Source organism: Lycium barbarum, chromosome 5, assembly GCF_019175385.1.
Source record: "Lycium barbarum isolate Lr01 chromosome 5, ASM1917538v2, whole genome shotgun sequence".
NCBI lineage: Eukaryota > Viridiplantae > Streptophyta > Magnoliopsida > Solanales > Solanaceae > Lycium > Lycium barbarum.
The window spans coordinates 133,020,231-133,092,319 of NC_083341.1; the positions used below are offsets into that span (position 1 = coordinate 133,020,231).

Genomic DNA, 72,089 nt, shown 5'->3' on the forward strand with positions numbered 1-72,089 from the left:
TAACTACGGTTATCCGGCCAAATTTAGGTTAATTAATTAAGGTTAAATAAGGCGCTTAAACTTTAAGAAAATGATTTATAATACTACTAAGGTGAAAATATAATAACATTGTTTAAAATAAGACTTAGAAATATGCTAAGGCTTTTAAAAGAATGCTATTTAAAAAAAAAAAAACAAGACTTGCAGGATAATTTGGACAAAAGAAACTTCAAATGCTATCTAAAATAAGCTACAAATATTGTTAAGGCTTTAAATAATAATGTTATTGAAACTTGCAAAATATGATAATTTTCACATAATTAGAAGCTTTAAAAGAAGACTAACCAATTTAAACTTGAGATTATATTATATGAGTATAGTTGCGTAGAAAATCTAGACTTATTTTTAAATGAAATGCAAAAGGTAATGAGTTTTCTTCCTCTAACTTTATTTAGTCGTATTCAGCTAAAATATGTATAATTTGGTAAATCTTGAAGAAATTATTTGTAAAAAGTTCTTGAATTTATATTTGTGTATTAGTAGCGTTTTGAAATTTTAAGATAGTAAGAATAAAATATGATTCCATTAACACAAAATACATAGTTACGCTATTTGCAAATTAATAAATAAAATAACTATTAGATGCTATAAATAGTTTGACATAAAAGAAAATGAAGCTTATGGAATTAATTGGTCTTTCTTAAATTAACTACCCTTTAACTAAAACTAAATTCCATACTAATCTACTAAGGTTCATTTAGCTAAGGAAACAAACAAGTAAAATGTTAGTTGCACAAATACAAATCAAATGCATAAAAATGAAATAAAGGAGCAAATGATATCAAAATGGGCTCAGCCCACTTTCGGACTGCTGATTGTGCTGCTAGTGGGAGTGGGCTCAGCCCACGTTTTTTTTAAAATGCGTTCAAGGGCTGCTGTTGGGCTTCGGCCCAATAACAACTTTAATAGCTGCTGTGGACTGTTTCTGCTATTGGGCCTCGGCCCAAATTTTGTTTTCCATTTTGCTGTGGACAGAGGGCTGGAACAGAGGGAGGAGTAATATTTTGTTGGACCTCGGCCCAACATCGAATGCAAAAGAAGAAACGAGTCCCCCGGACTCGTATGCGAGGGTCATGCATAAAATAAAAGAAAATGATTAATATCTAATCAGTGAATACAATTAAACATGTAACATATAAGTTCAAGCAAACTAACTAAGGGTCTTCACGTCTTATGACATACCCGAAATGAAGAGAATTAGACACTGCTTAGTCATGGGACTCTTAAACAAGGAAAAACAGTGATACCAAGCACCCACATTAAACAGGCTAAACTTAGTCAACAAAGGAAAGGAATTGAACATAACAACCAACCATGAAGAAACCCAAAGCCAGGACCGCAGGTTCAGTTACGATAACAAAACAAAGAAACCGCCATTAAACTAAACATACTGGTTTCAACCAAACCTATAATTTAGACTTAAGAAACTATTTAGCAATACCCCTATCCATGATGACATAGAATACTCAAACAGCAGCAAGTTTCGACTTATCAACATACTTAAGACATCGTTTTAAAACATACAAAAAGCATTCCAAAGAAAGGGGACACAACATTCAGCGAATATCAACCCGATATACATACTAAATTCATATTCAACTTGGCATACGCCAGATGCCTGGAAACTACAGAACATACAAGGAAGAAAGGAGGAAGTCGCGGCATGACACAAGTGAGGCAAACAGAATCAGTAGACTTCAAATAGAATTGATCTGATGCAACTAGACATGTATAGGATCAGTTCTTAACTTTTCAAGCCTAATCCTAAAGGGAGAAGGTAAAGGGAAGACACGAAAGTGTCTTAGCCATATTTTCTCAAGGAGGAATAAATTTCAGAATTCACACACTAACAGGGGAAATCTTTGTATTTCAGTCACATAACAGAACTTCAAGCATTCGCTAACTAATCTCGAGAAAGTGCAGAAAAGTTCTAAAAGGGGCAGAACTAAATTTGAATCCCTTTACCCGTTTTAAACGAACATATTCTGAAATATTTAGACACTAAAGCCAATAGCAGATTAACAACATCAGCTATGTAGTTGATGTTGAACTCTTAAAGAGCATGCAAACAGTCTTGACCAGTTTGGCATCTCAAATCACTTATCTTTTGTTTCCTTATGAACATGATTTAGACGCAGGCAGCCTTATGCAAACTGGTATGCAACTTGAAATGTTATCTTTGCTGGATGGCATACGGACATATACATACTTAGGGTGAGCTTATGCTGCAAAATCCCAAACAGCCACTTAACTAATATAAGAAAGGCGTGATTAAGTCAAACTAACAAAAAAACTACAACTGACCCTAATTGCATTGAACCATACTAAGTATCCAAATGAACTAGCAAACATTAAAACCAATCATATGATCAGTTAGTGTTCAGACTAACCACCTTATAGACATGCTAATGACTAGATAAACTCACTCGACACCTGTTTAACAGTCACTAACTCGATTTAAAACCATGCTAACAAATAGGCAGGAATTAAATGCTCTTAATCATGATTACATTTTGCAAATGATAAAACACGACTAAACTTAACTAGCTTTAATGCATACAATTTTGGTCGAAACCAACAAACAACATAATTACACCAACCACTTCAGCATGCCCAAACAGACTACTAAAAAGAATGTTAAAGGAACGAAATTTACCAAACTTTAACTACATCAAAATAAGCATGTAAACACTTAACATAAACACTTAACACAAAATAAAAGCAATCGATAGACAGTACAAATACTAAAATAAACACGAGAAGGGATTACCTTCTTCGGGTGCAGCGAACAGGGTGCAGAGTCTCCGATTCAACCTCGAAAACTACCAAGTCCGAGCTTGCGATGCTCGGATTCGAAGCAATACCACGACAAACGAAACCAAAAATGATTTGATATTTTGACTCGATATTAAGACAAGATTATAACTGCTAAAAGGACTGATATTTCAGAGTATTCTTAGGCGGCTAAACTTATATTTTGCTTAGGGGGAATTTCTTGGCTGAAAAACTTTAATATTTTGAGGGAATTTAGGTGACCAAAGAACTCTTTTCTTTTTTCCAGCTATTTTGTGCCGCCAAGAGCTCTCTTTTGAGTATGAGAAGGCTAGCATTTATAGGATGAAATTAGGGTTTCTTTAGATTTTGGGCGGGATTTTGAATGGCATCAGATTTGAAACGAATCAAATGGATCCGTTGTATGCATGTGATTTGTTGTAGATTCATCCCAAAACGGACCGATTTTCTCTGGTCTTGGAGATTTGTTGTGTTTGGAGCGAAGAAAGGGAATGCCTTTCCCTGTCAACGACAGAAGGATCAGGCGTCGCGACAATTTTAGTGTGGAAATGGCAAGGCAAAGTTGTGCAAGGTTAAAGGGGGACTGCGTTTTGCTAAATGGAGGGGGAAGAGGAAAGGGACTTATCGTAGAGAGTGGTGAGAGAGAGAGAGAGAGAGAGCGAGAGTAGGTGAAGGATCTGTTGAAAGGATTAAGTTTAGGGGGCTGAAATGTGTTATGCGTTGGGCCGGGTCGGGTAGTCTTTAGGCGGGTATGGGCTGGATATCGAATTCAACTAAGTGGGCTGGTTAGTGAATTATAGAGTGGGCCGCGGATTGAAATGGATAGTGGACTGATTTGGGCTATGAAATTTAAATACAAGACCTACTTTAATTAATTATATATTAACGGGTGTCAAAATATCATTTAATATAAAAGTATGCAATTATTGGTGTTCAGATAAAAAATTAGATTATATGAGGTCGTAATAGCCGTGCAACAATATTTCGAAAGTCCATAGCAAATAAACACTATTATTTAATTATGCGAAGATAAATGCGATGCGTGTGCGTAAGCTGGTAAAATGCTGAAATGATAAAAAAAATGTGAATTATAATAATACTGGTAGCAAAATAATAATAATAATAATAATAATAATAATAATAATAATAATAATAATAATAATAATAATAATAATAATAACAGCTAGTAACTGTAATGGAAATATGAAATGCCGGTATTAATAAGAAGCTAATAATTATGGTAAAATATAATTATTTTTTTTTAAGTTGCCAAAATATTAGAAGCGTAAATAGGTATTTCGGAGGAGAGTCGGGACAAAATTGGGTGTCACCATCAGTAACCCCCAAAAAAAACTATCTCTTTGCGAGGGATTTCTCTGTCTCCCAACCCTTCAGTTCTTGGAGAATTTCACGAATCAAAAAGAACCTCCGGACCTTTTCAGGGGGATTTGAGGGGGTTCACAAACTTGTTTTCCTAAAGGATTTCTTGCGATTCTAGAACCTGTTGTTGGGGAATTTCATGAATCGAGAAAAAAAGAAGTCTGGTTCCAGGTCCCCTTTTCGATTCAACTAAACAACTATTTATAGGTTTTTTAGGTTTTGTGTTGAAGAAAGAGAAAGGGAGCGGGGGGAGTGCGGTAGGTGAAAAAGGAAGAGGAGCGGGGGGGGGGGGGGGGGGGGAACGGCGTTGGTGGGGACGAGAGATGATGAAGGAGAGGAGCGGATGGGGAAAAGGGGGGGGGGGGATTTAGAATTAGGAAAAGATTGGGCCGTCCGGGTCGAGTTTAATGGGTAGTGGGCTCGGTATTAAAAATGTGGGTTAATTGATTTGGGCTAGTGAATTAAAGAACGGGCCGATTGAATTAAAATGTGGCCAGGTGAATTGAAAATGTGGGTTGATTTGTGAATTGGTCCAAAAAATAGTATGAGTTGATTGTGCTACTACATTTAAATAAAAGACCTATTTAAATAACTCTATACTAAAGTGTGTCAAAATATTACTTAATATAAAATATGCAATTATTAGTGCTCATATGATAAAATTATATGTCATCGTAATAGCCGTGCAATAATATTTAAAAAGTCCGCAGTAAATAAACACTATTATCTAATTATGTGAAGATAAATACAATGCGTGTGCGTAAGCTGGTAAAAAAGTGTTGAAATGATAAAAACTGTGAATTATAATAGTACTGGTAACATAATAATGATAATAATAATCATAATAGCTAGTAACTGTAATAGAATGATGGAACGCCGGTATTGATAAGAGGCTATTAATTATAGTAAAAATACAAATATATTTTTTAATTTACCAAAAAATATTAGAAACGTAAATAGGTAATTCGGAGGAGAGGCGGGACAAAATTGGGTGTCAACAACTTGTCCCTCTTTGCCCGGTAATGATGAAAGAATTTTCGGGCAAAGACGTTGACTCAGTAGCCTATTTTGTCCCGGCTAAAGGAAATTTGAGAGGATTATGGCCGAACTCCGGGCTACGAGTTGCCTACATATCTCGGGCTACACGAGAATCAGGTCGAGTGTAGTTCTGGGATAACTACGACACCTTATGATTAACGAATCCCGATTGGCGCGAATCTTTGCAAAATTGACCCAATGTCGAATTATGATGACATTGGGTATTATGATAGAACTTGGGAATTCCGAAAATTGAATTGCTGGAATGCAAGAGGAATTTTGGGGTTGGAGACGAGTGTTCGAGGTAGATCCTTGACCCTTGTCGGGAAGTCTGATTATCCTTCCCAACCAAATTGCCCCAGTTCGCTGCCGAAGAAATAGTTCCACGAGTTGATGTGTGATGCCAACTTTAATATTGCCACAAGCTAAAAACAATTGTTAGCAATAAAGAAATATATGTGTAAATAAGACAGGGTTGGAGAAGTTTACACTTGTAACCCCTGTTTCGAAAGTTGAATCCACAACATACTTTGGACATGCATTAAATTTATGGCTTCCACTTGAAGAAGAATTAAGTTGACATTGATATCCACTTTAACGAAATCTAAATCCACATCCACGTTTATTTTAAGGAAATCTAAAAATATAAATCCACATCCACTTCCACTGTACAAAAATATAAATCCACATCCACTTCCACGGTGTAAAAAATATAAATCCACATCCACTTCCATGGTACAAAAATATAAATCCACGTCCACTTCCACGGTACAAAATGTAAATCCACATCCGCTTCCACGGTACAAAATGTAAATCCACCTCCGCTTCCACGGTGCAAAAATATAAATCCACATCCACTTCCACGGTACAGAAATATAAATCCACATCCACTTCCACTGTACAAAAATATAAATCCACATCCACTTCCACTGTACAAAAATATAAATCCACATCCATTTCCACTGTACAAAAATATAAATCCACATCCACTTCCACTGTACAAAAATATAAATCCACATCCACCTCCACAAAATTTGTAATGCAAGAAAGTTAAATCCACGTCCACGTCCATAATGTTCATAACGCAAAAAGATAAATCCACTTCCACGTCCACAATATCCACAATGCAGAAAATAAATCCACGTCCACTTCCACAAATTTTATAATGTAAAAATATAAATCCACTTCCACGTCCACATCCACAAAGTCATTCGTGCAAAAATGTAAATTCACGTCTACTTTCACAAAATTTATAACGCAAAGAAAGATAAATCCACGTCCACGTCCACGTCCACATCCTCAATGTTTATAATGTAAAAAGATAAATCCACTTCCACGTCCACAATATCCACAATGTAAAAAATAAATCAACGTCCACTTCCACAAAATTTTATAATGTAAAAATATAAATCCACTTCCACGTCCACATCCACGGTAAAAATATAAATCCACATCCACTTTCACAAATTGTATAATGCGAGAAAGATAAATCCACGTCCACGTCCACGTCCACGTCCACAACATTTATAATGTAAAAAGATAAATCCACTTCGACGTCCACAATATCCACAATGTTTATAATTGAGATATAAATCCATGTCCGCTCTCACAATTTGTAATGTAGAAATGTATATCCATGTTTCTGTCCACATCCACAAAACTATTCATGAAGAGATATAATTCCACATCCAAATTCACATCTTGTTGTGACGTAAGTTAAATCTACAATCGTCCCCACGATTTAACATATGATGCAAGATTTCGATCCTGTCATCTCATTAAATACCACATTCAAAAAGAGAACTTGTTAGCGACTTGAAATAAATAAATATGTATGAAATGATTATAAAGTTGAAGAATTTAAACCGATAATCAGGTGACCATGTTCGTATCCACTTCGAAGAAGGTTAAATCCACGATTATGCGTCCTTGATCCATTGAGAAATGCCACGAGCTAAAACAACTGTTAGTGGTAAGAATATGTAAATAGCTGGATTTGAAAGAATTTACGCTTACAGCCCGTGGTTGAGAAGATAAATTCATGTCCACTGTTGCAATCAGAATTTCATGAAGAGTGGAACAACGTCCACCGTTTAGCGCAAGCTAAATTTATATCCACATTGAATAATGTTTGCCTTTCGAAGAAAGCTAACTCTTTAATCACGTCCATAATTAAAATCTGTAGAAGTGACCAATATGCGTCATATCCATGTTAATTGAAACCTGTCTCATCAAAGAAAAATTATGAGTTTAAAAGAAAATTGGTTGACTTGTGCTTGTTGGGGAACTTGGTCCTTGAATTGATTCTTGTCTCAGTTGTGTCCACGTTCTTCGGGGCCCTACCAGATATTTTGCCTTGCCAAGGAGTTTCAGTAATAGATAAAATGATTATGAAGACTTGAATTCAAACTTATCAACATTTTAGAAAGGCATGGACGAACTTTATTTAAAGTTGTTGAACATTTAAGACCACTTTTGTGCTACTTCTAAAAAAAATTGTCCCAGTTTCCAGTCCTGGAGGTGCTTGGTTCTAAACAATTGAAAGTGAGAACTTATAATGAAAGTTTTGGAAGCGATTTGACCGATTTCAAAACAAAATTGTCCCAGTTTCAAGATACTAGGACACATGAATTTAAACAGTGGGAAGACCAAAATCTTATATAAAAATCCCTATGTATCTCATAGGGACCAAAATGGTTGGACAAACCGAAGATATTGCAAATTTAAAATAGAAGGGCCGAACCCGCCTTGGGTTGCCTACGTATCCCAAAGGAATCAGGCCAGACGTAGTTCGTGACCAAAAATAAGAACTTTTGAGGTTTTGTTTTAATAAAAGGGAGGGTCGAACCCGATGTGGGTTGCCTACGTATCCAAAAGGAAGTCAGGCCACACGTAGTTCAAACCTACAAAATAAAGACACTGGAATGTTTTGAAAAGAGTGGCCGAACCCGATGTGGGCTGCCTACGTATCCCAAAGGAAGTCAGGCCAAGCATAGTTCATTACCCACAAAACAAAGACACCGAAATATTTTGAAAAGAGTGGCTGAACCCGATGTGGGCTGCCTACGTATCCAAAAGGAAGTCAGGCCAAACGTAGTTCATTACCCACAACTGACAAAGTCTTAATTTACAAAGGTCGTAACAAAACATAGAGGCGACATGACAAAAAAAATAAAGGTTCTAGATTATGCCTCCGGCCTATTACAAAAGGAAATTTAAACTTAAATTACTGAAACTCCCAGCGAACCGGGGCTGAGATGCAAATCCAATTCTTCAACTCAGGTCCCGAATCGGCAGCCCATAAGGTCGGTGTTTCAATAATGTCTTCGATTACCACAGCATGATCATCTTCATCTTCCACGAACAAGTTCTTGATCCCTTCCACAATATCATCATAGGCAACTTCAACAGTCAGATCTGAAGTTTTGGAGATAGCAGGTTTTGAGAAAGTTTGATCAATGGTAGGAATGGGTTTTGGCAAGAAAATATCCTTTCCTTTATTCTTTCGTGCTTTCTTTGCTTCTTCCTCAGTTGGTTCATATCCCAAACCAAATGTGAACTGTTGTGCAGGGAGAACTACAGGCTCAACCCGCCCATTTAATGTCTTCCCTAACCCAAGTCCAGGTTGGTACCCATTTTTTAGCATTTCCTTTGCAACCATGATTGCGGCGCATGACCTTTTTGATTCTTGAGTTTGACACACTTCACCCACTCTAGTAACATTCACAACCTCCCAAGCATGGTAAGTTGTTCCATCAAACCCTCCTGTTGCCTCAATGAATGGGATAGAATTCTCTCGATAGATAGACGTGTCACATTCCCCGTGTATGCATATTTGTTGTTGATCCCACTCAAATTTGACAGTCTGGTGCAAAGTAGATGGCACAGCTCCAGCCATATAGATCCACGGCCTTCCTAACAACATGTTGTATGTCGTGGCGATATCAAGTACTTGAAAATCCATAATGAACTCAACAGGTCCAATCAGCACGTTCAACACTATTTCTCCAATAGGACGCCTTTGAGCCCCATCAAATGCTCGAATATTCATATCACTTGTCTTGAGCTCGCTAATATTATATCCGATCTTCTTCAGTCTTGTTAGTGGACAAATGTTAAGTCCAGAGCCCCCATCAATCAACACTTTAGACACAAACATGTTACGACACTTGACAGTTATATGGAGTGCTTTGTTGTGACTACATCCCTCTGGTGGCAGTTCTTCATTATCGAAGCTGATTCGATGACTGTCAAGCACGCGCCCAACTATCCCAGCTAGCGTCTCACTAGTTGTTTCGCTTGGAACAAATGTTTCACTCAAAATTTTCAAGAGTGCATTTCTGTGTACATCCGAACTCAAAAGCAAAGAGAGGATAAGAATATGGGCATTGGTTTTTTTCAACTGATCCACAACTGAGTATTCGCTGGCCTTAATTTTTCTTAAAAAGTCTTCTGCCTCGGCTTCTGTCACAACCCTTTTGGGAGGCACATTGCTTTCTTTAGTTTGCCTCAATCTAGCTAGCTCTTCTGGGGTATAGCACCTTCCGGACCTGGTCATTCCTAACGTCTTAGTCTTGTCAGTGATCGTTTCCTTTCCTCGACATTTCATCACAGCTTGTTGATAATTCCATGGTACGGCTTTGGTATCGAGCACTGGTAACTGATTTGGTGCTTGAATTACTTCCACAGGTGTTGATGAAGCTCCTAATATCTCGATAGGTACAAAACCCCTTATCACTATAGCCGGAGAAGTAACGGCTACAAGACCATGATCTTCCACGCTATCCACAGGCACTATGAATTTGGCTGGATCGTCATCATTTTCATCTATTCCAATAATATTTATCGTGGCCCCATCATGGGTCGGGAGTGGATTGTTAACCACATTTGGTGCCGGTTGTTTGACCATGATCTGTTTTGCATCAACAAGATCTTCAACCTTATGTTTCAATGCGTAACAGCGATCAGTGGAATGTCCTTTTACCCCCGAATGATATACACATGTTTTAGTGGGATCAAAACCTCTAGGTAGTGGATCTGGAATTCTACCTTCCACGGGATACAATAAGCCTGAAGCTTGCAGTCTTTCAAAAATAACGCTCAATGGCTCTCCTAACGGTGTAAAATTGCGGAAAGGTCTATTTTGGCGAGGTGCGGATGCATTGTTTGGATGATGAGATTGTGTTGGTGGTCGTGGAGCTCGGTATGTTGGCTGTGTGTTGTAGACGGGGTAGGAAATTTGTGGTGATTGAGGCGGGTAAGATAACAAAGCTTGGTTGTATGGATGTGACGAATATTGGAAATATTGTGAGTGGAGAGCGTTAGACTTGTATCGCGGAGGTTGTTGGTGGTGGTATGAGGTGCTTCCTAGAGCCATTACCGCTGCCGCGTCCTTTTCTTTTTTCTTTCCATTTCCAAGAGCACCAGTTTGTATGGCCTTACTAGTAGACTGCAATGCTGCTAGACTTGTTATTCTCCCTGTCTTAATGCCATCTTCGATCATGTCCCCAACTTTGATCACTTCCGCAAAAGTTTTTCCGTCCATTGTCACCAAACGTTCATAGTACTCTGGTTCTAGTGCCTGAATGAAGAAAGTAACCATTTCTGTTTCCTCTATGGGCGAGTGTACCCTAGATGCTTCCTCCCTCCATCGTATAGCATATTCTCGGAATGATTCGGTTATCTTCTTCTTTAACTTTGTAATTGAGATTCTGTTAGGAGCGATCTCAACATGAAACTTGTAATGATCCACAAAAGCATTTTCCAAGTCATCCCAAGTACGCCATTCCAAAGCTTTTCCACTCAAACTCTGATTAAATAGTTTGACTCTTATCCCTTCGTTCTTCCCCACACCAATCAACTTTTCACAATCGGTACCATGTGACTTAGTTCAGCAACTCGTCGCTCCAGACGATCAATGATCTCCAAATGTGTTTCTGGTTCATTAGAGGATGTGGGATCGCTCGTGATCGGTAAACTAAGAGATGGCTCAGATGAAGTGGTTGCATTGATCAAACTTTGTTCCATTTTAGAACGAGTCTTTTTAGTTAACCAGGTGATTAGTGATGAGTCAGAGTCTGCTTTCTTGGCTCTAGACCGTGTGAAATATGGATGCTCCGCCAGTTCCCCTTTAGCACAAGTCAACCTTTCTGTTTTGAAAATAAGTTTAAAAGAAAAAAAAAGATAAAACAAGAAAAGCAAAAGAAAATGAGTCAGTATGCGGTAAGGACATATTATTGTATATAAACACATTATTACACATAATACATCGCGTTCTATAATGCAAGGGACCTCTTTATGCCAGAGGTAGGCCTAACGAACATTTGAAGGACAAACATGTCTTTTATGTATCATTCCATAACTCTTCCTAAAACTAATTTACAAGAATAAAAATTTATTACATGACAGTTTAATAATACAATTCAAAGTTAATCTAAGATATCTAATACTTCATCTCCACTAATTTCTTTTAATTGTCTTCAACCCTCCGGCATTAATTGGATGCTCCACGACAACCTGCAACAAAATGTCAGTTTTCCTGAAATATTTATCTATAAAGTACTAGGTCCACATATTCCACACATTTGTCCTTCAAATAACGCACATAAATAGTGAATAGTGTCACTTAGAGTCATGGACTCATTTGGACATTTGGTAAGGTTGACTAATGAACTCAATACACCAAGGGTATTAAGCCTCCTAGGTTTAAAATGATGCATGTCCTTACAAGGTTTTGGTTTTCGCTCTACCCTAGGTAGACTAAGAGTGGGTTTACTAGACACAAGGTTCCCGAGCGGACTGCTCGAGTGAGAAGGCTACGCGGTCCCCGTTATTCGGGCACCCCACGCATACGCCAACTCTCCTAAAATTTGGATTCTACAAAGAAATTTGCGGGTGCGCAAAACACACCTCGCGTGTACGTGTGATAGTGTGAGTTTTCCAGAAATGGAGGAAATATGAACGGAATGCCAGTTTAAGGAAAGCAGTAACATAGAAAACTTGTCAGAATAAAACAGCCATTTAAAAGCACATAAGAAAACAATAAAGCAAAATAAAGGCAAAATACCCAGAACATCCAATTAATTAATTATTAACCTAAGTTGTTATGGTTAAGAACCTAAAGTCCCCAGCGGAGTCGCCAAGCTGTCATACCCCATTTTAATCGGGTTAAATTAGAGTACAACATATTGGTGATTCCTATTTGTTTTATTTTAAGGAGTCGCCACCTAATTGATTTTAAGGTGAATTAGGACACCTAATTTATTAACTGAGGTAAAGCTAAAACTAAACCTCCGTTAATAGTCTGCTTAATCAGTGTGATTCTAGGAAAGGGTTTTATATTATCCTAAAGGGAAGAGGTTAGGCATCCTTTAGAATCCGTTAACTACGGTTATCCGGCCAAACTTAGGTTAATTAATTTAGACCAAATATAATACTTAAATTTAAGGAAAATAGCTTGTACATATTACTAAAGTTTTGAAGGAAAATACAATAATACTACTTAAACTAACTTATAAAGAAAATATAGTAATTTGCATAAAGGAAATGCTTTTAAAACGAGATTTATAAAGGTTGTTAAAACTTTGAATGAAAATAATAATGTTATCTTAAAATAAGGATAATTTGCATAAAAGAAGTTTTTAAAATACTATTTGAAACAGAACTCATGAATGTTGCTAAGGTTTTGAAAAAATATAATAATGCTATTGAGGACAAGGCTTGCAAAATATAACAACTTGCTTATAAATAAAGCTTTTTAGCAAATGCGGACTTTATGTAAAATATAGCGACGTTAATGACTTTTAAAAATTTTTTAAGATAGTAATAATAGATGATGATTCCTTAGCTCAAAATGTGTAGTCATGCTCTTTTGGAAATAATTATTCTAATGAAAATAAATACTATAGGTATTATAAATAATTGTAATGTGAAATTAAAAAGAATGAAACCTATGGAATTTATTGCGGGTCTTTCCCTAAGTTAACTCCCCTTTACACTAAGTTAATCCCACTAATTCTCCTAGAATTCGTCTAAGTTTTTTAAAAAAAAATGAAAAAAAAGGGTTAGTTGCATCATACAAATTAAAGGCACAAAATAAAATAAAAGGGGCCAAATAATATCAAATGGGCATGCCCGTTTTGGGCCACTGTGATCCATAGCTGCAGTTGAAGAGAATGGGCTCAGCCCATTTTTTTAAACTGCTGCGCACTGTTCATGCCTATTGGGCTTTGACCCAGCATTTATGCTTTCCATTTTTTTTGTTGTGGACAGGGATGGACCGAGAGAAGATTTCGTTGGGCTTTTAGCCCAACCCCGAATACGGAGGGAGACGAGTCCCTTGGACTCGTATGTAAGGTTCATGCAAAAATGAAAAAGGAAAAGATTAGTATACAATCAGTGAAATATACTAAACATATGAAATATAACTCAGACAAACCGTCGGATTGTGTATATTCTATGTATATCTTAAGTATACACATTCATAGGGATGTAAAGAAGGTTAGTATTGGAAAGCTTTCGCCCCTGTCTTCCCGATGTTGCACAAGTTCCAAAGGATTTCGTGAATCCCAGGCATGGCTAACACCAGGAAGGGTTCAAGCTTGATCCATAATGACCCAACTAGCCTCCCTACTAACGTGTCTAAACGAAGTATACCAGCAATATACGCAGGTATACATAAATCACCCTTGCAATATACAAACAAGGCAGCCCTTTAGACATCGACAGTGTAATATTTATTATACTTAGTCGTGTATGGAGTTCAGTTGAACAGAAAGCACAAAAAAATAGTGGTCATGGTACCATATCAACTTCTACCAGGGGAAGGGACCGAAGAATGGGGGCAATACTTATGAATCATTTTTTTTATAGATCTACTCGGAACATATAAACCCACAAACAAGAGACGCGCTAAACTGAAGATCAAAAGCCAAAGAATTTCCCCAGCAAAGAAAGGTTAGCCCAGTACTAAGAAGAAAATGAGGCAAAAACAGAGTTATGGGATTTTCTTTACAAGGGTGGTTGCCTCTCTCTGTTTACCCAATGATTACTTTTTAGCACATAATCAACAACCCTTGGATTCATGCTAATTTCCTAGAAATTACTGGATCATGGTACATGGAAAAATATGCTCTTTTTTTTTAGCTTCAACAACAACATCAACATCCACTCCGTTTTTTCTATCTCTGTTTATCTGTGTATGTTGGTCTAGTCTTTGTTCCATCATAATAATAATAATAATAATAGAGGCAGTAAAGATGTTCGTTCTTTAATAATCAGATAGGTGAACTTTGTTGTAAATTGGCATGGCAGCTTTCAGGGTGATTGTCATTGAAATAAGCGGACTATATTCGTCTTCTCTCAGACAAAAAGCTAAACTATGCCATGGCTGCAAGCATCAGTAGCCTAGTCTTAAGAAAACCAATATAGATATGTTTAAAAACAGTCCGAAGAATCCATTCATATACTGGTTAAGATAGATAAAATAGTGGAATGTACTGATCACACTGTCAAGAAGGGATAGCACATCAGACAAATCCTTCGGTCCCATGTTTTAGATAAACAAACAAAGCTAGAACAGGGTCCTTCATGCATAGAATGGGAGCAAATCGATACAACATGAATCCTTATTAATCATTTACTGAAAGGGGTCAAATTAACCAGCAATGAGGCAAAATGGATAAACTTCTGGACATAGTTAACTTAACAGGGCATAACAGCATAGAAGACAGGCAGGATATCTAGTGCTTTTAGATTATTTACAAGACAGACCACTTATCACATTTAACCTGGCCGTATTAAAAAAAAGTCATATATTTTGTTTACCATCCCTGAGGTTCAGACAAAGACAGATCTGGAGTTTTGTTTCAATTCTATAATAAAACCAATCCAAACTGTACGAGGTGCAAAGAGGAATAAAACCAACAAATACTTGAAGCAAACTATATTCATGATCATACCATCATTAATCTATCACTTATACTTTTCAAACCTACTGGCTTAAGCTCAATCAAATGCTGAGAACTAAGGCATACTAATAATCACCTAAACAGTAATCTATTCAAGTAGCATTCTCTTTATGACAGACCACATACTCATCTTGAACAACAGTTTAGAGTGGATGACACAAGATACATGAACACTTAGACAAATCCAACATGAATCAAGACCATAGAACCCCTTTTGAATTCAAAATTTAAACCAGATACCACTCCTTTATTTGCAAAAATCAGTTTTAAAAGGAAAAAATAAACAGTCGTGAGGCAGGACTAGTGAACAAAGAATGAACCAATTCAGATAAATTTGAAAGCCACACTGACCTTTGTCAAAATGAGATGCATTCTTCACTACTTATTAGTAAAGGAAGAATTTATCAAGTATAATCATTTTAAAGGAATGCCAAACAGTTTTCAAATTATTTTTTGGACTTATAATGCAAAATGAAGAAACCAGGGTCATTTAGCACACACAGAGGACCAAATTTGACTCCACATGATCATTTCGAACTATTTACCTTCACTAGAATAAAAAATGACACTTAAGTCCAAAAATTTGTTAAAAGAAATGTTACTAGTAACAGTACTAACACTTAGAACTAAAATAACTCGCGAAAAGACCACATTAGTCCACTTAGAAATCCATTTCATCTCTTAAAACCATTTTTAGACAAATTTAAGACTTTCATAAGTTAAACCTAAGTGATAACTCATTCAAGTGAAGCCAAACCAATGCAAACACAAGTCAGTGTAAAGCCATACAAGGCATCAATAAGACCAACTCAATACAACAAACACAAGAAAAGTTGAGAGAATGAACCTAGAACCCAGAACATCAACACATAGTACTTGGAACCAAATTGTTTCAGGAGAGTGACAGATGACAGAACTCAAGAACCAAAAAAAAACTTATCCAAACACAGGAAATTGGATCCCAAAGTGATACACACACACACAACTGGTATGTTTTATCAATAGGGAACCTCAAATATCACTTTCAAAATTCAGCAAAGCCCAATATATATTAAAAGATACCGAAGCCGAATCCAAAATGTTGTTCAACCTTATTTAGAGAAAAGAAACAGACATAGAAGGCATATGAACTGGGAAACTCATACATCGTATCCTAATCTAAGAATGAACTTGATTTTAACTCAGTCACGGAACTGGACATAATTTAATTTTAGCACTGAATCAGTCCATTACAGCAATAGGGAAATAAACTAGAACTCGATATATTAGTAATTACTTGAAAACAAATAAGCAATGCATACTCCCAGAATTATTTGAACTAGAGTAAGATTTAGAGAGCTAATGTTGAACCATTTTGGACCATAACCACAGAGAATACACCTCGCGACACTGAAGGCTGAAGATGAGAAAAGATTCAAACTGAAAACTGGAATGTAAAACTAAAACACATATGCATTAAATCACATTATCCAATAGCCCATACTTTAATCATTCGTCCAATTGTCCAAGCATGAAACCAAAACAAGTTCAAAAAATAGGATTAAGCATGAATAGACTTAACTAAACAGTCATGCTAGAAGTATAATACAAATTAAGCACTAATCAAAAGCATTCGACACGTCTTAAACTGAACTAAAACAGAACGAAAGTAAACTAACAACGCACAACCAGATGAAACAGCAAACCACATCATATCAGCATTTTAAGCATACCCTAATGACAACTAAACTAAACAGCAGACTAATCACATAAACACATTATATGCAAGAATTGAAAAATAAATGAAAAGAATGAAATTCACTGACCTTCTTCGGGTGTAGCGAAGTGGGTGAGGGTCTCCAATCTACACTCGAACACTTTGAAATTCGAACTTGCGTATGCTCGGATTCAAACGAACACCCACAGCAAAAACAGAAAAGGATCTAATATTTTTTGTGACGATATCGAGCAAATTAAAAGTCGATCCTTTAAAAGGGAACTGGAACAAATAAAAACTTGTATTTTCAAAGGAAATTTTGCGATTCAAGAACTTTGATTCTTATGGGAGTTTCTGCGGTTTAAAAAAAAATCTCTCTTCGTAGAGGATTCAGTAACCCCCAAAAAAAACTATCTCTTTGTGAGGGATTTCTCCGTCTCCCAACCCTTCAGTTCTTGGAGAATTTCACGAATCAAAAAGAACCTCCGGACCTTTTCAGGGGGATTTGAGGGGGTTCACAAACTTGTTTTCCTAAAGGATTTCTTGCAATGCTAGAACCTGTTGTTGGGGAATTTCATGAATCGAGAAAAAAAGAAGTCTGGTTCCAGGTCCCCTTTTCGATTCAACTAAACAACTATTTATAGGTTTTTTTTAGGTTTTGTGTTGAAGAAAGAGAAAGGGAGCGGGGGGAGTGCGGTAGGTGAAAAAGGAAGAGGAGCGGGGGGGGGGGACAAACGGCGTTGGTGGGGATGAGAGATGATGAAGGAGAGGAGCGGATGGGGAAAAGGGGAGGCGGCGGGTGGAAGAGGAAAGAAAGAAAAGAAAAGAAAGGGGGGGGGGGGGGGGGGGGATTTTAGGTTTAGGAAAAGATTGGGCCGTCCGGGTCGTGTTTAATGGGTAGTGGGCTGGGTATTAAAAATGTGGGTTAATTGATTTGGGCTAGTGAATTAAAGAACGGGCCGATTGAATTAAAATGTGGCCAGGTGAATTGAAAATGTGGGTTGATTTGTGAATTGGTCCAAAAAATAGTATGAGTTGATTGGGCTACTACATTTAAATAAAAGACATATTTAAATAACTCTATACTAAAGTGTGTTAAAATATTACTTAATATAAAATATGCAATTATTAGTGCTCAGATGATAAAATTATATGTCGTCGTAATAGCCGTGCAATAATATTTAGAAAGTCCACAGTAAATAAAAACTATTATCTAATTATGTGAAGATAAATGCAATGCGTGTGCGTAAGCTGGTAAAAAAGTGCTGAAATGATAAAAACTGTGAATTATAATAGTACTGGTAACATAATAATGATAATAATAATCATAATAGCTAGTAACTGTAATAGAATGATGGAACGCCGGTATTGATAAGAGGCTATTAATTATAGTAAAAATACAAATATATTTTTTAATTTACCAAAAAATATTAGAAGCGTAAATAGGTATTTCGGAGGAGAGGCGGGACAAAATTGGGTGTCAACACTGATATTCTAATTGAAACAAAAAAACTCAAAGTTTTTAGATGATAACAAAGCCTAGCAAACTGACCAACATTTTTGGAGCGAGATACTAAATTAAGTTTCCTGTTTATTCATCTGCTTCATTACTCCTCACTCCTCTGCTTCGTCACTGCACATGTTAAAATCAATTAAAATGCGAAAACCACATTTGTCTAATAGCATCGAAGCTATGGGCAAGAAAGGTGGGATGCTCATAGATTTAACCGAATAACCTCCTCAGTCTTTTCTGAGCATCGCCATGTAACATCACCATCAATAGGTTAAGCCAAGTAAAACCAAAATCAGGAAAATCTATGGAACTATTTAGACATTTAGGCAACAGTCCAACAAAATGTGAAACTAAAGAAATAAATACAGAGGCAATTCAAATGACTAATATATTTCCTTGTTACATATAATCAAGAATTTCAACAATATTCAAACAAAAAAGTATCAAAGAAGCATCTTCTATTTAGGCATCTAGTTGTAAATAGCCCCAGCGCTATGGAACGAATGATTATCTCGGAACTAATCACCCCCTATATGTGAAGCTTTCTCCTATAATGAAATGAATAACCCCAACCCCGTTAGTCATCCCATCAATTATCGTCAATCAAAAAAATTAGCAAATTCAGCTAATCTTCTTATCCAACCAACTAAGAATCTTGTATTAAAAAAAAATTACGTTGAAAATTATAACTCCAATTCACAGCATCAAGTCAGATTACATAGCTAAATGGAAGTTAATAGCTACCTTTTAGAATTCTGAGGCCCTTTTAAGAGCTCCATGAAACTACTGCACATCGGGGAGAAGATTTCTTTGAAAGAACTATAGATGAACTTATCGTATGGGTTTATGCTTTTGTTGTGGGTCAAGGTCAAGGGGAAATAGATTATTTGTAGCAACAATGTGTTGAAGCAACTTACTCTTTGCTTTCTGCCACTAATATGATTACAAAAATAGGCAAATTTTGAGAGGACAATTCACATATGAAGTTGTTATCATCATATGAAAGAATTCCTTGATAGTTTGAGCCTCATATATATTGGAATAAATGCATTAGCATTTTCTAATAAGAAATATTTCCTAAAATTATATGAAAGCACACTTGCACAACATAGAAAATTTTGTTAAAAAGTCAAACAGACATGCAAAAAGAATAGAAATTTCATGACCATACCATCATTATCAAACATAGGGAGATATGGTTTTTTGGTTCAGTTCCTCTTTTCTCACCAATTTATTCGCCTCATATCCTTCCAGATCTGCCTTATCCCATTTCACTTGTGCTCCTGACACAATATCGGTGGAAAAGCTTTAAGCTGCAGTTCAGACCTTAGAAGGAGAATTCATATGCTGGGAAGAGAGAAATACTATTAGTACTAAATCAAACCATTTACACAATTTTATTATTTTAATCCCTTTTTCTTTTGTAAGTGTTTGTGCCCTTTATCCCATTTTGAAACCCATATTGCTATACATGTTAACTTTAGCTTAAAAAGCTTACAAAGCAAATAAGCCAATCTCTTTTTAATTGGTCAAAATAGGACATTTTTTTGCAATATACCTTCTTGATAGTCAATAGTTTAAATCTCTTGGCAATATACCCAATGGATAGTCAATGCCAAGGCATCCTGCCCCTTCAACCTATCACAGAAGACACAGTCTCTTCTTTTGATGGAATAGTTGTTTATTCATATCATTCAGCACTATGGTATTTCCTTCGTCTGTTTAACGGTTTTGTCTATTAAAAGTCAAAAAATAGCAATGACAACAACGCTTCACACAAATTTGAGGCTAAATGGTATTTGATTCGGCATTACTTCCTATAAAGGAAAAAGTGATAAAAGCAAAGAATGATAATCAAATAGTAATAACTAAAAAGTAATAGATCCGCATTGCACTGTTCATCCTACTGAATTTGGTGTAGCATACCTGATAGTGTGAAAGATCTTTTTCCGAACGCGGCAAGAAGTAAGTTTTGACCCGAAATCTAGAGGTAATAATTTAAACTTGAGACGCATACAATTACTTTCCATACAATGAAGCATACTGCTAGTTAAGCGATTGTGTTCGTGAAAACTAAATTCTATATTGATCGACTTTATTCTTAAAGGAAAACTTTGCTTAAAAGACTTTGCACTTCTTGTATTTCATCTCCTATCAAATTCGATAGTGCTTTTACTGTCAAAAAAATAAGGGAAAAGGGAAGGAGTCAAACAGTGAAGCATGTGTAGCTAATTAATAGGAATCATCGTAGTGATGCATAGTGGATTAAATAGATCATTCAACTAAGCCTTTAGCTTAATCATGTACCTAAAATCTAATCTCAACTAAAGATGCAAATCAGGCTCTACTATAGCACAAAATAAATAGAAGTAAATAGAAATAATAAGATGATGAAGTGGACATTAGATAAAAACATACCCATTTAAAATATTTGTTGGAACAGTAAGAGGAAACCTCGTTAGCTATTTGAGAAGTTGGCATTGAATTTCTTCCGGAAAAGAGAACAAGTCTAAAAAATATACAAATTTAAATCACAATATAGTGAAGCATCAGCACAATACAAAAAAAAAAAAAAAAAAAAAAAAAAAAAAAAAAAAACAGCCACCTGCAAAAGTAGTAGAAATGTAATATTAACTTAAAATATTCAAAACCTCAAAGGAGAATCCGAAAATTTACATCAACTACACTCTCTTCCAGTTTCAAAAGTTGGAAGTATAACAAAAACTCAAAACTAATAAAGACTTTAAGAACATAAACTTTACGATATCATTTTTTTTTGTTTTTGTAGCAAGTTAGTGTGCCATTTGAAACTACTTCAAGCAAGATGGAACACTTTGGTAAGCCTCAACTTATTTCTCATCCCATTGTTCTTGTTCTCATGACCAAGCATAAGAGAAAATTAACAGAATAATCAGATATTATTTTTAAAATAAATGTAGGACATAATTAACTCAGTTGTAGATACATCAGCGCGATTTGCATCCTCAATAGAACCCTATGAAGTTATTTTCCATTCACATCGAATCTAAAGACTATAATCTCTTTTGAGAGTAGCACTACAAGAAAAAATATATCTGGCAACAAACAAATTTTTATTGTCATAGATTGATTATTGTTGCAAAAAGTACTTTTGGCAGCAAAAAAAAATTGTTGCATGAATTTTTCCCAACGGCTGTTATTGCAACAACGTGTAACAACTTTGTTTTTTTGTTACCAAAAGTACTTTTTGCAATAATAATCAAAACTATGACAACAAAATTAAATTCTTTGGCAACAAAAAAATGATTACATTGTGGATATTGTTAAGTGAGAAGGAAGGAATTTCAATTTATAGGAATCTAAAATCTTATAATTCAAGAAAAGAATTAGCCAAATATGAAAGATTTATTTACTATCAATTATGATAAATATTTTACCTTTCAAGAAAAAGTAATGAAAAAATGATAAGAAAATGAGGGCAAACATCTAACAAGCTGTTCTATATGAGCCTCCAACTTCATGTCAACTTTTTGTTTTTATACACACACACATCATATTACAATTAGGGACTTTTCTTATAACCTTAGTCCCATTTTTGTCTGCTACATAATACTCAGGAAAACGCTAACAATGCAGCTATTCATATACCATGTCTATGCAGTGTTAACAATATTATCTTTGCAAGCCTATGTAAAAATACATAAGTAAATTACTGAATATGTTTCTAAAGAACACGCTTTAGTTGAATATATATACACATTGGAATCATGAAGACTAAATTTAAAAAAAAAAAAAAAAAAAAAAGGAAAGGGATTATATTTACTATATGTCAAAAATTGATGGCATCCCATCTAATTATCGACCAATTTCAATGGTCACAGTGAGCTCATTGTTAGAGACAATATCAGACTTAGCAGCAGAAGAAGAAGATGTGTTATTGTTGGCATATTTTCTAGTCATGAAAGATGGTTGATTTGGGCTTGGAAGAGAAACAACATTTTCGCTACCAAGCATCATAACTATATTTGATGTGTTGGGTCGATCTTTTGGATTTTCTTGTACACACAAAAGCCCAATATTAAGGCATTTGATTGCTTCTTCTTCGTTGCATGATTCATGTAGTGATTGATCCACTAAGTCCATGGCCTTATCTTCTTTCCATAATCTCCATGCCTAAAATAGTACACATATGTTAATACAAAATAGTAATAGCGCGGATATATTTACTTCAGTCCTGTAATTAAATAATAGCCGTCATGAAAATTCAAATTTCATAGGTAATGTCATGAATTAACAATAACTAACTTTCAATTATAGGGACTAAAAAGTGACTATTGTTAATTTTATCCCAACACATTAGTAAAAATATAATTATATGAGATGATAAGAAGTGAGTTTAAGTATCCACTATCAAGAAGTAGGTCCCTCATGATTAAATTTGAAGCCTCTCATATCAAGCTTGTTTTTAGAGAAGGAAATCTGCTGATGATTTCGCAAGAAAAAAGTTTAAGGGGAAATGACGAAGATGGTATTTTATTTTTTTGAAATCCGACCCCCTTTGGTTCTGGCATATTATGTACTAGTGCTAGATTTAAAATGGACAAGTTTCACGAGAAATGTCCCTAGTTACAATAGTCGTAGTACATATGATGCAGTAAGCAAATCAAGAATTTAAGTAGTTCTTCACTTACATGGCCTAAGAGGTTCGACGCTTCTTCTTGGTGAAAAAATCCGGTATTCCTTCTTCCACTGATAATCTCGAGTATAACTATTCCAAAACTAAATACATCTGATTTAGTTGAGAACAATCCATCTATTGCATATTCCGGAGCCATATAACCACTGCATAAACAGTATCAAAAAAACATATCAATGAACAAGAAAATCAACAATATTGCCTATTTGAATTTCAAAATCATGTCAAGAAGACAATAGGAATTAGGACGACTTACTAGGTTCCAACCACTTTATTTGTATTTCCCTGTGTAATTTTCCCTTCAACAACCCTTGCTAAGCCAAAATCTGATATTTTTGGATTTAACTCTTCATCCAATAATATATTACTTGTTTTGAGATCTCTATGAATGATCCTTAATCTTGAATCATGGTGCAAGTAAAGAAGTCCTCTAGCAATTCCCTCTATAATTTCAAATCTCTTACTCCAATCCAATATCATGCATCGTCTTCGATCTTGTGGAGTCGTCATGCAAAGAAATAATCAAAGACTTTAACTTATATACACCGATAATATAAAGACATTTTACACTATCAGGTCAGTAAAAAAATACTAACCAAATATGAACATGTCTAGACTTTTGTTTGCCATATACTCATAGAGTAAAATCTTTTCACTTGATTGGAAACAATAACCCAAAAGTCTAACAAGATTTCTATGTTGAAGCCTTGCAATCAGTATTACTTCATTCTTGAATTCATTTAAGCCTTGTCCAGAATGACTTGATAGCCTCTTCACTGCAATTTCTCTTCCTCCTGGAAATATGCCCTATAACAAATTTTACCAGTCTTATTAATTCCACTCAAGAAATGTGTATTATATAAGGAGTTACTTGATAATAATATGACACAATTTTAAAAAACAAATGAGAATGTTGGTTAGGCCCACGTCACCGGCTTGATTCTAGTGCAAACTGTCTAGCATTTAAGTGGAGAAGGAATAAGGGTCGAGCTCATTATCCAAACCCAGAGGCCGAATTAGGATTTGAGTTTATGGGTTTTGGATTCCTGAAAAGACATTTTATTGAGATTTGGATAAAATATTCATACATATTAAGTGAATTTTTAAACATAAATACAGGTCAGAGCCAAATTACTAGGTTCGACCAAACCCCATAAACAGACTTGTGCCTCCATCCTTGTCCAAACCGGGCTTCAAACCGCACGGAACTAGCTCTCGGGAATTTCTCAATTATAAAATTAAATAGTGATATTGGGTAAGTACCTTGTAAACAGGACCAAAACCCCCTTGTCCAAGCTTATTTTGTTCTGAGAAGTCATCTGTTGCCACTAATATGCTTTCCAAACTAAAGAATGGAACATCAATATTGCCTTTATCTTCATCCTGAATATTTATCAATTCTTTTCCTTCTCCTTCAGTATTCTGCATGAGAGATTTTGTACTACTCTCTGTATATAAAAAAACAAAAAGAAAGTGAGAAAAATAATTGAAAGATTGTGCTTCATTATAAGAAGAAAAAAAAAAAATTGTTGTTACCTTTGACTTTTGAGCTTCTTCTTTTTCTATAATATATGTATGTAAAGCATGAAACAAAGAGAAGTGCAGCAATTACACCAATAGGTATGGCAACTTTCAGCTTTTTTGAAGTTTGCTTTTGATGTTCATCTGCTAACCAAAGGGGAATACAAAGAGGAAATTTACTTAGGAAAATAAGTTAGAGAAATCACAAGTTCATAAATAGACAAATAACAGAGGAGAAAAGAAACAAAAGATGTATTTTAAATCATAAATGAATAGGATGGTTGGAATCCTCCACTCATAACCAAAGGTCTCGCATTCGAGCTCTAGTAATAGACGGCTTCTTGGCAGGGAGCGCTTTACTCTCTTATTGGGCCTATCCGATGCGAAACCGGATTAGTCGGACCGATAAGCTTCAAATACCGGATGGTTAAACTAAGTTTTTTTTTCTTTTCATTTTCTTGATAATGGAGAAAAAAGAGAAGTAATTAATAAAATTCAATTTGTATTCAAAAGAATGGTATAAATCTAGTAAGTCCACTCTACCTATAGAAGGAAACATTTGAAGTACCATTATGCACAATCAAAGATTACGGTAGAGGAATAAGTATCCGTTCCTTTTTTAATTACAGGTCTCGGGTTCGGGCCCGAAAATAGAATTCCCTTTGGTAGGTAGGAGACATTTACCTCCCAAAGTGCAACTTCCCAGCACGAACCCGAATAAGTCCGATCCCAAAACAGATATCAAATACCACCATATGAGAAACCAAAAAGAAAAAATACATGATGCATCCAAAATTTTCAAAATTAGGAGAAAATATAGCAAATCATCACCTTTGTTACTTGAAAATTCAGAAGCTGCAAGCCTGACGTAAATGGTGCTTCCATTAGCATTATCTTGAGAGAGTTGTTGCAAATTTAACAGCTCTCCACTCCAAATCAAACACCCAGTATCTCCACTATTATAAGAATAACCAACACAACCACAATTCTCCAAACATGCACTTTCACACTCTGCTTCATTCTGAACTCTCAAAGTTTGATTATTTGCTGGTAATCTCATATTCGTGTGCAGCCAAAACCTGTCCTTTTCACTAAACTTACCACAATTCAAACTTGTTTTCCTCATACATCCACTTGAAAAACTATTCAATCCCCAATCTTTTTCGAACTTAGGCTTAAAACCAGGCAAACAATCACATGTTGAAGCAGAGTTGTTTAGTTCATTACAAATACCAAAAGCCCCACAATAAGCAAAAACATCACAAACTTGTTTTGGATCAGTGTAAAAAACACTCCAAGCATTTGTACTATCCATCCACAAAAATTGTTTTGTTTGTCCATTGACATCCATAACGAATCTTGAAATAAGTGCAGGATTAAAGAATTTGTACATGTAATAAACCTCATCATCATTGTTAACATATGTGTAATTAAACATAGGATTTGGTTGATATGGTACACCTGTAAAATTGTTGCCTGTCCAAGGTCCACTATTCCAATAAATCACACTATGGTTCCACATATTAACACCTTGGCCACTATACTTATCCATGTCAACTTCATGAGTAAAGGGTCCCGGTGATGGATCATTCGCGCTTTTCCATGAAGTAAGGACCTGCTTCAGCCTCGTACGTTTGTTGTACCCGAATTTTGAACCAGGCATGAACGTGTGAGACGGATGATCAAAACTTGTCCATAGAAAATTCGTTGAATTTTTACTATCTCCATTACTCAATATCAAATTCCCGTCATCAAATAGAGTTGCTACAACTTGGGAATTGTTAGAATTTGTGGAATACTTGATATTTGTGGACCAAATTGTATGTCTAGTACCATTGAGGAGTACCAAATTTCCATCTACAATCTTGAATTGTGCAAAATCCATTTCATATATCGAAACTGGTGTCTCTCTATTTGCAACCCAAATAACAGTTTGTACACTTAGTTTTTTGTACCATGTGCCTATGTAATAATTAGAATTGTTACCTGGTGTGAAGAACCCCATTTCAAAATTCCCACCTGATGAAACTACTGTTGAGGCAATTGTAATCCATTTGTTTGCATCAATTGTGTCACCAATAACTGAATTATTCTGGCTTGCTAAGGTTGTTGCAGCTCCTAGGCTTTTGAGAGAGGAGCAAAAGAGTAGAAAGACAAAGACAAAGAGAGAAGGCATTTCTTTGTAGTTCCAAGGTTGTAGCACTTGGTTTCTGTGCACTAGAAAGGTCTTATGAATTAGGAATATGGCAAGAATGTTTGATAAAAGTTTACCATAAGTCTATTTTAAAAAAGGAATGGCATTCATGTTCGGTACTCCCTTCTTTTCCAGTTATGCGATATAATTGGAATCGTATGAAATTCAAGAGAGAAATTAAAAAAAAAAAAAAAAAAAACCTGTAATATTACACATGTTATGTTAACCATGAAACTTTGTCATGACATGCATGAGGCTATAAAAGCTTCGCATATGCATTAAAGATATAATGGAAAGTGTAAAGTTAATTGTTTTCATTAGAATGTATCTTTTTTTTTGGACGAACTAAAAAAAATATCACATAAATTAAATTCAAATATCTCTTTGCTACATTAAGCAAATCTTTACCTTAAACCCACAAGACATAAAAATCTATTTTCATAAACTTCGCGTCTAGTAAATAAGATAACATGAAATGTAGGGAGTATGTATTTGAAGAACAAATCGGAATTGTCCGCCTAATAATTTTGACTAAAATTAAATGGGAGTCGTTGCCAAGTCTACGTTACTAAATTTTCTCTAGATGGTTCCTACCCTGGTATCTCTATGATTTTTGGGGGTCAAATGTTGGACGCTTGTTTACATATGTCACTTTTTACTTTCAAAATTCGACCAAGAACACAATGGATTTTGAAGTCAATTTCTAGAAAGAGTTACGAAATGAAATAAACAACAAAGTTATGCCTTAATCATAAGCAAGTTGAAGTTGGTCATATAAATTCTCATTGATCATATTTTTTCATATTTAAAAACACAACTACGTATTAAAAATAATAAATAAAAATTACGTACTACTAAAAATTTTCTAGGAAATGAAATAAATGAAGGAAAATAAAATATTCCACTTTGTAACCCATGATTTCTTAAGTCACGTCACTATCACTTATGTTAGTCTCTTTGTGCTTTTCTGCGAGACTGAGATTGTGGGGGTAGTTAACTACTTAATTACTACGCAAAGAAAAAAACTAAAGGCCCTCTTAGACAAGTAATATCTTGTTTGTGTTAAAGATAACAATGAAAGAGAGAGGCATTATCTCAGAGCTAGAAGAAAATCTGCTGTAATTTACTTTTGGCTAAACATATCATATCATATTAAAATCCTTCTATACCCTATAGTACGCGTTAGCTTTACTAACTTCAGAGACTAATCGTAATTAACGAGTTTAAGAAATGAGAAGTTTCCTCTACTGACACTATAAAACAAGGTATTAACTCAATTAAGCGTTAATACTCACTACATCCAAAAGAAAATGTTTCATTTTGAAGCAGCGGTAATTTCTATGACTATAATTTTCCAAGAATATCACTACAAGAAAATGGGTAATTTGTGGAGGTTGAAAGTTGCAATTCGCGGGGGTTTTATCTTCCGCTAGCAAATAGTAGAGGCTAAAACTTCCCCGAATTATAACTTTCAACCTCCGTAAATTACGCATTTTTTTGTAATGAATCTTTTTAGCATTAAGAATTATTGATTTATAGTAATTATTATACAGTTTCTAAATATCCAATTTGTTACTTCAAGCAATTTAGAAATTTAATGTCCAAATTCCAAAATTAAACTGTAGAAATTCTCGTACTCTGAATTGCGTCAATATTTTTGACATTGCTGGAAAAAACGAGTTATCACTAAGGATTGTGGTGGAGTTGTAAATATATTTTTCTCAACCAAAGCTTTCAAGTTCGAGCCCTGAATATAAAGTTGTCTTTATTTAGGGACCGTCACTACTAGAAATATAGGTTTTTCCACCGACATTCAGTGAAAAATTTGTGATATAAAACAAGATTTTCTCATCTCATTTCCACCGAATAATCTCACTAGAAAAACACATGATGGGAAATACTTTTCTATCAGTGGATAATTTAGTGGAAAAATAGTAATTTTTTAGTATTGCGTGAGGCATCCCGGCTTAAATTCGGATTTAATTTCACGCCAACGACGGACAATGGGTGGAAAGTTGAAAAACACAGCACGACATTTTTTAGGTTTTCTTTTATTTCTTTTTTCTTATTTGTCACTGCACCGGTCAACCACTGACACAATAGTCAAGTCAAATGAGCATTAAAATAGTGTTGCATATCAAACGGCGGGTTCAACCGGGTGTTGAATTAAATAAAATCCTTTATGATTTTATCTCTATTCTAATTTTTCTAAACATGAAAAGAAAAAGTCTTGATCCACAAAATGATCCAACCATTGACTACAATATCACGTTCCCACTTTCACCTAAAACATTTTATGCATACATATGCATCAAGGCAATAAGTGTCTTAATCTTGCTTGTCTATATGCTGGGTAAAAGAAAATTTCTTCTATAAAGAAACCCATAATTTCTAGAAACCATAAATAAACCTGTTATCATGTATAGTTTAATATTGCCACGTGTTTTCTTGCTTTCCCTTGTGTCGTAAGATGTGATGTAACTCAGGGAAAATGATTATGTTTAATGTGGTCGTTTTGAGCACCACTCATAAGTTATAAAAAAATTGTACTTTTGAAAAGTATTTAGCAAATAAAAAGAAATTCAATAGGGGCATATGATATGTGTGAACTTTTGGAAATAAAATTTGACCTTTATTAGTCTATTTAGACTCAAAGGAAATCATCATTTATACTGTCTTCTCCTATTTAAACAATGTATGTATTGTTCCCTTTGTGTCCCTTTGATTTACATTTCAGCATTTTGTATCGACATCATTACGTAAGGGCAAGGCTGATTGAATGCACTAATTGAACTCACCTTTTGTTATTACCAAATCAATTTGTGATTTGCAACTGAAATGCTTTTTATTTGTATTCGATATTAGATTTAACATTCAATTATTGGATGAAGAAACTTTTCATTTTACATATAGATCATAGTTTTAGGATGCACTGTCTACAATACACAGTAAGTTAATGGAGTGAAGTGAGCACTGTGTTTAATTAGGTTTATACAGATTTTGAGAAATTTGAGTAAATAAAAATGATATAGATTATGATTCCTCTGTACCTGATCTGATATAACTACAATTGCATAACATACAGATCCATATCCACTAATCAAAACACCTTCATGATCAATCCATTAGAATCCTACACTTTCTCTTAACAGTTCAACATCAAAACCAGAAGAATTCACGTAGACAGAAACATACAGATCCATATCCAAAATGCTAAGCATCATCACATTTAAGAACCAAAACAGAAATCAGATTTTCCAAGTCAACTATTAGTAGAGTATAGTGTCCATGAAAATTAGCTCAAAGTTGTGGATCTGCATCATTAGTTCCATTGGAATAACTGTTCCTATGCCATGCTAATTTGTCCTTAGTGAAACCGATATCAAAAACTTGTTCAACAGAGTAAACAATGACACAACCGTCATCGTAGATAGGCAAGGGAGATATTTTGACAAAGCCAATTGAGATTTCAGAAACCAGGGGAATACTAGTAGTGAAGAGATTATACTGAAGAGAAATCGTAGGGATTTCCCTCAAAAAACGGAGTGTACGGTAAGGGAGATAAACAGGTGAATAGTGAACGAGAATAGTATCCATAGACGGAATTTCTGTCTTACCAGAGGCAGTAGAGATGAAAGCGGAATCAATCGGAGCGAAGATAGTGAAGCCGGTGAGGTTGAGTTTAGTCCACTCGAGGAGGTGATTATGAAGCACGAGAGTAATGGCGGATATAGTTGTGTAGTCTGAGATGGACATTGCGTGTCTTACGTTGATTACTGATTGCATTTCAGGTGAGTGCTGGACGTTAACCGCGGAGAGTGATGCAAAAGCAACGGTGAGGATTAAGAGAGAAAAGTGTTTCAGAGCTGCCATTGTTGTTCGTATTGTTACTGATTTCAGAGTTTTTTGAAATTGAAAATGGTGTGTGCAAATGTGCAATACGTGAAGGTGGGTAGATTTCAGCGGGAAAAATATAGGGACACGTGTTCGAATATCAATAGTTAATTGAACTTGATGGGAATGTCCGCATTTTGGATCTAACAAATTATTTGTCTTAACGATTACTAAGTATTAGGAGTAATTAGTAAATCTATTCAATTTTGGATCTAACAAAAATGCTATCTTAGTTTCAACATTTAGTCAAATTGACTCCCGAAAAATGAAAAGTGTCACATAAATTGGGACGGAGGTTATAATAATTTAACTGTCAGTGAGAAAAATTAAACTCAAAAATAAGAATATCTAGCAATAGTTCAGACAAGTGTATGAGAACTTTTTCCAATCTATGGGCAAGGATTATATAGAACATGTTTCCCTTAGTTTAGAACATATTCCCTTAGTTGGTGTAAACAGAGAGTTATAATAAGAAAAATCATTACTACAAGATATGTTGTAGTAGTATTTAACCGACCATCAATCAGGGTCCGTGCCGGAGATTTAAGTATATTTTTTATTCTTAATAAGAGGTCTTGGGTTCGAGTCCAAAATATAAAATCACCTTTGTTAAGTTTTTTATCTTTAATTTGAGACTTTCTGAAACAAATCGAAATTTAATTAGTTTTCAATATGAACACCGGACACCAAATAAGAAAAAGAAAATACTTAGCTAAGCATCGTATATAATACTCCTGGCTAGTGATTAAGAAAATTGATCAAATCAGTAAACCCCACATAATAGAGCAATCTTATAATAATCGGGTAGGCATTTTTAGAGATAGACAACAGCAGGGTGTATATGGACCGGGTTGGTCTAGGTTTTTTAAATACCAAATTAAATCAATTGTGTCAGATTTTAAAATCTATAAACCAAACTAACATAACTCAGGTTTTTCAACCTCGAGTTTTTCGATTTTTTTGGTTTTCCGAGTCTTTTTTCGGGAAAAGTCTTCATATAAAACATATATCTTTTACTTCAAACATTTCTTTAGTCATAGTAAGATACAACTATATAATTAAAGTGTTTCTTAAAAAAATAACACAAAATGTGAGATGAGTGATAACATTATAATAAAATATTCAACAAAAAAAATAATGAAATCGCATAAAAGGGATATTGCTACTTAAGCCATAATGAAGCCATAATGAAAATGATCATAATTTAAAAATCCTAAGTTATGCTGAAATAAGTACGGCTAATAGATTAATTACATGACAAAAATTAAATTAAATTAAGTTATGTATTTTGATGTTTAAACCAATGCAAAAGTAAATAATATATATCCAACATTATTGTCATTCTCAGTTATAGAATTAAATTTCTTTTGTTAGCATTAGTATTGATTTGGTTTTGATTTGAACTTTATTTGAATTCCTAGTTATTTGGGCTATAAAACTTATTGAATCATTCAAAATTCTAAGCCCAAGCTTGAATAATATGTTAAAAGACAAAAACAAAGAAAAGATTTAACAAATATCTATAAATCACATTACAAATAAATTTAATTTTTGTATGTATAAAATATTTTTAAATATTGTATATATGTATTGTCAGGTTGGTTTGGTTCGGTTTGACTTTGTTTAGTTAAAATCAAATCTAACCAATGATGATCGGATTTTTTTCCTAATACCAAACCAAGTCAAACGGCTGGGGTATATTTTTCTTATTGCCACTCTGCGTTTACACAAACTAAGGACAATAGTTTCGATATATATAATCCTCGTTTGGTTGCCTAATTTGAAAAGAAAAAAAAGTTCATACACTTATCTGAAGTCTGAATTTAAATTTTCCACACTTATCGGAAAAGGGCCTAGTGACTTGTACGAAGTATAATGGCAGTGTATATTTGAACTCAAAGTATAATAATGAATATATTTGGCCCTTTTCTGATAGTACAAGGGTATATTTGACCCTTTTCCGTAACATCTATCTTATTGCAATTAGGTAGATTTTGGAGAGTTCATAAGCTTTTGGGTTGAATTGGGTTTATCTCTTCTAATTTGAACGATGACTCTTATATCTATCTTCAAAGATAAGATTCCTCATGTGAGTTTTTTTGGGCCAAGCCAGGCGAAAGACACTTTAAACATGATCTAATATTGTTCGCTTTGGACCTAGTTAACACAATTGTTTCAAAAAAACGTCGCGCACCATCCCTATACATATGTGATTTATTTTTCTTTTCAACTTTATTCGAGCATCAAATAAGTTCCCTGGGTCCCTCGTGGTCTACTTATTAATTTGATTTTGTTGTTTTGGGATAAACTTAGGACCTGTTTAGTCATGAGAATTTCACTTTTTTCAGGAAAATATTTTCACTTTATTTGAAAATCAGTGTTTGGCCGTGAAAATTCCAAGTACAACTTGAAGTTATATTTGAAAATTGAAAAATAGCTAAAATCTTATTTTAACTTTTTTCACATTCATTACATTCAAACAACCAAATATTCTTTACAAAAATTATAACCAAACACAACTCCATCTCCAACTTCAAAATTCCAAAAAAAGAATTGGTTTTCATGGCCAAACCCCTACTTAAACAAAGATTCAAGTCTCAACTCTCAATACTTTGAGTTTTGTGTTCATTCCTTCAATTGATTTCTATCCCTTTGATTTACATTTCAGCATTTTGTATATATCTACATGATCACTACACGTAAGCCTAATAGAATGCCCTAATTGAACTCACCTTTTGTTATTACCAAATCAATTTGCAACTGAAATGCTTTTTATTTGTATTCGATATTAGATTTAAAAGTCAATTATTGGATGAAGAAACTTTTCATTTTACAGATAGATCATAGTTTTAGGATGCACTACAATACACAGTAAGTTAATGGAATGAAGTGAGCACTGTGTTTAATTAGGTTTATACAGATTTTGAGAAATTTGAGTAAATAAAAATGATATAGATTATGATTCCTCCGTACCTGATCTGGTATAAGATACAATTGGATTAAAGATAAAGAGTAGCGATGACCTATAATTGATTGTAAGAATAACAAAACCAAAATTCACTGATCAAAACACCTTTCATCAATTCATCAAAATAACACTTCCTCAAGTGAAACTGATATTGAAGACTTGATCAACAGAGTAAACAATGACACGGCTGTCATCGTAGATATGCAACGGAATTTCTTTATTACCTATCTAATTGTATTGTTAGTTCAAATACAATGTCTATTTTTATTGTTACTTACATTTTATTGTATTGTATCATCAAATCATAACATTTAGCTTGAAGTAGTTCCTATTTGTACTTGATAGAAGTGGAAGTTACGTTATTGGATGAACAAACTTTTCATTTTACATATAGATCATACACTTTTAGGACGAAACAAAATATATAAGTAGTACTTAGTAAGTTAATTGAATGAAGTGAGAAATGTGTTTAAACTGATTTTGAGACATTTGAGCAACTAAAATGATAAACAAACAACAATTTACCTGTAGCTTTATCTGCTATAACTATAATTAATTAATATAAGAATCAAAAAATCAATATTTACTCATCAAAACACTTTGATCAATCCATCAAAATCACAGACTTCTTTACAGTTCAAAATCAAAAGCAGATATCGGTCCATATCCAAATGCTAAGCATCACAATTTTTTCGAGTAAACCTCCATGAAAATTAGCTCAAAGTTCTAGATCTCGAGTAATTCTTCCATTTGATGAGCTGTTATTATGCCCTGATTTTTTGTCCTTAGTGAAATCGATGTCGAAGACTTGATCGATAGAGTAAACAATGACATAACCGTCATCGTATATAGGCCGGGGAGATATTTTGACGAAGCCAATTAAGATTTCAGAAACAAGGGGAATGCTAGTAGTGAAGAGAATATAGTGAAGAGAAATCGTAGGAATTTCCCTCAAAAAACGGAGCTTACGGTACGGGAGATAAACAGGGGAATAATGAATGAGAATAGTTTCCATAGACTTAGTCCCGTTTGTCCATAGATACCCAAAAAAAAAAAAAACTTTTTTTGGAATTTTGGAGTTGAATTTGTGTTTGGTCATAGTTTTTGGTGAAATGTATTTGTAAAAAAGTGAAAAAAATAAGTTTTTAGAGTTTTTGGTATTCTGGAATACAACTTGAAGTTGTATTCGGAATTCTTATGGCCAAACGCTGAAAAGTGAAAAAAGCGAAAAAAAAATCCGGAACAAAGTGAATAATTGTTATGGCCAAACGCCTACTTAATTTCAGTCTCACCTAAGACATCACACAGATAGTCAGAGCAAATAGTATATGGATATTTATGTGATATTTTTTTTTTCGAGAGTCAATTTGATTAAAATTTAAAGCTAATTTTGATTAGATTAACTCAAATATTTTAAGATCTGAAATTTATATATTTGAAAAAATACTGCTATAAGTCGCAATTTTTCACATATCAATTTAGTGAAAATGCATCTTAAAATGTTACGTAGTTAAATTTGATGTGGCGAAAAGTATAGGTACAAAGCTAGTACTGTATTCATCAAAACATTTATAATTCAGTAATCAAAAATCCTTCATCAATCCATCAAAATAACACTGTTTTCTCAAACAGTTCAAAAGCAGAAGAAGTAGCATCGCATTTAGGAGCAATAAAGTAATCATAGTTTTTCAGGTCAAATATTAGTAGCACTTACCAGTAGAGACGAAAGCGTAATCAGGTGGAGCAAAAATGGTGAAGCCAGTGAGGTTGAGTTTACTCCATTCAAGGAGGTAATTACGAAGCATCATATATAGTAATGGTGGACATAATGGTGTAGCCTGAGCTGGACATTGCGTGTGTTGCGTTCGTTACTGATTGCATTTTCGGTGAGTGCTGATCCTGGCGGTGAACGGTTGAGAGAGAGAAGAATAGTGATGCAAAAGCAACGGTGAGGATGAAGAGAGACAAGTATTTCAGAGCCGTTGCCATGCCTACCTTCTGTTAGTTTAATGGAGAGTGCAAATGTGCAATACGTCAAGTGTTGGGGGCATAGAGGCGGGAAAAATCGAGGGGCACGTGTTCGCATATCACTAGTTAATTGAACTTGATGGGAATGACCGCATTTTTTATCTAACAAATTATTTGAACGATTACTAGTAATTGGTAAATCTATTCAATTTCTTTTTACATGACTTAGCTTTTAGTAGAAATTAAGCTTTTAATATATCAATAATGTAAGAAATTATTACAGTTCTATCAGCGTAATTTAGCTCGTTAGAGCACCTATTTCCATATTATCATTATTCCGTTGGATTACTCCTTCTGTCTAAATTTATGTGACACTTTTAGTTTATCGAAATTTAAACTGTATGAACTTTGACTAATATTTTAAAATGTATTTTATCACCAAATTGATATGAGAAAAGTTGCAAATTATAGTACTTTTCATGTACTTTTCAAATTTATAAATTTTAGGGAAAAGGACACCGTGTGTTCACTCAGCCAAACTAATCCCACATTTGACCACTGTTTTGGGCTTAATCCCACCAGGAGTCCAGTCATCCCAAATTAAAGCCAAAAAATGGCTGGCCGGCCCACAGCCCAGACGCTAAAAAAAAAAGACTTTTAAAGGGCTGCTACAGAAAAATCAGGCTTTTTAGTGGCAATTAAAAAAGTCGCCACTAAAGGTTAAATATCCCAAAACATGTATAATATGTGTATATTTAGTAAGAAATATCCCAAAATATGTATAACATGTGTATATTTAGTAAGTATATACAAGAATGATACATTTTATATACATATCTTGGAATTATATATACACTTTATATAGAAGAATGATACATTTTGTTTATATACATATGCTGGAATTAATTATACACTTTATATATAAGAATGATGCAGTTTATATACATATGCTGGAATTAATTATACACTTTATATACAAGAATGATGCAGTTTATATACATATGCTGGAATTAATCATACATTTATTATACATGAATTATACGTTAATTATACATTTATTATACACATATTATACAATAATGATATGATTATTTTTTTTACATATACAATAGTGATACATACTATATACCACAATGATACGGTTTCTATGATACATTTTTTATATGTATGATACACTTTCTATACAAGACCGATACAGTTTATATACACATGTTGGAATTATATATACACTTTCTATACAAAAATGATACATATTATATACAAAAACGATACAATTTCTATTCTATAATACACATTATATACACAACTGATACATACCTTAGTGATTCATAGTTTATACAGTTTCTATACATTGGAGATAGGTACTGATACATATTTTTATACACAAATGTTACATATTATATGCAAAAATCGCCTCAAAGTTTTTTGAGATATTTCTTAGTAAATATACACATATTATGCATGTTTTGGGATGTTTAACCTTTAGTGGCGACTTTTTTAATTGCCACTAAAAAGCCTGATTTTTTTGTGACAGCCCTTTAGTGGCGACAAAAAGTCTATTTTTTTTTAAAGCGCCTAGGCTTTTAGTGGCGACTTTTTAAATCTTTTGTTGCTACAGATTTTGGCTAGCGGATGGAAATAGTTTATGGACTAATTTTTGAGTTTGGGAATAGATGGGCCAGCGCGTGAATTATTTATGGCCTAGCGCCATTTGTGTCCTTTCCCCTAAATTTTAATCTTAAAATATTAAATTTATCTGCTCCAATTTAGCTTTAAAGTTTCGTCAAATTGACTCTCGAAAAGCGAAAAGTATTATATAAATTAGGATGAAGGGTATAATAATTTAACAGCAAGTGCAGAAAATTTAAACTTTAAATAAGAATATACATCTAACTACAGTTCAGACAAGTGTTTGAGAACTTTTTTCAATATATAGGCAACCAAGCAAAGATTATATAGAAATGCAATTTTATTCTCAAGCTCAAACCTCTAATTAAAGATAAAAGAATATTTCTCATTCATTATAACCTTTGGTAATTGTATAGACAATGCATATCAATCAAATTTTTAGAAAATTAAAAGTGCTTATTTTCAAATAAAAGTCATGTGCTCATTAGACATGAACAATTGCATACAGTTTTTCTTAAAAATAAGCACCTCTAGTCTCCTAGATTATAATTATTGATGCTTGAAGCAATCATAACAACCACAATTGTTGGTTTTTGAAGCAATTATGAAATATTTTATAAATGGTTATTCGATAAATCTCAATTTCCCTTCATTGAACAATCTAAGTAGTTGAATTTTTAATTTTCAACATCTGTCATAAAAAATAAAATTAAAAATTAAAAAATACACAAGCTATTCACCATTTTATTCTAAACTTATGTACCAATCTGTAATTCTCAATACTAAAGGGTAAGTCTTATATAATTCCACAAACTTACAACGAATTTTGATTCCCTCAAATAACCGCCAAATTACATAAACCCCCACACACTCCATAACAGAACAAAACAAACAAGAGAAAATACTAACTTTCATGGCTTATTTTGAATTCACCTTTTGTTAAGTATTACAAATCAATCTGCAACTGAAATGTAGCTTAGTTTTTATTTGTATTTGATCATACATTTGAGCAAACAAAACTATAATTGATATACGAATAATAAATACAAAAAAATCACTAATCCATTAACATCACACACTTTATAACAGTACAAAATCCAAAATTGCTTAAAGGACTTGTAACATTTATTCAGAGTCAAATATTAGTACTAGTACCATTATTTACCATTAAGTTTCCATGGAAATTAGCTCAAAGTTCTGGATCTCGAGTAATTCTTCCATTTGATGAGCTCTTCTTATGCACAACTTTTTTTATCCTTAGTGAAATTGATGTCGAATACTTGATCAACAGAGTAAACAATGACATAACCGTCATCATAGATCAGCGGTACAGAGATTTTAACGAAGCCAATTGAGATCTCAGAATCAAGGATTTCACTAGTAACGGCGAGATATTTGTTAACAGACATTGTAGGGATTTCCGTCAAAAAACAGAGCGTACGGTAAGGGAGATAAACAGGGGAATAGTGAAGAACAGTTTCGAAAGACGGAGCTTCTCTCTTACCTGAAACATCATCAAACAGATAAAATATTGAGTTAATTTGGTGAAGCCAGTGAAGTTTAGTTTAATTTTTATACACAAATATGGGCTAAACCGGTTAACAAATTCAAAATATGCGCTAACGCGTGTAAATATTTTTTTTTCAATAAATTATGTGCTCATTAGACATGAAAATTTGCATATTATGATTTTTTTTAGAAAACACTTCTACCTCCTAAAATTGTGTAGTGAATTGATGCCTGGAACAATTATTACAATCATAATGATTGGTGTTTGAAGCAATTATGACATACTTTACAATCATTCTACAATTAAGTCTTTGAATTTTTAACATTTAGTACTAGTAACATCTATCATAAAAAAGATACATAAGCTATTCATTTATTCCTAATCTTATAAACCATTCTGTAATTCTCAAAACTAGAGGATAAGTCTTACATAATTCCACAAACTTACAACGAATTCTGATTCCCTCAAATAACCGCCAAAACCCCTACATAAACCCACACACACTCCATAACAGAAACGAAACAACAATGGCTTCCTTCAAACCATTTTTCTTCATCATTTTCACTTTTCTTCTCACATTTTCCACTTCACAAACCACCACCCAACCACCACCACCACAATCCCTTCTCAACGCAGTCGAAACACTCTCAAACACAGGCCACATTTCAATGTCACTAACACTCTCACTTATCACTGACACAATCCTCTCACGTACCACTACAAACTCACTCACTATCTTCACACCACCCGATACTTCTTTTTCTAACTTCGGTCAACCTTCACTTTCACATATCCTTCTTCACTTCACTCCCATTTCACTTTCATTGTCTTCTTTACAATCTCTACCCTTTTCTTCCAAAATCCCTTCACTTTCACCCTCTAATTCCCTTTATATTACCACTTTGCCATCCAATACCAACCAAATCTCAATCAACAACGTTAACATCATCACTCCCCCTATTTACGATGATGGGTTTGTCGTCATTTTCGCTATTGATGATTTCTTTAAACAGAATTTCACCCGACCCGAAAACCCGAATTTGAAAACGGGTCATCACTCTCAATGTGCCACGTTAGATTCGTTTTCTCGGTTTTATGAAGTGTCATCGCATTTAAAGTCAAAAGGGTATCTGATTGTGTCATCTTTTTTAGAGTTACAGTTAATCGGGTTTTTTTCGAACCGGGTCGGGTTGAAGTTAACGGTTTTCGCTCCGGTTGACGATGCGATTATCGGGTTTTCGGGTGATTTTCCGGAGTATCAGTTGATTTTTTTGAGGCATTTGGTACCATGTGTGTTGTATTGGAGTGATTTAATTGATATGGAAAATGGAACTAATAATGAGTTTAAGACTTATGTGAGTGGGTTTAATTTGAAGATAACGAAGGTTAATGATGTGAGTTTTGTTAATGGAGTTGAGATTAGTTATCCGGATTTGTATTATAATGATTGGTTAGTTGTGCATGGGTTGCAAAGTATGATACCTTTACCTGATGAAATTGATGATGAAATGGATGATGATAATAATAATATTGATAAACCTGAGAGAATGGTCGATGTTTCTATTGCACCTGACCGTAGTGAATTCTGAGGTACAACAAAATTTTGCTTGATTTTTCTGTTCTTTGAAGATTTCTGTGTGTGTGTGTGTGTGTTGATTGATTTTTAAATCTTAATCACCAACATATATTATATATTTCTCCAACATATGTAATATTAGTAGTGTTTAACTAGGTATGGTAGGAGTATACTATAATATTTGGTGGTTAAGAAAATTGTGTTATATTTATGAGGTCAAAATAATTTGTTAGGGTATATAAAGTGGATGTTGGATCCTCATTCATTCATGTGTTTATTCCCTTATATTTTGAATTTCTTTAGCGAAAATCCTAACTCCATCTCGACACAAATTGGAACAAATAGGCATTTTTAGAGATAGACAATGGGATTTTCTTGTTTACCATTTGGTGTTTGGTACTTACTGAGGGATTCAACTAATTCTGATTCACTTTGAGGATAACGTGCTCCTTATAAAGGCGATTTTATTCGGAAGGTTCGGACTGATTAAAAATAATTTAAGTCAATGAATTTTAAGTATTAAGTCTTATCAATGAACTTTTAAGGATTAAGTCTATCATAAAGACTACTATGTCCAAGTTCATTTATAGTATTGTGTTTGATTGATTGATTCTTCTGTTCTTTCAACATTTCTGTGTGTCTCTGTGTGTGTGTGAATTTATTTTGATATGGTGGTTATTTCTTGATGATACAGGTTAGATTGATGTTGGAATTTACATTGCTGTGCCATTTGGATACTGGAAGTTGGTGGTTCTGGGGAAAGTTTGTTTCATGGTTTTAGAGTTTTTAAGTGATTGAATTGTAGATTTCTTGACTTTGAGGAGTATAAAATAGTTTGAATAGAATTGAGATGTATCTTCAATGTAACTGTTGATCTTGCGAATGTTCATTTTCTGCAATGCTATACATTTCTGGTTCCCTTATTTTCATCTCTGTTCCCTCTTTTCCTTGTTGCAGTACAAAACGATTTTAAACGGATTAATGAAAAACGGAAACCACCCAATCGAAGGAAATAGCCGAATTTTAGATTTCGAGGACAAAAAAATTGCTTAGTATGAGTTTTGCACTAACTAGAGGCGAGGCGCTTAGGAAACTGCAGAATAACTATTAACAAAGAAACGTACGAAAAAAACGTCTCAAGTCGGGATCGACAATATGGATCCTTAATGACCACCATATCAGGAAGAAGCATAAAAATGGGACAAAAAAGAACATGGACATAATAAAGCATCTAATGCTACAACAAAATTCAACCAGTTCAATTGTCAAAATGAATCCATCTTATGCCAACATTATCCAACCAATGGACTTTTCTCTTAGTTTCTCAAGTTTCCTCCACAGAGCTTTAACTATGGGGACAAAAACGAAATGGACATAATGAAACATATGGATGATACAACAAATTTCAACGAGTTCAATTGGGAAAAATACAAATACTACATTAAAATGATTCCATCTTTAAGCTGTCTTTATCCAACTAAAGGACTTTTTCTTAGTTTCTCAAGTTTCCTCCACAAAGCCTTTACAGTATCCTCTTTTCCCTCGTCAAGAAGTGCGCGTTTTAGATTATCAAACATCGGAAGTGGAGGTCTCATGCCCATATCAAGCATCTCTTGAAAGTATCTGCAGGCATCATCCAATCTATTCTCATGGCAAAAGCTGTTAATCAACGTGGAAAACGAATGCATTCCGGGAAGAACTCCCTTAGCTTTCATCTGATCCCATACCCTAAGAGCCATATCTATCCGGTCCTCGTTGCAGAACATCCTCACCATTATCTCGTACGTACTCACAGTCGGTTCACAGCCCGGATCATTGCTCATTTTCTGAAACACCGAATAAGCTTCATTCGTTCTCCTGGCCTTTATAAGATGGTGAAGAATGATATCATATGTTCGGGTATTCGGACCAATGTTACATCTCCTCATCTCATCAACTAACTTATATGCATCATCCATACGCATAGACCAACAATAAGCTCCCACCATCGCATTAAACGTAAACACATCAAGCTCAAAACCACTACCCTTATACAGCTCGAAATACTTAATCGCCTCAGCCAACCTTTTCTCCGACCCCAAACCATTTATCAACGTGCAATAAACATGAGGCGTCACCTTAATCTTATTCCTCTCCATTTCGCGCCACAACAAAATCGCCTCGTCATACTTTTTAACCTTGCAATGAGCATGGATCATAATCCCATAACTCACCACATCCGGCTCAATACCATCACCCTCCATCTCGCGATAAACTTCGTTCAACCTCAACAAATTCTTTTCTTGACCCCACCCTTCTAACAATATCGTATACGACTTAATATTAGGCTTAAATTTCCTATTCTTCCATTTATCAAACATCTCTTGAGCACTCCCAACATTCCTAGACTTACACAATGTATCAAGCAATCTATTAAAATCTTGCAACTCATGAACCAACCCATATTTCTCCATTCTCTCAAACGCCTCGATCGCTTCTTTAACCTTCCTAGCACGAGCAAATCTCCGCGATACAAGGGCAAATGCGTCTTTACACAACAACCCTTTGTTTTTCAACTCATCAATTAAAATCCAAACCATTTTAAACTGTTTGATTTTCCCTAATGCTTCAATTAAACCATGATAACTCTCTGCACAATGCTCAAATCCGTTTTCTTTTTCGGCCCAACGAAAGAAACATAAAGCTAAAACACCAGAATTACTCAGCTTCTTTATAACTTCATTAACTAATAAAGGACTCACATTTACTTTAGCACAACTTAAAGCATCACCAACATTTACACCACTGTTTTTTAATAAAATTTTGCAGATTTTTTCTGCTTCTTGGATTATTTCTAGGTTTTTGTGATATGGGTTTTGGTGATTAGCATTGGAGTTGAAATGGGTATTCACTGAATTACTACTACAAGTAGAAATTTGGAAAAAGGAGAGTAATTTGTGTATTTGGTGTCCATTTTTTGTGGAATTGTGAAGTAAAGGGATTAGGGTTTTAGAAATACGGCAAAGGGATCGATGGAGATTCATTTTTTGGGATGAACTTTGAGTGAAAAATGATTTCTCTAATTTACTGGTTTTTTTTTTTAGAAACTGAGGAAATGGGGGAAGGGAAAGAAGGAAAAGTGGAAATTAGGTAAGATGATGGAGCAAATGAGAGGATTTTTTTATTTTATTTTTCTTGTTGGGTTAAACAAGAAAATGTATTGAATTACGTAATTAATTTTTTGAAAATTCTGAAAGTCATATAAGAAGTTTAATAGTAAGATAATTTTAAATATTTTTAAGACCTTAATAAAAAATAAAAGGATTTTTTGTTAAAATAGTGAGGACGCAGCAATTATTGTATCTCCTATAAGTATCCGGTAGTTGCAGGAAATCATATTTATTTATCATGACTAAATGATAAATTTTAGGTAAGAAAGTAAATTGATTAATTTGGTATAATCATAAAATGTGAATAAGTTTTCACCCTCTGAAAAGGGTGAGAAAAAACTTGAACACGCATATAACTATTTTCTTTCTCTCGAATTTCTTTCCTGCTTTCATTTGTTAGGGAAAAAAAGAAAGAACAAAAAAAAAGGAGAGGACCTTAGCGATTGATTTTTTTTCAGCATAATAATTTTCGGTCTGTTATAAAATAAGAAGATATGAGTAACAATATAAAACAAGAAAGTAAACAAAAAAATATAGAGAGCAAAATAGTATTTCTTATTTCGTCCAACATGATTCTTAATATCGTAAGCTTACATAGAGTAACGTCAAAGGTGATGAATATGAATATTGGACATTCATACAATTGATTTCATAGGTGTTGTAAAATACTATAGTTAATACGGATGTTCACTATTTTTCTCCATGATATTGATATTAACTCCTACACCTCCGCAACCTCCCGTAACCTGTATTGATGATTCTACATGGATTAAATGTTATGTTCGTGGCAACCCATTATATTACCAGATATAACCATATAAATAGTATAAGAAAAGCTCTCGTCCCTCTCTTTACATTTCTTGTCTTAAATTGTTACTTTTAGCTTTATTTTATAACACACTAATTTGTGTACATCTCTATTATTTTTTAAAACCGTAACCAATTATATACCATCGTTATTATATTACTTGTCGTTCGTGCTTTTGCGTGCATGCAATCTGCAACAATTGATTTACATGATTTACATGAAACTTAGAGGGCGTTTGGCCATAAGAAATATTCTCTTTATTTCGGAAATTCTTTTCACATTTTTCACTTTTCAGCGTTTGGCCATAAGAATTCCGAATACAACTTGAAGTTGTATTCCGGAATTCCAAAAACAAAAACTTGTTTTTAAAAAAAAAATCACTTTTTTTCACTTTTTTACAATTACATTTCAACAAAAACTACAATTTCAAAAACTATGGCCAAACACAACTCCAACTCCAAAATTCCAAAAAAAATCGACAAACGGGCTCTTGGTAGAATTGCCACCTAATAAGAAACTTATTAGGCATAAATCGGTTTAAAAAAAATCAAATGGTTAGACTTTCTCTTTTATAATCGAGAAATCTCAAGGACCAATGACGCGGATTTAAAACTCGATACATCTTGAACCCTCTCCTTTACCCTTCTCCACTAGAATAGCAATTTTTTGTCTGCGGCTAAACCGCAATATACATCAATCTCATAGAATGTTGTGCTCTTACCATTAGACCAAAACCCCGGAAACCAAAGTTAGAGTTGTAACGAGGAAATAACATACAAATGCATGATTTTGACTATATTCAGACCTTTTTTGCTCGTAGTAATGACTAATATCAAATTCATAATTGTTATAGTTAGATAAAAGATCATAGCCGCTTTCCAGCAGCATATCAACACAATGTTCTTGATCATGAATAGAACACTCAATTCAAATTCAAAGAGTTAACCAAAAGCCTGCTGAAAAACTCCAAGTGACTAACTTTCCGATAACCGTGTATTCAGCCAGTTTGTGCACACCTCGACTAATTACACGAGATACCTGCAATCTCTCACCAGCACATGTACTGCGTAAGTCTACTACCTTTGAGAGGCGGACAGAGTAAGGTGTACTTCTGAAACTCACTTCCATAGAGAAACAAGTTTGTTGATTTCACATGGCTAACAACAATACTTGTAATCCTACCAATCTATTGTTGATAGCTTAATTGTGTAAAAACTAATACAACTCGCAATATGTCTATTCACTATTGATACGCGTATAGAGCTTCTATCGACCAAGAAAAGGAGCTACAACAGCAGCAGTATCATTTATAACCAACATCAAAGCTCGAAGATTCAAGAGTAGTACTTGGATAGCATTTGTACTAGACTTCTAAATATAGCATAGATACCAAAACTTAAAACAAGGAAAATGTCCAGTGACTTGGTCAACAGATATCTCAATAATGGATCTAATTAAACTGCATGTAACACAATGTCAAATTATGATAAAACTTAGAAGGTATACATACTAGACGTGAAAACTCATAAATAACTTAAACTGAGAAAAAAAAATATAGGCATGGTACAGTGGAGAGATTCCTCTTATTGTTGGGAGACAATATATGGTGGCTCTACTTAAGTTGTCCGAAGGCCACAGCCCAATCCAAAACTCGGAAAGAGCCTGTCAATGCTTCTTCCAACTTGCAATCTCAAAATGAACACCGAAGAAGCGCATAACGAAGAACATATCTCCCAAAAAAGAATTGTGGACCGAAAATGCATCTAAGCCGAAAGTACGCAAGCCTGGTCGTCAACTCGTACTTTGCTCGTCATCTGCATTGATTTGATTGTGAGCTCAAATCTTGAAGGAGTCTTTGTACAGAATCACCTAATGTTTTCACTTGAGGTCCGGGTTTCAACATGTTGACATCGCCCCATTGGGAACAAGGATCCATCCTCCAACTCTTCCGACCGGTGCACCATGCACCCGGGGTCACTCTATTCTGGCTGCGCTTAAGGATATTCTGATCGATCATGTCAAGTACCGCCTCGTCTTTATTAAACTGTCTAGCAAATGCAGCTCCGCTTTGCGCCATCAGATCATAATCCGAAGTGTTAAGGAAAAGCGGCTCCATCTTAGGGGGGTTATCCCAGACCATATATCTCATGTCACGATTAACCGTCGTATTCTTAAACTCTGGCGAATTGCAAACAACGGAATGGAAATAGACTTCTTGTGACAACACTGCATTAGTAAAATACATTAGAAGGGTTCTAGGAAGGTTGTCCCATCCGAAAACACAGAACTCGAGAAACGGTCGGCTCAAGACAACCCAAGGAGAGCCTGCATATTGAAATTTTAAGAACCACAGTCAGTCATCAATTTTTGAAAAAATATGTAATCCGGTAAGTCCATCAGAATGCAGTGTGAAGAACTCTTACCAGTAAAAACTTTGAAAGCCTCAGGCAGTGGCCGCTTTTCGGTGGCATAAAAGATTTGCGTATTTCGTGCTAGGTAAAGCCCTGGATCAACTACAATGGGCTTTACGCGTTGACCCCTAAAAAATTCGATTAGACAAAAGAAATATTCAAGTTTTTGGACATATAAATATGTGTTAATAACCAAAAAGAAGAAAACGAAAACAAGATTTGGCCTACTCTTTCCATCCAAGGTCGCTGGTGTGGTCGATGAAATTTAGGTCTCTACTAACAGATGAGAGGACATGAGATAAATCTGAAAGCAGAGTAAAAATCACGTCACAGACAGAAAAATGAGCAAGGGAGTCAATTCACAGATATTATGTATTTATTATGAAAACAAGCAGGACCTAGTATCAACATTTGTGAACATGCCAAATTTTTGATTAAACATGGAAGTGGAGGTCTTGTGCCCTCAATGGTTCAACGTTCATCAAGGAAATATCTGATGGAGACCAAAAGTGCTCACTTTTGGCAAACTTAATGGATCAAAACTGCTCCAGGTGATACCTAAGGGACTTTTTTGAACCTACTGCCAAAGATAAAGGATCATTTTTGTCATTTCCTAGATAATTCTATAAATTCTTAAACTTATAATATAACTATCCACTGTGCCCTTCCCCTCCCACCAAAAATGAGGAGGAATTATCGTTTTATCCCCTTCTAATATAAATAGTTTAGGAAAACAGAGGAAAACTCATTTCTTTCCCTTCTCTTTCAATCAATCTATCAATCAATTAAAACTCAAGCCCAAACATAGTTGGAAATAGATGGTGTTTACTGTTTTTCATCTTATTTTCTAGGATAACTCCACCAAAATGTAGATGGAAAATTTTCTTAATCTCTTACTCCTATAATAGTGAGATCATTAATGGCAAGACAATTACGTGTAAATAACTATCAAACATTCAATAGATTTCCCACTAAATTCATCATGATGTAGATTGCAAGCAAACTTTCCTTTCTTGCTTTTACAGTTCATTAAGCAATAACTATAAAGCTAAACTTATTTTCGTCAACAAAAGTTGTTGGGCGTGATTCTTGTTTCCAAAGGTTATGATTTTCTTCCCAAAATTTCGCAATCTATAAAAGAACAATAGCCTGAACCAACCCAACTAGTCTTATGTACTTGGCAGGTCTTTTGACCTGGAATTATGATACTAAAACTAAAGCTACTTGAAGAACCTATATCTACTAGTTATCTGGAAATTTCCTTTTCTGCACATGGCTTCGACAATTGAGTGCAATCCACGCATTTAAATTGATACAACTAACAAAAGAAAATTCTCATCACATGGAAAAAATCTACCACCACATTTTAGCAAATAAGCAGGACATGATAAACGTTTACATCTGTTGTGCCCACAAGAGGCAGGGGAGGATTTAGAAGCTCATTTACAGGTTCATAGGAACCCATAAACTTCAAATCATGAATCCGCCTCTGCCAAGAGGTAGTGAAAGAACAAATTGCCCTTTAGCATAGTTTAGATAGCTCTAATATAAAGATAATAGTCAGCAAATAAGTTGGGAGGCTAGATGTTCACACAGTTGGATCAAATAAACTCAAGCAGAATTATTGTTTTCAAGGGGGAGAATGGTCGTGTCATATAGGTCAAAACGGTACCTGACACTCTTGCTGCAAATGAACTGGTCTTTTAAAACGCTATTCAGATTATAGGTCAATCAATTACTGTGTCATCTTAAATTGAGTGACCTCAACGTATCAATCTCTCTTTAGAGGAGTAGAACTACAAGCAGACACACGGGAAACATAACCTATGTTGCTCGGACTCTACAACTATGTTGTCATACCCATGTCGGAACCTCCATAAATGAACTATTTTTGGAGGATCTGACACGCACCCCCAACATTTTTGAAGAGTCTGGGCAACATAGAACACAACCAAATTATCTGACTAGTTATTTATTTCCATAAAAGAACATTAAACTATCACATATCACAAGACTGAGAACTGCCACATAATTACCCGGACAAAAAATAATAGTCATATCTTTCTGACTTTATTCACCAATCATATACCATAACATACACTTGGCAACAAATTTCTAAACTTAGACACTAATCCAGTAGGCGATACGGTATTAGTCAATAGTACAACAAAGAGAGATCCAAAAATCTAAATTCTGATCCTCACATACAGCTCATAGCCAAAACTTAACTCATCCAGAGAAAAAAAATTGAAACTTTAAGCAAATCAAACTCCCAAAATTCAAAACCAGTGAATTTTTTTAGCACTTATGAGCTTCTACCTTATCAATTAATCACTCAGAAGCTATCATATCCAATAAAATAAACTTAATTATGAACAAAACCAATTCAGCAGAAACAATAACTTAAGATCTATGTAATTAACGGATAATCAAAGGCAGTTAAATTTCTAAACTGAAACACTAATCCAGCAGGCAATACAAGTATTAGTCAATAGAATTGAGATCCAAAAATCAAGATTTCAATCCTCAGTTACCTCATATACAGCTAATATCCAAAACTTAACTCATCCACAGAAAAAAAAAAATTGAATCTTTAAGCAAAACTAAATCCCATAATTCAAAACCCATGAATCTTTTTAGCAATTATGACATTCTACTTTATCAATTAGTCTCAATTATGAACAAAACCAACAAAACAATAACCAATTCATCTGAAGCAAAGCAAAACTTACCATCTTGAGTAATTAAAGGATAATCATTGGCACTTAAATTAACAAACCAATCCCATCCACCATCTACTTTCAACAAAATGGATACCGCCCTTAGCATAGCCGCTATATTAGTCGACCCCATATAAGTAACTGGATCAGGCTTTCCAATCACATCAACATTCCCAAAAGCCTGAATTACTGGCACAGATTTCACTAACATCCCAAGTTTCCTCCTTTCTTTATCACTACCATCAACACCAATGTGTAACAAATACCTATTCCTAGGATGATACACAGCTAACAACAGTCTAAAAATCCTGTCACTATCACCTCCACCACCTGATATATAGTATGCAAATGCAGGAGGATGGCCCGGCCCGTGATTTACGGGCGTGGCAAACCTCCTGTGTGATGAAAATGCATAGTATGATGAACTAAAACCTGAAATGGAAGATAAAAATATGAGTAATGATACAAATGCTGCACAAAATAGTGCATATAACCATTTTTTCTCAGCTCCCATCTTAATCTTGAAACATGGATGGAAAAAATTGGGAAACTTTCAGAATTTTATAAATATTTACAAAATTCTGATCTGGGGTTGGATTTTTTTGTGAAAAAAATGATTTCTTGGTATTAATGAGTTAAAGAATCTTTAACTAAAAATGGGTTCTTTCACAAAAAAAAAAAAAAAAAAATGCAAGAATTTTTCAATCTCAAAATGGGGTTTTTGAGATCTTCTACACTTCTCTTCGACAAATAGTAAATCAAGAAAGCTTTCTTGAAATTCCCTTTTCAAAATAGTAAATCAGGGAATTTTTTGACACTAATTTCCTAATTATGACAAAATCTTGAAAGTATGGGAATCTTGATTTAGGGTTAGGGTTTGAAACAGGTGGGGTATATAGAGTGGTTAAAAGAAGATGAAAAACAAAGCAAAGAAGATTCAGAAATGCAAGCAAAGTTTCTCTTTTTCTAGTAAATTTTCTTTCACGAAATTGATATGAAAAAAAAAAACAATATTTTTTATCTACCATTAGCTAAGCAAAATAAAAATGAGTATTGCTCCCTCCATATTAGTTGTCCACATTACTAAATATATTCGTATCAAATTACTTGTCCATTTATAAAATTAAAATAAGAATTAATTACTAAAATTTATCTATTTTAACCTTAGTATTAAATACTTTTGAAAATAATTCATATTAATTAGAATATAATTTGTTGGAGAGATAGGATAGATGTATTTTTACTTATATATGAGACAGTACTATTTGTTAAAAGGGAGATTTGTTGTATTTTACGCTCGTCTGGAGAGCGTGGGAACACGATAAGGACTATAGAGAAGGGCTGTGTTGATGACGTGCTTAGGTAGAGCGTGGGGGTGACAAATCTCAGACATTTACCATTATTGTCACAGGTGAATTTATTCGTCTACTTTTATTGTCTTGGTTTTTGTAAGAACTTTGGGAGTTGGTAGAGCTAAAAATAAACTTTTACATCTTTTTTCACTAAATTGGAATTCAAAAAATATGTTTCCACTGCTTTTAATTTATATAAGATTGAATTTGATAGACACAAAGTTATAAATGCAGACTTGTGAGACCGACTTTGTTGTACGGGGCAGAATGCAGGGCAGTCAAGAGCTCTCACGTCCAAAAGATGAAAGTTGCGGAAATGAGAATGTTGCGATGGATCTGTGGGCACACCAGGCGAGATAGGATTAGGAATGAAGATATCCGGGATAAGGTTGGAGTAGCATCATCAGTGGAGGACAAGATAAGGGAAGTGAGGCTGAGATGGTTTGGGCATGTGAGGAGGAGAGGCACAGATGCCCTAGTGCGGAGATGTGAGAGGTTAGCTATGAATGGTTTCAGAAGAGACAGGGGTAGGCCGAAAAAATATTGGGGAGAGGTACTGAGACAGGACATGGCGCAGTTTCAGCTTACCGAGGACATGACCTTAGATAGGAGGTTATAGAGGACTCAGATTAGGGTAGAAGGCTAGTAGGTAGTCGTTTTTTCGATCTATAGTTTATTGTCCTTTGATTCTTGCTACTATATGTTTTTTCTAGTACTTCGATTATCTTATTTATCTGTGATAGCTACTGCTTCCTTTTTTCAGACTGCTCTATCTTGACTTATTCGTTTTCTTTAGTTTCATTTGCATTTTGCTTTGAACTGTTTGTACTTATCTAACCTTTCTCGTTGTGTTTTTTCTTGAGCCGAGGGTCTTTCGGAAACAGCCTCCCTATCTTCCGAGATAGGGGTAAGGTCTGCCTACGCTTTACCCTCCCCAGACCCCACATTGTGGGATTTCACTGGGTATGTTGTTGTAAAGTTATAAATGCGACTTCAGGAAGTTTATCGAAACGAACTTATTCTGAGGCATAATTTATGTTCTCGCTCTTCATACCCGTTAAAGTTTCCTCAAGAAACATAATCATTAGGGACACAGATTTAAGGGGGCGGGAGAGTATTTACCCGAATCCCCTCAGCAAAAAATTACGCTGTATGTATAAGGTGTTTTTTTTTTTTATGTACATATATATATTTTGAATCTCCTGAACACAAGACTAAAGGTTCGCTCAGTAGGTTAGGGGTTCAAAATTCACCTTGAGGTTCCAAGTCCAAATTACAAGCACTACATTTTTATTTTTCGAACACCCATAGTGAAGGTCTTGGATCCGATAATCATCTTTGTCTCCCCACGTCAATCCCATGAGCCTTTATTCCCATTGAACGACAACATGAGAGAAAATCCAACTATAAAAGCTCACACTGCATTTGGGGATAATCACACTCAGATTGATGACTTGCATCACGTCAAGTTGACACTCACCGTTAAGTTATATACCTTTCCCATCACATTGAGAAATAGAATGGTCAAAATGGCACTATTATGACTATGAAATAATGATCAAAGTCGGACCAACTGCCTCAAAATAGAATTGACTATCAATTTCGAAGGTACTGAAATTTGCAACTTGTTGTTTTAAACATGACATTTACTTGATCGTAAGGACATGTTATGAACACTAAAATAAGAAATTTAAAGTTAGATGATTTCTATATATGAAATATCATTTTTTTTACTATACTAAGAAAGAAAGAATGTCGAGCAAAGGAAAATAAAGGGAGTATTTATTATTCCTTTTTCTTTTTTTGGTGAATTATTATCAACAAGAGGAATTATGAGAAATTTGGGAATTTTACAATGACACTATATTAGTTTATAATTAAAGGGTGATTCTACCTAAATAATTTTGGAGAATAGTTGATGTACCATTTGCTGAATGTTTCTTTACTTTATTTGCTTCATTCTCTTTGTTGATACTTAGCTTGTAAGATTCAACAAGAATTTCGCTAATTACAACTTTTCTTTGACTTTGTCTGAATCAATACTATATTGTATGAGATCGAAACATTGATAATTACTTGGATGATAACGTTTTAACGTGAATGGAACACCCAATTGAGTTATCAAAACGAATGTATTTAATTTATATTTGCTCTATATATTATGTGCATGTGAGAAGTTTGACAGTCAATATGTTTATATTTCTTAATTGAATCTCTTCTGTTGACAGAACATATTGAATTTTTATACTATTTATCTTATATGATATGTTGAAGTCTTTATCAATCCCATGACTATAATTAACATCGATCTCATGACAGTCTTTGGCAAATAATTGTGATTCATAATTTAAAAAACTTTAGATATTAAAAGTAAGTTTAAATTATTATCGTGTCATCCAAATGATATCTGTAGATGAGCTTTGTTAAAATGCGAGATTTGAAATGTTGTCTCTCTCTCTCTCTATACATATATATATTTGTTATAACAGATAAAGATGACGCGAAAAAATTCTTATACTGACGATCAGTGGCGGATCCAGGATTTTCACTCAGGGGGTCGACAAAAACAACAAAAGCTAAATATTAAAAAATAATGTTGTCAGCGGGAATCAAACCCAGGACACTAGAGACAATTTTGAACACCCTGAACCACTAGAGCTAACCATTTACATTTGTTTAGGGTGTTCAAAAGTTAATATATGTATATAGACACATAAAATATGCCCTATATATACACTATAATTTTTGCCGAGGCCACCCACGTAGATCCGTCCCTGCTGACTATATATATATAACTTAAACTCTAAAAGCTAACATAATTAGATTTCATCGATTGAATATAATGCATCATCGATGATTCTCTAAATGATGCGGTGCGATGCTATTCGATTCGAACCAAGTAAATGAAATTGCTTTTGGTAGAAAATGTTTTATTTTTCCAAATGAAAATTTCGGCTTCTCTTAAAATTAATTGGGCTAAAAAACGAATATTGAATACCAAGCTGGAAGTATAAAACAAAAAGATGTGGTGCTATTTTTCATCTTGAGTGTATTTGAATTGTAGCCCTGTTACGTTTTCATATCATAAAAACCAAAAAAAAATATACGTGTTTCCAAATATCTTCAACTTTACCTCAAAAATATTCATTTCTTTTCGTAAAATAATATAGTAGTTAGTCAAGCATATTCTTATTAAGTCGTCAAGATTCTTAATTAAGTTTTTAAATGAATGGATCACCTAATATGATTATTGACTTCAACCATAATAACAAGTAAATTAATCATGTCTCAGTCTTAAATAGGTTAGATCGACTACATAAATTCTTACTGATTATGTTTTCTCCATTTAAACTAATATCAGGTCAATATTATATAAAATAAAAATAAAAAAATATGAAAAGACTTTATATATATTTTTCTTACTCGATGTTTGATATCCGCTAGGGATATCGATCCAAAAGTTTCACTATAGGGACTAACACTCCCTACCAAATATGTCTCCATACCCGGAACTCGAATACGAGGTCTGATTAATTATGGAGATGTATTTCCCACTGCACTATAACTTGTGGTGGTTCTATATTTTCTATGGGCATAACATGATCATCCACTTTTCCTAATTAAATAGTACTAATTAATTTTCTTAGGTGGTTCCATGTGCCTAGTATTATTCTTCCTATAACATTAGGTTAGGGTTACGAAAACGACCGTATTTATGTTCTGGCAATTGTACAATTCTCCAATTTTCTATTCTACTGAGTATATGATCATATTAAATGAAGCAAGAATTTCGTAGGGTTCGTAAAGTTTAAGAAATGTAGGAGCCCACAGTTAATTAATCTAGTAAGTCAATGAGCATTTTCTTGAACAATTTCAACAGCATAGTTTGCAAAACAAAAATAATGAAATTTTACGTAATTCTGTTTGTTTGAGTTGGTTTTTGTACAAAAAAAGAAAAAAAAAAAGTAAGTTCTTTTTTAACATTGTTACACCTAATTTTTCAAAAACTTAGAAACAAAATTACAAAAGTTCAAGCATTGAGTTGCAAGCTATTTTTTAAAATAATTAAACAGTGCTAATTTAAAATTATGGAAAATAGGTAAACAGTAGAAAGAGGATAAAGAAGCCAAGTTGAACATTTTATAAATTAGTTTTTGGATTGAAGTGAAGTTAGGCATTACCTTTGCCATATTTCGAAAAAGTAAACAAAAAATGTACGGCTTTGACCTAATTGGTGACGCTCAAAATTAAAAAATGTTCATGTTGAAAGGTCATGAGCAAAATCTACTATAATTCCTTAATCTTTTGGATGTGAGAAACAATACTTATCTTTGCAATTTGAATGAGATAATGAATCTTCTGGATCTTAAATTGACGGCACAAATGAAATAAGTCATTGCATGTGCTTATAAAAGCAACGTCAAAATTAATATGTTGTTACTTGTTATTATACCTTCTTCTTTTTTTCAAAATTTTAAATTTTAAATAAATTTGAAAACTGAATACGTTTTGAATTGTCTTCCTGGCTCAATAGAAAGACAATCTCGTTCAACAATTCATCAAAACAAAAATCTCACTCCATCATTTGACTATTTTACAAATATAAATATACATCCTAACACTACTAGCCATACCTTATTCTTCTACTCCCTCCATCCCAATTTATATGATACAGTTTGATTAGGCATAATTTTTTTTAAAAAAAAATAATTGAAATTTGTGTTTTAAAATAAATCATAAATATGATAGAAATGTATAATATTATTTTGGACAAACTAAAAAAATATATATTACATAAATTGAGACAGAAAGAGTATTATCTTTCAGTTTTTTGCACGGATTGTCCTTCATTTGGGGTGGTCTTTAATTTTTACCCTTCAAATTGGTGGTCTTTAAGTTTTGCCTTTCACCTAATACCCTGAGGTTGTGGGTTCGAACCTCAGCTCAGCAAAAAAAAAAAAAAAAAAATCGCAAGGCAGATGTTTGGATTCGCAAGATTCTGGCAGAATTTTGCAAAATTCTACCCATGCAAATTCTGCCTTAAGGCCAAAATTTTGCCTTTCAAAACTCTATCTTGCGAATCCAAACTCTACCTTGCAATTTTTTTAAAATTTTTGACGGAGCGAGAGTTCGAACCCGAAACCAAAAAAGTTTTAGCGAAGGACAAAAGTTAAAGACCACCAATTTGAGGGACAAAAATTAAAGACCACCCAGCGAAGGACAATCCTGCAAATTGTCCATTATCTTTTGGTGAACCTCACTTATGAACTTCGGCCCGGTTAATATAATGTCTATATCTTTGAAGTCATTGTTTAAATCTTGTCCTCATTTAAGGAGGTTTTGCAAAAATAATATTAGAGCGACATGAGAAAAGGATAAAAATGGTCCCTTAACTATGATAGTAGGTTCAAAATAGTCCCTTAACTATGCACTTAACGGTTTTAGTCCTTTAAGTTTGTTACAAGTTAACAAAAATGGTCCCTTAACTATGAGAGTAGGTTCAAAATAGTCCCTTAACTATGCACTTAACGGTTTTGGTCCTTTAAATTTGCCATAAGTTGACAAAATGGTCCCTTAACTATGAGGGTTGGTTAAAAATAGTCTCTTAAGTATGCACTTAACGGTTTGATAATGTCAGAAAATGATGTCTCGAAACACAAAGACCGACGGACTCTATCGATTAAAACTGAGGGAATCCATCGACTAAATAAAATACACTAGACTTTAGAAATAAATTAGAAATAGCAGAAACTAAAAAAGTTGTCACTACCAAAAACAAGCGAAAAAAATGATGGACGGAAACCGATGGATAAAATCGAGGGACACTATTTTTTTTTTAATTTTTATTGTTTTTTACGAAAACCAACGGAAGTCCATCGGTTATTTTTGAGGAAAAATGTGCAGAAGTCCATCCTATAACCGACTAACGTCCGTCGGTTTTGTCCCGAGTTATTTGACCGATTTAGAGTTCTCACTAATTTTTCCCTTTTTTTCATAGTTCTCGTCAAATCTAACAAACAGAGTTCGATGAATATTTTGTCGAGACTAAAACTGTCAACTTATGACAAACTTAAAGGACCAAAACCGTTAAGTGCATAGTTAAGGGACTATTTTGAACCTACTCTCATAGTTAAGGGACCGTTTTTGTTAACTTGTAACAAACTTAAAGGACTAAAACCGTTAAGTGCATAGTTAAGGGACTATTTTGAACCTACTATCATAGTTAAGGGACTATTTTTGTCCTTTTCTCAGAGCGACACATTCAAAACAATGAAAAAAGTTTGGATCACAACTTTTGTCAGGGCGTAACTTAAGTTTGATACGATCTCAAATTTACCTATCCTGTTAAATTATTTACGAACTTTACTGGATGAAATTTTTTCATCTTGTTCGCAGGGTTTGTCAGGTAGGGTATAATTTTACTATTGATATTCTATCTATCTAGTTAAATTATTTATAAGTTCTACCAAAAATTAGACGAAAAAAAAATGTATCTATGTTATTCAATTGTTCACAAGTTTTATAATTATTATTTACAGGCTTAGTGGTTAATAGAGTTGGTTGAGAAAAATGAGGTTCAAGTTCAGATTTCATCAGAGACAAAAATACTATAGAGTTACATGGTAAACATGTTGCTGGTGGGAGGCGGCATGTTTCCCGTAAAATTAATGAAAGTGCTCACACGCTGATCCGGATATCGTGGTTATCACGAGATCTTTAACACAACTTTATGGAAAAAAAAGAATTGTCTCTACCATTGTTATATTGATTCTTTAACACAACTTTATGGAAAATTATCAATGTAGGACCAATTTACAAGTAATAGTAACAAATTACTAGCATAACCTTGATACCTTATCTCCTCCCGAAGGACACGTGTTCGTTCATATAATATACACTGGTCCCTTCACCATATCCAACCGAACTTGTGTCTTACTCACAATCACTATACGACGTTGTAATAACTTCAAGTCCACTATCTAGGATTAATAACATTTTTATCCTTCAATTTTTGATAAATTTTAATTTTGATCTCTCTGATATTTGGCTAATGACATTTAACCTTCAATTAAATGAGATATGTACTTTTAACCCCTTTTACTTGTGCATATTCACAACAACATATTCAGCATAATCCCCCAAATGTGGTTTGAGGAGGGTAATGTGTACGCAAACATTACTTCTACTTGGGAAGATAGAGAGACTATTTCCGGTAGACACTCAGCTCATAGCAAGACGAAAAGTAGGCAGCAGCAAAAAGTAAAAATAATAGCAAGATAATAAGATAACCGAGGCTAAAGAAACCACAAACAGTAATAGCGAACCAAAAATAAGAAAATACAAGAGTAATGCTAAAGCTTCGTGAGCGGAACAGAAAAGCGCCCTGTTACCCCCTTACCCTTCTGCCTAATTCTAGACCTCCACACCCTCCTATAAAGAGAGTCATATCCTCAGTGAGCTGAAATTATCTTGTAAATATTCACAAATTTACAATAATTATTAATTATTCTATCACCTAATTACATATATATTATGTTAAGCTTATATTGTTACTCCATATTTGTCTCCTAATATAATTCTAAAAGTAGTTCAAATACAACGTACATCTCACATAAAAGAACCAAAAACACACATTTCAATTAATTCAGGATTAAATCTGTTTCGTCAAATATCACAAGGACCAAAATTAAAATAAACTATAATTTCGGGGGACCAAAAATGCTATTATCTCATTTTTTTTTTATTATCTAAAACTGAACCAAGTGTAGTAGTGTGAGAGTGAAGAAGAAGAAGAAGAAGAGCAAAAAACGTGAACGGAGAAAATGTTATTGCCAATTGGAGTCAAAGGTGGCGGCGGAGTTGGTCAGTTACTGGCGGCAGTTGCGGCGGCGCTGCTTCTCCGCCTATTCTCGTCACCTGGTCCGGTGATTTTACCGGAAAATGAAGATGAGAGAGATAGTGAAAATGACGAAGCTCCGGTAACTGGAAAAGTAGTAACTCCGGTTACTATTAAATGGACTAATATCACTTGCTGTCTATCGGATAAATCATCTAACACGGTGAGTTAGAGTCCATTGCCTGCGTAGCATTTGGAAAAGTCAAGTAAAGTCGTTATGTGGATGAATGTTACTGTAGATTATTTTTTGAACTTGTGAACAGTCCTTTAGTTTGACTATTTAATCCGAAATATCGTAGAGTTCAGCTGAAATTGATGATAGAGTTCATAGCTTGTGTGTGTAAAGGTTCAAATTTAGAAAGCCAAATTCCTTATTTGATTTTGTAGAGATTAAGATTTTAGAATTTGCTCCTATTGGTGTAGTAGTTCCAGAGTAACATATGGCACTTTTAGCCTGATGATGAACTTCTGTTTAGTCGATTTTATCAGTTTTCCGATATCTATGAGGCGTTCATGCTTTTTTATTTGTATATATTAGATATAGATGTTAGTGAACTACACTAAAAGATTGATCCTGTTACGTTTCTTAAAAACTTATAAGTTACAAAACCGGACTAGGAGTCGTGCTGTATACTTCAGGATATAACAAAGATATCATTGTATCTTCATAAACATTATATTCTAGGACATGGAATGAGCAGTTATCTTAATAGTTGATGTGTGTTTGTTTGAGAGACAACCAGTAAAATTTTATGTATGTCTGCAGATATGCATATATTGCTGTCTTATCTTATAAAAGAAAATATATACATAAACTGCTGTAGTTCTATAACCAGTGATTATTCTCAATGACTATGACAAGGAAAACTATACTCTCGTCTCTTTTCGTCTTATTAGCCATACAAGTATAATTACTTCAAAACGGCTTCATAGTTTAACCTTTGATACTATCTTCATGTTCTTTTGCCCTTAATTTTACAATTCACCTGTATGTTCTTTTGCTCATTTTGATTTGGGACGACTAATTTCTGGTTATAATGATTTAAACAACACGCAAGTTCCAAGATGGGAATTGTCTAGTTATTTTGAGAGCCATATTCAAATGATACTGGCATTGACATTCGAAATCTTTCTGTTGCTTTTACTTTCCCCCAAACTCTAGATGCGGTTCTTGCTAAAAAATGTGACAGGAGAAGCCAAACCTGGTCGATTGCTAGCGATAATGGGTCCATCAGGATCAGGGAAGACAACTCTTCTGAATGTTCTGGCAGGTCAGACAAAAGCATCACCCAAGTTACATTTGTCTGGTCTATTGGACATCAATGGGGTGCCATTTTCAAACAAAACATACAAGTATGTCAGATTCAATAAGCATTGTCAAATAGACTGAATACTTCTTGAGAGAAATTCATATAAAATGGTGGACATTTTTGCTACTGCAGGTTTGCTTACGTTAGACAAGAAGACCTTTTCTTTTCTCAGCTGACTGTTCGAGAAACTCTCTCTCTTGCGGCTGAACTGCAGCTACAGGATATATCTTCAATAGAAGATAGAAATGAATATGTGAACAATCTATTGTTTAAAATAGGTTTGGTAAGGCTTCCCTTTGTCTTATCTTGGTAATTACTTAGGACCTGTACTAGTTAAAAAATTGTTACACGAAACAAACCTCTCTTTCTCTGATGACTGTAGAGTGTTCTAGGCATTTTTCCACGTTATGCTTCTGTTTCAATTTACATGAAATTCTTTCCATATTGGAATGCTCTGAAATGTTTGATGCATTCTATTTCTATACAACTTTCACAATTTTCAAGAATTTAAGGCCATTAAACAGAAAGGATGGAGTAGTTATTTTATGTTTAGTGACCATTGAATCAATTTATCTCCTACTCAATTATTTATACTTTGGGACTAGAACCTGCATGCATGCAGTCCCTTAGCGGTTGTTTGGTCTGAAGTATTATTGGATTCAAAATTGGTATTAATAATCGAGCATCGGTTTTATTTTAAACCCAGTATAAGTAGTCCATGCATTACTGATGCTGCAATTATCATTGTATTTTATAGTACCAAATTAAATGTGGAATGTCAATACATTGGATTATGTAAATATCAAAAACTGCCTTTTGAAGTGTTACTTCTTTAGGTTATGATCTCTTACTTTTTCTCTCACACTTGTTTCTAATAATGCTTATTGTATTAATTTAAAATTATAAAGCTGTATTGAAATAAAAATTTCAAGTTTAAAGGAGGACGGCGAGATTGATTGATGATCTATTTAGACCATATTCTTGTATGCTTCATTTTATCTTCCTCTGAAAAGTATTATTTGTCTGATAATCATTTATATACATTCCGCTAATTATTTTGATCAAGATGGCAAAAACTAATCCCAGATTGAAAAAAGTGATTTAGTATAGGCCATGAGTATTATTGAAGACAAATTTATTTATCCAATTTAAACCTATAGATGTTCTAATTAGTACATCTCACGTCCAAATTTTAATATGATGAAAGAAACATCCGACAATAAACAAAATCTTTTTGTGATTATTATCATTCTATTTTGCATTATAATCTCTGAATAATTTGTTTGTGAACAAACAACCCCTTATTGTAGGTTAGGTGCTTTTTTCATTCTTTAATGTATGTGCTGAGCTATCCATCTAAAGTTTCTGCTTCTTGGAAAATCTGGAATCTGTTGGTATTACTTTGGGTTTAGTAGAGAAATCTCTACGATTTGTCCTCAGCTGTGCTGGTTTCATGTCTCTTCTAAAGGTCAGTTGTGCTGATTCACCCATTGGTGATGCAAAAGTTCGTGGAATTAGTGGAGGTGAAAAGAAGCGCCTGTCTCTTGCATGTGAGCTTATTGCCAGTCCATCTGTAATTTTTGCTGATGAACCAACAACTGGTAAGTTATGTCATCGCTTTTGCTAGACTACATTTGCTCGCATTATGCTTTGACCATAATGGTATCATCCAATATACCTGCTTTTATTGAACCCAGTTGAACAGTGAGTATCTTTGTGTCTGGTTGACAGTATATGCTTTAATTCATATAATGCTTAGACATTACAACATTGCTAGAAGCTCATACAAACCAAGGAGGGTCTTTATAATGTCAAAAGCTTTTAAATTAGGATAACTATAGATTTCTGGCCAGTATGCTTCCCTGTCAGTCTTCTCTATGAAGTTAAAATGGGAAGGACTCCCAATTTTTCACTATAAGCTCTTCTATCTTTTGTTTATAATGGTGCTTTCCTGCTGGACCCGACCATTATCCAGTTGTGCTGACTCCTTAGTTACGTGACCCTGTCAAAATTAGTTACGTGACCCTGTCAAAATTTTATGTACTGGAAGTCATAATACTCATCGGATGAAAGGCATAAAAAGATTGTTGGGCTTGCGTGGGTATTGGAATCCTGTGATTGTATGGTTCTAGAGAAGTCTAAAAAATGTTTCCGGATATTCTCTATCCTTGTAGAAGCTGGGAGAGTTAGTTCTTCTACTTGCCCAGAAAATATGCTGAGCTCAATAATGTCCAAAACAAGCGTTTGCGCTGCTACTGGGTATTCTGAATGGAATTCTTTAGATAATATAGTTGGCATGGATTTATGGTGCTATTTAAGGACTTCAAAACCATCCTCTGGGATTCTGTATTGTCTTGTGCTGTTGTACTGTCTGATAAAGGTATACACTTGATTTGTTTTTGTTGAGGAAACCTTGTGGGGTCTTACTTAGACAAATGATTCTAGTTTTGAAGTACTTTTGTATCTGGAACAATGCAATTGATTGTAGAAGCTTCTACATGTAGAAGGGGAAGGAATAAACATATAAAATGAAAACTAACAAAATGAGCTTCTGGAGAGAAAACATCCAGACTGGAGCTAATCTCAATTTGTTCTTGAAAGACAATCTCAATGAATATGTTTTCCTCTTTCATATAGAATTCATTTATGCATCCTAGTCTTATTCTGCTTTTCTCTTCCATGTTAATGGCATTTTTTAAATAAGGATCTTCTATGTTAAAAGCAGGGCTCTTTTATTAATGGTTTTCTAGCTAGTTACATTTACCTCAAAAAAATAAAAAACAATGGTTTTCTAGTTTCTGGATTCCGCTTTAGCCTCCTGCAGCGGAGGTTCAACGGGAAAGCTAGATGTGTTATGTTTTACTCGACGTTGAATCATAAAGCTGTAATTGTTGAAAGTTTTCTACTCAAACTTCTACAAAAGATGAACTTCACTTTCCTTGGTGGCAGTTGCAAAATATTACTAGTTATTTAATCTAGGACGAACAGTGTTTATAATGTAAGTCATTCTGATTTTAGTAGAAACAGTTCAACTCCTACTATTGAAATCGAAATAATTACGTGAAGACGAGGATTTGCTTCAATGGTTGCTTGTTAACCTTTTTACTCCTTCCCCACAAAACCTTGCTTTCAGGACTTGATGCTTTTCAAGCAGAGCGAGTGATGGAAACCCTAAGACAACTGGCGCAGGATGGACATACTGTTATATGCTCTATACACCAGCCTAGAGGTTCTGTGTATGCAAAATTCGACGACATTATTCTGTTGGCAGAGGGTTCACTCATTTATGCTGGTCCTGCACGTGATGAAGTACTGGCATACTTCTCGAAATTTGGGTGTGTTATATGTTCTATTCCCTAAGTTACTTATAAAGTTTATATAACCTTGGCTCTCACTTTTTGGCGTTGTATTCCTGGAATGCCTTGTGGTTAGTGGTTTGATGAGATATGTCTACATGGTGCCAATTAATAAAAAAATTGAGTTCTCTTAAGAGCTAAATGTCACTTTAATAAAAATGGGTAAATTTTATGTTGCATTTTATTCTTAAACACATATACAACAAGTTGGAATGTGGTAGACGAAATAGCGTGCATCATGATTAGGAAATTTCCTATAAGAATTTTAAGTACGAGTTCTAACACATTATGATGTGACATATATCCTTGTTTTTTTCCTAGTTATTTTTGTGGGGGAGTAGCGGGGAGAGGGATGTGTATGCATGAGTATGTGTGTATGTATGTGTATGTGTGTGTGTGTGTGTGTCTATATATATATATATGTGTGTGTGTGTGTGCGCGCGCGCGTGTGTGTGCTTGTTTTTGTGTCTGTGTGTGTATTTATGTGTTTGTCTGTAAATTGATGCCTTTATGCTATGCCATTGCATATGGATATGGAGCCAGCTTGCTTTTCTATGATTCACTTGAAGTGCAATGTGTTAAGCAAGTATTGATGATGGTTACTAAATGACAGGTACATTTGTCCAGATCATGTAAATCCTGCCGAATTTTTGGCTGATCTAATATCTATAGACTATAGTTCGCCAGAGAGTGTATATTCTTCTCGAAAGAGAATAGATGGTCTAGTTGAGTCATTCTCAGAAAAGATACCAGAGGTTTTATATGCAACTTCACTTGTAAGAGATAGCTCTAAGACCCGTGAGAACTTACTGAAGAAACCTATTTCCCGTAAAGGTGGTTGGTGGAGGCAGTTCCGGTTACTTCTCAAACGTGCATGGATGCAAGTGAGTCCCATCTCTCTTTCTATTTGTCTTCCAATATCACTACTCTGTTTTAACGGGATTTGGGAGTAGTTACCATGCTGATTTTAAATAGAGATGTAACTCAATTGCTTCGTTAAGCTGCTGGAACTATAAATCATATAAAAAGCAATGATCAGCTATTAGGATGAGTTTGTTCATTTGTTTGGAAACTTTAGGTGGAAAGTGGAGAATTTAAGCTCATTGTGTGCTATAGGTCATTTCGTTCAAGTATTACTGCATTACCATGTTATGTAGCTAGTTGGCACTTACCCTATCTCCAATAAATATGCTTTATTTATTTTCTTGCAGCCTGAGGATTTCCGTCCTTCTAATGCATTAATAATCAGTAACATATAAAAAAAAAAAAATTGCTTGATGCAATTTTGCTTTATTTTTTGTCTGTTTTAATTAAGATTAATTAAATTGATGAATAGGCTTCTCGTGATGGACCAACAAACAAAGTTCGGGCAAGGATGTCAATTGCATCAGCTTTGATATTTGGTTCTGTATTCTGGAGGATGGGCAGATCTCAGACGTCAATACAAGACAGGATGGGATTACTTCAGGTGAGAGATGCCAGTATATTTTATCAGATCCTGTCAATAACTTTAATGTAGTTTCAACATGTACTCTTGATTGCGCATGAACGGCAGGAAGCGAATAACTGTTCTTTTCCTTTAGTTTGCTGTGCTCCATAGCAATATCTTTTTATTCTTTAACCAACTGCCCAGCTAATAATCTGTGGCCAGTGGCCAAGTAATCAAAATTGGGTGAGGATGCCATATTTCCAGCCAATAAAAAGTATCAAACATGAAAGTACAAGTCCCAAATTGATGAGACCACGGGGTGCCTAATCAATATCCTTTCCATTTTCATGTGTTATGCATAGGTTGCTGCAATAAACACTGCTATGGCTGCTCTCACAAAAACAGTTGGTGTCTTTCCCAAGGAACGAGCAATTGTTGATAGAGAGCGCGCAAAAGGATCTTATGCTCTGGGACCATACTTGCTTTCCAAGTTGATTGCCGAGATTCCTGTTGGAGCAGCATTTCCACTACTCTTTGGTGGCATCCTATACCCAATGGCTCGACTTCATCCTACCATTTCTAGGTGAATCTACCACTGTTTATGAGTTGTTTGCATATATGAGTTGCTGATTAGGGTAAAGCTATTAAGCTATTTCATGTGAACTTTCTCCACAAATTTGAACTTTTTTTTTTTTTCCCTCAAAGACGGGTCTCTCCTCACTGTAAGTAATTCTCTTCTCTTTTTTTGATAACCGAGAAATCCCTAAGGGCCCGTGGTGCAAGGTTCGGGATGATGGGCCCCGCTTTAAGTAATTAACAAGAAAGAACCTAACAATCAAAAGACTAAGTTACTAGCTGATCTCTGTGGCTTCTTCGAGTAAGTATGAAGAGATTGCATGTCTATGCATTTACCTGTGACTAATACTTAGATGTAGACAGAAAGGCCTTTAAGATACAATACCTCAGTAAATACATCAATTCAGGCACAGAAAAACTTGGCACTTAGAAAGAAACTTCTAATATCTTTATTAGAAATATCCACATTCCAGTAATATTTGTAGGTTGAATAGTAGGAGAGGATAACATTAATCTCAGTAATAATGAGTTCATATTTTTTATGAAAAAAAGAAGATGTGGTTAACGTTTATGAGTTGTCAAAATCTTTCTTGAATAAAGCAATTGAAATGGGGACACAAGTACGCATAGTTTTCCTCTTTCGTTAACTTTCTGAGCATCCTATTGATGACTTCATACCATCAGTAAGATGTCGTATAAGCTGCTTCACCAGTCACCTTGCAGAGCACATATTTGCCAGTTTCAACAATAGTATTTACTCTGAAGTTTTCCTGCGCCTTTATTGAGACAAGGGGCTTCGTCGTCCATTTTTTCACACTAGGGCATCCATTCGTTGTTTCTTGCATTTACTTTCCAAATTTAAGTGGCTCCGGGATTTTGCACCCATCCGGTGATAGCTACCTGTAGTTTTTGGTAACTGGTATATCAATAAAATAAGACACAAGTTTTTTAAAAAACAAAATAAAAAATAAGACACAAGCATTTAGTTGAAGAAAGAGGTTGGAAATTAGAACACACTCCATATTGAGTGCTGAAATCTTTCTGCTTTGGTTTATAGATTTGGGAAGTTCTGCGGGATTGTAACTGTGGAGTCTTTTGCTGCGTCTGCAATGGGCTTGACTGTGGGAGCTATGGTTCCAACAACTGAAGCTGCATTAGCATTAGGCCCCTCTCTTATGACAGTTTTTATTGTCTTTGGAGGGTACTATGTCAATTCAGAAAACACACCAATTATTTTTCGGTGGATTCCTCGAGTTTCTCTTATAAGATGGTATTAATGTCCCTCCATATACCTAGTACTTGGCCATTCCTTGAATTTTACTACTCTTAACTATCCAAGGAAATCAATACTTGGCGAATTTCGTGTTGCTTTCAGGGCGTTTCAGGGGCTTAGCATAAATGAATTTAGTGGCCTTCAATTTGAGCATCAAAACTCATTTGACATACAATCTGGTGAACAGGTGAGTGAAGACAGTGGACTCTTTTTATTCATAAGATTATCCTTTGAATTGCTCTAGTATCTTTTTGTAGAAACTTTTATGTATGAACATCAAATTTCAGATCATTTAACTTAAACTTCCATTAAGAAGGCAAAAGCTTCTCTAGTTTACCCCGAAAATCATGTTGGTGACCTTTGACTCTTTGTGCAATTGAAACCCTTAAACCTAGGGGCAGAGGCGACTAACGTTGGCTCCAGATGGCTGGTGAACCTTTTTAGTCTGAGTATTAGCATGACCGCTTAAAGACCAGTCTGTAACTGATAATCACAAATACTAAGGTTAACATGATAAACACACTATATCATTGTGATATCTTGTAGCAGTACTGCAGCCATTGTTTTCTCTGTTTTTTCATTTTTATTAACCTTTTCATGTTTTTGTTTTTCCATTTTTTAATCTTTATTTGGCAACGTACATTTTGGTTGTTTTCTCCTTTTGTTCTTCTTCGGTGTCCTCTGTCTGTTTGACACCTAGCCAACTTCTAAAACCTAACTAGCATCTTTGTTCAATTTTAGAGGTAGCATCATTTTAGACTAATGCAAAACCAAGCAGTAGGGTGATCGTAAACAGAGATAACAGGTAACCTGGAGAACTGACATCATACCTGAAATGTTTAGTAGACAACGCTAAAAGAGCTTCACATTTCAAAAAAGTGGGTACTGCTCCCTCTTGGATCTTCAGAAGGAGGTTTCATTGCAAGAATTTTTTTACTTCGCATCCAAACTTCAAGATGGAAACCATATCCTCCTTCGCTTCATCTTATGCTTACTGATCACAATTGCCAAGCATCGACAGTGAATCAAATTGTTTCCATCGTTATATGTCAACATCTTGAATTTCACTTATGCAGGCACTTGAGCGGCTATCATTTGGAGGCAGTCGAATAGGTGATACACTTGTTGCTCAAAGTAGAATACTAATGTTCTGGTATTACACAACTTACCTTCTCCTGGAGAAAAATAAGCCCAAGTATCAGCGTCTTGAACCTCCACCACGTCTCAAAGATATCGAGGAAGAGCCGGAGGAAGAGGCAAATCTCCAGCCCGCAAAGGCTGATGATTTGCTTGAACCAACTCAACAAGATGAATCTCCTCCCTTGGATGAAGGTAAACCCGACAAGCAGCAGGAATCTTCTCCTGCTGATCCACTTGATCTGTTTAACCTTGACGGATTATAAATTGCTTGGGAAAAAATGGATGATGTTGATACGAGATGTCCCACTTTCTCATTGATTTATCTCCTACAGGTGCTAATCAAAAGGAGATGCCTGTGCAGTAAAAGGAGGTCTTTCTTATGTGAGCTAATGAGTTGATTCTAGTATACAGTAAAATTCATCTCCTTCATGTATATTTAGGGGTCAAAAGCATTAGAAACTCCATGAAGATCGTCCAGAATAGTCTTGAAGTATGGTAAATACGAGATGAACTCAGATGTAAAGCTGCAAAGTTTAAACTTCTTAGCCTATTTTTATAACAAAAAGAGCTTATGGATAATTGGGACCAAATAATTTCTATGATGAGTTAGTAGGTCGTATCTGTGGAATTTTTCATCCTTGAAATGTATGGTTTTAGTTACAATGTTCTAATGATTAGACATGGTGAATATTTAGGGTGATCTTTCAGTGGGTAATTCGTGGGTATAATGCCTTTCCATATTGTCAGTGTTTATTCATAAAAGGTTGTTTATTATTGTCGCACCGCCATTGCCTAGCCGTCAATAAAGTGGATTTAAAGTGGTAAAAACCTTGGAGATCAGAGTTCAAAATCTAAGGGAAAAGTGCTAGGCAACAATTGTGTTGCCTAAACCTTGGTTGCCAGATTATTTATTTCATGCCTGTGTTGGGGAGAGATAGCATTTACTAAAGCAATAATTGAGTTCCTCGCTGTTGGCTGTTCGTTGTCTAGGATTATTGAGAACCATAACTAGACTTTTAAAGCTTGTTTGGCTAAGCAGTTTAAATCAGTTTACTTTGAAAAACTGCTTCTTATTAAAGTGGTTTTAAAAATATTTTGCTAGAGTAAAAATGTGTGTTTAGCTAGATTTGTTGAAAAGTGTGTTAATAATAATAATACTAAATTAGGCACTTTATTATAATAACAACAACGATAAAATTAAAGAAAAAGAAACAAGAACGCGGATCTCAAAACTGAAAGAATCATTTAACGTTGAGTAGAATAACATTCGAATTTGTTTGACTTTAAAATGAAAAATTAAAATTTGACCCCCAAAAATAATAATAAAAAATTAACTCTTAACAAAAGTAAGTCAACGTGCTTTTGGCTTTGGGTTAAGCACGTCTTAAAACTGAAATAATTATTTCAGGATTCTATAGTCAACTAGAATTTTTTTATTTTAGAACAAAAAAAGAAAAAGAAAAAGAAAAAAGAAACAGAAACAATATAGACTACCATGAAGTCCAACAAAATTTGTCTGCCATCTTTATTGTCTGCCTTTTTTTCTTTTTCTTTTTGAAATTTTCTTTTTATTAAATTTGTCGATGGTTCTTTTTGGGTTTTCTAACTTCACATACAAAAAGGTTCAGCCAAGATGTGCCGTAGGTTGAGCAATGAATTTGAAAATGAAGATGAAACATTGTCTGAAACTTTAATCATTCTAAACTAAACTCACAAAATAAACTTTTGGTTTTAAATTCTATACTAAGAAATTATTCAAAATGTCTTCTCTAAAATTATGTTTATCAAGTGCGATTTATAAGTCGAATTAAATAACACGATTTTGGCAGCTGCAACTGTAAAGTGCGACAATTGCAATGTATAAGTCTCGTTCGACAACGATTTATAAGTTGTTGTTTGTTTTGTGAACAAACGATTGATAAGTCACATTTACCTTTAATGAGAAACTTTTTACTCTTCTCATTTATAATATCAATATATTTAAGAATTCTTTACGATAACCTCCCCAAAGTTGAATCTTTTTTTTTAAAAAAATTATTTCGAACTCAGTTTTGCGTCAGCCAAACGAAACTAAATAGAATTTTGGGGCATTAATTCCATGGAAAATTCCAGCCTCCTACTCTTGCATCTATCCTTTTGTCCTGGGGAACACCCTGATTATCCGTCTTTCCAACTACTTTCTGATTTCATTTTCAGAATAAATTATGAATAGCTATTTAATTTATTATTTAATAGATATATTACATTTAAATCGTCCAACCCTACATGACTAAAATAAACTTTGCTTTTAGTCTGAATAAAATAAACTAGCTATGGGAAGATACAGAGAACTCAATTAAAAAAATGAACCGTCTTGCACAAAGTCAAGCCATATCCTGAATTTAGGATAATAATAATATAATGGCTGCTAGTTGAACCAATGCATTATTATTCGAATTGCGACATCTTCAGGCACTCTTCAAAAGCAATTTCTTCTTTGATTACATACAGTTTTTCTTAGAGAAAAGACACCACTCGATCGGTTCAACATCTATGACGGTTTTTGATTAACATGTCATAAAAGCTAGATAAAATCAACTGATAAAATTAAACTTATGCATTAATTCGAATTATGACATCTAAGACATCTCTTCTAAATAATTTCTTCTTTGATCAGATACAATTTTTTGTAGGAGAAATATTTCCTCTATCTCAATTTACATAGTACAATTCAATTTCGCACTGATTTTTAAAAAGCAAATAAGATATTTTGAGCTTGTGGTAGCATTACAATGCCATAAGATTTTGTGATTATAGAAGCGTGTCCATTGAAAGAAAAATGAGAAGTTTACGGTTAATTATTTCCAGATATGAAAATGTATTATTCTTTTGACTAGATCTCTTTCATAAATGTCACTTTCTAATTATTTATTTTCACTATACTATAAATGTATAAAGAAAATACCCAACAGCTAATCAATTGGATGCAAAGACTTTGTTGATGACAGTTATTATAACACGGTTTTGCCTAATCATTTTTTGCTTAATACTTTATTAATAACACTATCCTAATATGTCCCCAAATTCTATAAATACACTCACCCAAAACCAATCCTAAAGCCTCATTATTCAACATAGTCATATAACTCAAATCACTCTAAAAAAATGGCAACAACAACATCAACTCCTTTCCTTTCATCTTCTCCAAACCTTTCTTCTCCATTTTCATCAAAAAGAAGATCATCATCACGAGCTTCGAGAACAATAACGTCGGCAATGGGAAGAGAACCCCAAGATAGGAACTACTACAATGGTCGTATTGTAGACGAGAACTTAATTGTTCTTCGTAAGAGAATTCACGAGATGAAGATGATCGAGAGAAATTATGAGCCTCCAGTTGAATGGATGGAATGGGAAAAGAGTTTATACACGAACTACGACTCGAATATTTGCCATGCATTAGGATTGTTACAATCCCAATTGATGGATACAAGACCTAGCTTGGTTTTGGGCATGGCTGCACTTATTGGATTAAGTGTGCCCACTTCAACTATTGTGATCTTGTTTCATTTGATTGAGTTAACCAAGGGGATTTTAGCTGGATAATATAATTTCTTGGAGTTAATTCTGTAGCGGCTCAAACTCAATTTTCAAAACATTATCCGCTTTGATTTGATCATTCAATCTTTGGGGCTTCACTGTTTTGTTTTCAAGAGACGTCTCGACAGTTGAATTATTGATCCCCACTTATAGCTTGTTACAACTTCATTTTTATTTTCTTCTTGGGATATGTTTTAATCATTCCAAGGTTAAGATTTCTTAGATTTTCATTTGGTATGTAAAATATATATAACACAAGAACTAATACAAAATATATTTATTCTTTTCATTCTTTAATTTGGTCAATAGAGTGTCTGGATTTAGGCATCGGTTCTTTGTTTTACCCAATAACTGGTGCGTTTTGCTTTTGTTTAGTAGTCATCATCATTGAAGAATTTTGTTGAATAGGTCTATAAGAGAATAAATGAAGGAGAATGAGCCACATCATGTAAAGTTAAAAAACTAATTGAATGCGCCTGCTAAACTACACTCATAAAATACACAATTGATTTAAATAGTATGGTAAAGAAATGATTAATGAACATGATGCTTGGTGAACTTCTTTTTTTTTTTTCATTTCATTTTTTCTAGAATATAATGAGGTAGACTTGTGGATTGGATTGAAAGAAAACGACTAGACAAAAGGGACGGAATAATGTGATAGAAAATCGATTTGCATCTACCAACATGGATTGTGGGGATGGTTGAGATCTTTTCACCTTAATTA

General features: G+C 34.3%; 7 protein-coding genes across 9 annotated transcripts; 3 read left to right on the forward strand and 4 right to left on the reverse strand.

Annotated features, from left to right (window-relative positions):
- Nucleotides 1–21,922: 21,922 nt before the first annotated feature.
- Nucleotides 21,923–27,240, reverse strand: LOC132641632 (G-type lectin S-receptor-like serine/threonine-protein kinase At4g27290). 2 transcript variants are annotated; one of them, XM_060358680.1, is made up of 7 exons: nt 25,455–27,240; nt 24,639–24,770; nt 24,366–24,550; nt 23,699–23,909; nt 23,359–23,596; nt 23,098–23,248; nt 21,923–22,579 (listed from the first exon to the last, which is right to left on the reverse strand). In XM_060358680.1, exons 1-7 carry the CDS (start codon nt 26,797–26,799, stop codon nt 22,262–22,264), a joined length of 2,580 nt encoding a protein of 859 aa, XP_060214663.1. In that variant the 5' UTR covers nt 26,800–27,240; the 3' UTR covers nt 21,923–22,261. The 2 variants fall into 2 exon arrangements, with proteins under 2 accessions (XP_060214663.1, XP_060214664.1); XM_060358681.1 differs by having other exon boundaries at nt 24,639–24,767; nt 25,455–27,239.
- A 2,877-nt stretch (nt 27,241–30,117) lies between these two features.
- Nucleotides 30,118–30,690, reverse strand: LOC132639841 (uncharacterized). The gene has a single exon (XM_060356238.1). The coding sequence runs from the start codon at nt 30,688–30,690 to the stop codon at nt 30,118–30,120; it is 573 nt and encodes a 190-aa protein (XP_060212221.1).
- An 8,533-nt stretch (nt 30,691–39,223) lies between these two features.
- On the forward strand, nt 39,224–41,276 carry LOC132642758 (putative fasciclin-like arabinogalactan protein 20). The gene is made up of 2 exons (XM_060359802.1): nt 39,224–40,376; nt 41,057–41,276. Exon 1 carries the CDS (start codon nt 39,314–39,316, stop codon nt 40,373–40,375), a length of 1,062 nt encoding a protein of 353 aa, XP_060215785.1. The 5' UTR covers nt 39,224–39,313; the 3' UTR covers nt 40,376; nt 41,057–41,276.
- Nucleotides 41,277–41,600: 324 nt separating this feature from the next.
- On the reverse strand, nt 41,601–43,529 carry LOC132641633 (pentatricopeptide repeat-containing protein At1g71060, mitochondrial). The gene has a single exon (XM_060358682.1). The coding sequence runs from the start codon at nt 43,383–43,385 to the stop codon at nt 41,832–41,834; it is 1,554 nt and encodes a 517-aa protein (XP_060214665.1). The 5' UTR covers nt 43,386–43,529; the 3' UTR covers nt 41,601–41,831.
- A 2,224-nt stretch (nt 43,530–45,753) lies between these two features.
- On the reverse strand, nt 45,754–50,466 carry LOC132641635 (beta-glucuronosyltransferase GlcAT14B). Its single transcript, XM_060358683.1, has 4 exons — nt 49,463–50,466; nt 46,959–47,034; nt 46,743–46,858; nt 45,754–46,644 (listed from the first exon to the last, which is right to left on the reverse strand). The coding sequence occupies exons 1-4, from the start codon at nt 49,962–49,964 to the stop codon at nt 46,130–46,132; spliced, it is 1,209 nt and encodes a 402-aa protein (XP_060214666.1). The 5' UTR covers nt 49,965–50,466; the 3' UTR covers nt 45,754–46,129.
- An 8,101-nt stretch (nt 50,467–58,567) lies between these two features.
- LOC132641636 (ABC transporter G family member 7) lies at nt 58,568–68,362 on the forward strand. Of its 2 annotated transcripts, XM_060358685.1 has the most exons (12): nt 58,568–58,862; nt 59,862–60,052; nt 60,142–60,292; nt 61,478–61,610; nt 63,143–63,344; nt 63,979–64,249; nt 64,702–64,833; nt 65,157–65,377; nt 66,428–66,640; nt 66,746–66,830; nt 67,720–67,975; nt 68,116–68,362. In XM_060358685.1, exons 1-12 carry the CDS (start codon nt 58,626–58,628, stop codon nt 68,145–68,147), a joined length of 2,124 nt encoding a protein of 707 aa, XP_060214668.1. In that variant the 5' UTR covers nt 58,568–58,625; the 3' UTR covers nt 68,148–68,362. The 2 variants fall into 2 exon arrangements, with proteins under 2 accessions (XP_060214668.1, XP_060214667.1); XM_060358684.1 differs by lacking the exon at nt 68,116–68,362 and having other exon boundaries at nt 67,720–68,109.
- A 2,500-nt stretch (nt 68,363–70,862) lies between these two features.
- LOC132642759 (uncharacterized) lies at nt 70,863–71,651 on the forward strand. Its single transcript, XM_060359804.1, has one exon. The coding sequence runs from the start codon at nt 70,928–70,930 to the stop codon at nt 71,366–71,368; it is 441 nt and encodes a 146-aa protein (XP_060215787.1). The 5' UTR covers nt 70,863–70,927; the 3' UTR covers nt 71,369–71,651.
- The last annotated feature ends 438 nt before the right edge of the window (nt 71,652–72,089 follow it).

Bases quoted from the DNA above. Each gene is read 5' to 3' on its own strand.
- LOC132642759 (XM_060359804.1), top strand. From the start codon at position 70,928: ATGGCAACAACAACATCAACTCCTTTCCTTTCATCTTCTCCAAACCTT.
- LOC132641633 (XM_060358682.1), bottom strand. From the start codon at position 43,385: ATGAATCTCCATCGATCCCTTTGCCGTATTTCTAAAACCCTAATCCCT.
- LOC132639841 (XM_060356238.1), bottom strand. From the start codon at position 30,690: ATGGCAGCTCTGAAACACTTTTCTCTCTTAATCCTCACCGTTGCTTTT.
- LOC132641632 (XM_060358680.1), bottom strand. From the start codon at position 26,799: ATGCCTTCTCTCTTTGTCTTTGTCTTTCTACTCTTTTGCTCCTCTCTC. The intron at 23,910-24,365 runs GTACTTACCCAA...AATTTGTTATAG, and splicing joins GTTTTGGTCCTGTTTACAAG to GGCATATTTCCAGGAGGAAG. The intron at 22,580-23,097 runs GTAAGTGAAGAA...GTACTATTTTAG, and splicing joins CGTCGAACCTCTTAGGCCAT to GCATGGAGATTATGGAAAGA.
- LOC132641636 (XM_060358684.1), top strand. From the start codon at position 58,626: ATGTTATTGCCAATTGGAGTCAAAGGTGGCGGCGGAGTTGGTCAGTTA. The intron at 58,863-59,861 runs GTGAGTTAGAGT...CCCAAACTCTAG, and splicing joins CGGATAAATCATCTAACACG to ATGCGGTTCTTGCTAAAAAA. The intron at 64,250-64,701 runs GTGAGTCCCATC...ATTGATGAATAG, and splicing joins TCAAACGTGCATGGATGCAA to GCTTCTCGTGATGGACCAAC.
- LOC132642758 (XM_060359802.1), top strand. From the start codon at position 39,314: ATGGCTTCCTTCAAACCATTTTTCTTCATCATTTTCACTTTTCTTCTC.
- LOC132641635 (XM_060358683.1), bottom strand. From the start codon at position 49,964: ATGGGAGCTGAGAAAAAATGGTTATATGCACTATTTTGTGCAGCATTT. The intron at 47,035-49,462 runs GTAAGTTTTGCT...CTCTGCTTTCAG, and splicing joins TCCTTTAATTACTCAAGATG to ATTTATCTCATGTCCTCTCA. The intron at 46,859-46,958 runs GTAGGCCAAATC...CGAATTTTTTAG, and splicing joins AGCGACCTTGGATGGAAAGA to GGGTCAACGCGTAAAGCCCA.